Below are 72,089 nucleotides of genomic sequence, written 5' to 3' on the forward strand. Positions count from 1 at the left end.
AGAGAAAGATTATAAGGTTTAACCATAACCACCCCACACTTGAGGACGTATGGGATGCTCAACTAGGAGAAACAAAGGCAATACAATCCAAATGCATGACATGTATGAAAATTAAAGTAAATAAATGCAGAAAAATAAAAAGATCTAGGGGACTGCCCTGATCATCCGTCGAGGCTGATGTAGTGCAAATTCAAGGCCCCTGAAAAAATAAAATAAAGAAATAATCGAACTGAAAATAATAATTAAATAAAATATGAAAACTTAAAACCAATAAAATGTTTCAAAATGAAAGGTTAGAATATTAAAAATGAAGAATTTGGGGTGCCTCCCAAAAGCGCTTCTTTTTTATGTGATGAGTCTTCTTAGCTGGACTCATGGTGAAAAGCAAACGGGTGTGATCGACGGCCATCCATCCTTCTTCCAAGCAAATGGCTTTAAGTATTCGCTTAGAGGGATAATCGTCAATTTTCTCTTCCCGACTGTCAAGCAAGCTGCCAGTATGATGGGAAAAACTCGCTCCTCGTATAATTGCACGTAGTAATGATGCTCTAGGGACTCTTCCAATTTGAAAGCTGAAGTTTCACCAATTGAAAGGGGTTGGGCAATTTCTTTAGGAATGTCAATGGTTTTTTCCAGTCCTTGGCTTGGTTCACTTGTTAGAAGAAACTCGAGCTTCTCCAAGACTTCTTTATTGGATAACTCGTGCTCATCTTCCATCATCAAAAGGACTTGTGGAAAATCCACCAAAAATTCCTATAACTGCAACTCATCATCATCAACTATACGTTCCTGTCAGTAGTCTTTCAGAGGAATCATGTTTGCCTCTTCCTTTTCTGGTTCTATCTCCATGTTCAAGGAGTTGTCCTGCACATAAGCATCATCATCAAACATGTAGATAAACCAGAAAAATTCTCACCTGAACGCAAAGTGACGGCGCTCAAATGTTCCACGGATTCAGTAGTGTTTGATAGAGTTCCCAATTATTCCGTAACTAATAACTTGAATATCAAGCCTACTTGATGCTCTATGTTCTCAATCGCGGCTTGTTGAATTTCAAGTACCCTCTCTGTTTGTTGGAATCTATCCTCAAGACTTGTAAAGAACCTCATCATCAGCTCCTCTGAAACTAACTCTTCATCTTGAGTTGAAGGTGCAAGACTAGGCTGCTGATGTAGTTGCTGAAATCTTGGTGGTTCTTGGCCATCTAAGCTCCATCCAAAGGGTGAATGGTGCTTCATTCTTGATTGTAGGTGCTTTCATACGAGTTATTTAGCCAGCTTCTCGTATAATTCACCTGTTCAAAGTTATAAGAACAATGAGCAACATCACTGTACAATGGACGATCATTACTTAAATGTAAACCACAACAGATTTCACAAAAATCTTGAGATGAAAGGATAGGAGTGGAGAGTTGATCAGTAGCCCTGCAAAACGATTCCACTTGAGTTGCTAAGGCTGCATGGGTATCCCAATTTATAGCACTCTCTTGGTTCCTGATCCCATTCTCTAATGCATCATACAAAGAGTTTAAATTTAGCATTGAACCTCCTTATCATTCACTACCTAAATCATGAACTTAAACTAAATAAATATGTACAAATAAAATAAATAAATAAATAAATAAAAACACTAAAATAAAATAAAAATGGCTAAAGTAACAAATAACAAATTTCACTCTAGTTTTCAAACATTCCTCGGCAATGGCGCCAAAAACTTGATAGGCTACTTATGCAACTACAATCTAAGGTAGTGAACCTGTCGATGCAATCTAGCACTCATGGCGAGTATCAAGGTCGTATTCCTCGGGAAAGTGAAAGCCCGAAGTTACTTCTTTGTTCTCTGTTATATTAGCCCAAAATGAATGATGAATAATTTCTAAACTAAATAATAGCTACAAGCTAAGTTCTAAGGGAGATGCAGGAATGAATGGATAAATGAAACAACCAAGACAAGAAAGCAAACCCAAAGGGAACCTAAACTAGTTGGCAATCAAACAAAAGATAAAGGGTTAGTGAGTCCAATTATGCTACCCGTGGATGAATTCTTAACTAAATTCGGTTTCTCTCTCGAGATAACCGAATTCCTAAACCCAAGAACCTAAAGTTGGAATCTCTTTCTAACGATTGATTCTTAAATTAGCATTAAGTATTAATCCGCCTCTATTAAGCTTTGTTAATTCTTAATCCGGCTAGTTAATTATCCTTATCTCTAAGTGACTATTAACCAGTTCTTGCTATTCAAAATTCCAATCGCCAAATAGATTTCTCAATCACATAAAACAATCTAAACATCACAATTCATAACATCTCATGAATAATGCATTATCTTATTAATACTTAAAGCAAAAAGGATAAAAAATTAACTCAAACAATCCAATAATTTAGTACTAAGCTAACATAGTAAATAAATCCCAATGGATTTAATCAATCTAGCTACACATGTTCATGTTTAAAACAACTAGGAAATCAATTATAATGAAAATGAAACATGTACGCCCTTTTTCTCTCGAATTGGATGAACAACTCCAAATCTGAATCTGTACTATAATTGATCTCCCCAATTGCCTCTCGATTTGCTCCACTACTGTTTCGCACTCGGAGTCTTGCAATTCCGGGATCTTCCTCTCTGCAACTCTCTCCCGAACTCAGCACTATGCAAAAACTGAACCAGCAGCCAGGGCTCTCTCCTTGCTTCTTGCTTCCTTTCCCTAAAAGAAACAGTTTTCCTTATATATTTGTCCCAGCACGGCCGTGCTGAACATTCGGATCTCACCAATTAGGTTTCTTCATAGTCATGCCCCCACCGGTGCTGAGCCACCACAGGCCGTGCTAGAGGCCGTGGTGGCTACTAAAACCGTGCCCAAAATGCCATGTTTTAAAGACCAAAAGCTCATGGTTGGTCACAGCCAGAGTCCAGGCCGTGCTGGTCGGCATGGCCTTGACCTAGGTCATGCTCAATGTATGCACTGCGAGCTCTTATCCGATCTTGATGAATTCCCATCTGTTTTCACATGTATTGATCTATAATTGCTCAAATACTGATGATGGTCCTATAAATTCTCTTGAAATGCAAAAGAACATAAAACACGGGTGATCTTAGAATAAAAGCACAATAGTTACTAAGAAAACACGCAATAATATGCAAGCAAATATGTGTAAAACTATGCACATCACAGTGCAACAAGTAGATGAGATACATTTTGATGCTTTTGACACTTTATACAAGTCTGTACGAGCTTCTTTGCGTCTTTATAAATGGTTGGCCAAAAGTATCCTTGGAGGATGGCTTTTATGGTGCTAGCTACTTCATGAGCATTACAGATCCCGTCATGGATCTCTCTAAGGACATAGTCCGCTTTTTCTTTCTAAATACACCTAGACTAAGGATGAGATATTGATTTTATGTACGAGATATCCTCTTGAAAAGAGTACATGGCCGAGGTCTTTACTATCTTAGTCACATCATTCTTATCCTCTAGTAACTTTCCCTCTTCAAGGTACTAGATGACCTCTTTTATGTAAAGGTCATACTCTTCAATGACTTTGTACCTCTTTTTTTGCTTTGCTAGGCTCTTCAAGTATGTAGAATTGGATATTATTGCTTGGCTCACCTTGTAGGGCAAGCTTTAGATACTCTACTCCTTTGTTCTCATATCGTGGAACCTGGATGATACTCCATTGACCCCACCATCCTTAATTTTCTGCAATATGGCTTTTGCCCAACTTACATGCTTGGTGAGATCAGGGTCTTTAACTTTGAAAACCCACATTATCTAATTGACCACCAACTAGGAATCACAGATGATACTTAGATGCTTGGCTCACACTACTAGTGCCATCTTTAAACCTGCAAGTAATGCTTCACACTCGGCAACATCCTTAAACTTAACGTTGTTCGATACCTCAAGGAGTATACTTGCTCCTAATCCTGCCCTATTAACATGAAATGTCCATTAGACAAGAGCTTTATCAACTTAATCTGCACTTTCAGGCATGCTCATTTTAGTCACGAATTCTACCAATATCTGTGCTTTCATAGCTTTTCTAGGCTCATATTAAACATCAAAGGCTCCCACCTCGACTGACTAATGGATAAGTCACCTAGTGGCTAGATGTCTCTAATTCCTGCAATGCCTTTCTTAGTGGCTGATTCATTCTGACTATAACCGTGTGTGCTTGAAAATATTATCTTAGCTTAGTAATAATGGTGATGATAGCCAGAGCCAACTTTTCCATCAATGGGTACCGAGTCTCAGCCCCTTTCAATACCTCACCCATATAATAAATAGGCTTTTGCTCGCCATCATTGTCCTTGACAAGGACAGAGGTGATGGTTTCATTAGACGCTGCCATATATAAATACAAATTGCCCCACTTAAAGGTCTACTAAGCAGGGGTGGCGAGCTTAGGAACTTCCTCATCTCTTCGAGAGCCTCCTAACACTCCTTTATCCATTTAAAGTTCTTCACATTCTTCAAAGTCTTAAAGAACGGGAAGCATCTTCTTGCCGAGCAAGGGATGGTACTATCCTGCCATTTAACTTTCGCACCTCGTTGATGGTACTTAGTGCTCTTGTCTCTATGATTGCTTTAATTTTCTTAAGGTTAGCCTCTATCCCTCTTCGCAAGATTATAAATCCTAAGAACTTCCTAGCCTTGACACCAAAAGCACACTTATCAATGTTTAACTTAAGCTGATAATTCTCCAGGCTGTTGAATGCTTCCCTTAGATCTCTAGCATGTTCCTCAGCCCTAATCGACTTGATGATCATATCATCCACATATATCTCTACAGTTTTGCTGATATGATCTTTGAATATAGTGTTTACCAATTTTTAGTATGTCACTCTAGTGTTCTTTAAACCAAAAGACATTACTTGTAACAAAAGGTACCTACATTTGTGACCAAAGAAGTCCTCTCCTTATCAAACTTAAACATCTTAATCTGATGATACCCTTGTGCAATGTTAGTAAAGTTATAGATCTCATAACCACTTGTTGAATCAACTAACTGATCAATATTGAAGAGAGGATAGCTATCTTTTGGACAAGTCTTATTCAGATATGTTAAGTCTACACACATCATCCAATTCCCATTTAGCTTCTTCATTAAAACCACGATTACTACCTAGTCAATATACATTACCAGCTTAATGAACCCTGCCTTGAGCAGCTTGTTAACTTCTTCAGCTATGGCGATTTGCCTCTTAGGAGCGAAGCTTATCTTATTTTTCTTAATTGGCTTAAAGCTTGGGTTGACATTCAACTGATGGGAGATTATACTCAATCGACACCAATTATCTTAAAAGGCGAGCTAGCAAACATGTGCTTTATATTAGTAAGCATTTGCTATAATACTTTGAATTACTTGATTGGACAACTCGGTGCCAACCTGAACTGCTTTCTCTGGATCTTCACCTAAAGAAAATTTTCTTAACTCTCCTATTGGCTCTACTTTTGTTGGACCTTCTAAGGTTGGATGCATTAAAGCTTTTATAGAGAGTGCCTGGCATGTCCCTTTAAGTGCAATGAGATAGCATTCCCTCGCCATCTTCTGATTACCTAGCACAGTAATAACATCTTTAAAAGTTAGAGTTTTTACCTTTAGATAGTTGAAACTCATGGCTGCCTTTATTTCCATCAGCATAGGTTGTCTAAAGACTACATTGTATGCAAATGGAATATCAATTACCATGAAGGAAGTTCGCCACTTCTTGGTCGATCCTTTAATTCTGTTTGTCTGCTATCCCCAAGGGTTAAACTAGCCGGCTACCTAAGCCGAGAAGTGGGGTTGTGCATGGCTTTAGATTCATCACTCCTCCACCAATAGCCTTATAGCACTCCAGATTCATGATGTTAACCCACTTCTATGGTTAATAAATAACCTTCTTACCCAATAATTCTCAATTAATCTTGAGTTAAATTGGGCATCTTGGTGAGGTATTTCAATTCCTTCTCCATCCTTTTCTGAAAAAACTATATCTGAGAGTTTCTCATTCTCGACCATCATAATTCTATCTCCTTTTCTTTCGAAGCTCTCAACGACAAATATAGCTCCTCCAAAGATCACATAAATATTGCCCTTCTCAGAATCTCTCTTTCTTGGGGACTCCTCGCGATATCTGTCTCTTGATCCTTTAGAACCTCTTAAACTCTTATCCATATCAGACCAACCATCTTTTTCAACAAAAAATCTCTTAAGGTGTCCCCTCTTAATCAAGTTGTCAATCTCTCTCTTGAGGTGAATGCAGTCCTTTGTATCATGACCATGACCATTATAAAACTTACAAAATTTATTTTTGTTTATGGAATCTGCAGTTTTCTCCCTCATTGAGTCTGGATATCGAATATCTTTTTTATTCTTCTAACCCCACGTCAAGATATTGATCCTTGATATGTTTAAAGGAACAAATTCTTTCTCACTACTGCTCTTGGAGTCACTCTTCCTACTGTCATCCCTATACCCTTGCTTAGACTGATCAGATTTATCTTTTCATCGATTATCATGATCGGTCCTTCTCTCAACTCAGTAATTCTCATCTAAACTAATGAGGCTGTGAGCCTGGTCTATGAGCTCAACATATGACTATGGAAGATCTATGTTTAGTGAATCTTTAATCTTGTTCATACAAGTATTGTCAGTCACTACATCTATAGTTGTATCTTAGTTGAGCTTCTCTACCCATACAGCTTTCTTGTTGAACCTTTCCACACAATCTTTTAAACTCTCATCACGCCTCTGAATACACTTGTTTAAATCATTAGGCCTCTTCTTTGAAGTTATGCTAGTGATGAACCAAGCTTTAAATAATTCAGCAAGCATAGGAAAGTCGTATATAGAGTCATTTGGCAAGCTCTGATACTTCTAAGCATTTTTCTTTAGGGTTATCAAAAAAATCATGCATCTTATTAGATCTGACACATTATGCAACCCTATCTTAATGTTAAAATTATTAATATGACCCAGTGGATCCTCCAAACCATTATAGGAGTCCAAAGGTGGCAATCTCAGCTTCTTAGAGAAGTGCTCTACTAGGATGCTCGGACATAGGGATTACCCTTAGAGAGGACCTCATCCCTTATTATTCTCCCCATATAGTACTTCTTTAGAGCATCCATTATTCCCTTATTGATAGTCTCCTCGATCCATGCAGAATCGTGAGTTTGAGAACCAAAACTCTTCTCCTCGATATCTTTAGCTCGGTTATTTCTTTTTCGACATCTATTATCTTTTGTCCGAGTACTTTTTGTCCTTAGAATTTATATGGTCAATGGCGAACCAATATCGATGGTATGATCAGTTGCAGAAGGAGCTTGGTTGGTGCTTACAAGCATAGCTTGCATCACGAGTGTCTAAGCTAGAACACTCTCATAATACTTCTTTATCTCCTCCACCGACAAATTATACATAGTAACAATGTCCTCTGGTGATGGTTGTCGAGGACTTTGAGGAAGGCCAGGAGGTGGAGGTCGGCTTTTAGGTGTAATGGGCGACGGGAAGAATAGGGCTTGAGACATAAGTGCTAGAGGTCTCTATCGGATCTCCCCTTCCCAAGCAGTTGAAAGATCTTCAATGGAGGGTGGACCTCCAAGTATAGTTTCTGTTGAATATTTGCTCAGGTATGAAGTTGTTATAAAAAAAGATTTCTCCTCTAAGGCTAGAAAGATGGTATGATCAGTCCAGGAGGACCTGTTGATGGTTGGTTAACTTGCTGAGGAATTGGAGGTCCAACAAGTAGATTACTAGTTCCAACCCCAATCCCTAGAAGGAGAATATCTTTAATTTGATTTTGGCCTAATGCCATTTAGCTTAGCTTGATGAGGTAGGAAAAGAAAAGCATTTTTGCTTAGATTTTCCACAAACGGCACCAATTGATAACTCGATCAACAAGATGAGCTATCAATAAGATCTTCAAGGGCTGACCCGATCTCTAGAGTACCTGTAAAGATGGTTAAAAAGTGCCAGACAGAGTTGTCCGGCCACTTACTCCGATGATTAAGTAAGTAATTTGTGAAAGGGTGGTTTAAAGTATAACAAGTGTGTAAAGTAGCATGTACTTGTAAATATGATATCATAGTTCCTTATATAGAGGTTGAAGGCCTCTTTGTCCTATTAGGAGGACGACTCTGTAGGTCATCCTAATCATATTTGGACTTGTCTTCTTGATTGTTAGCAGAGTTCTAGGTTGGGTCGGACTCTTCAATTAGAGTTCGATTGTGACATGGTCTCTAAGAATCCCAATTGCAATAGGATATAGATTTGGTCAACCCCGTCTTTCTCTAGCATAATAGGTTGGCTTATAATGCTCGGTTATCAATACTCAATTACTCAAAAGATATCCGGTGATTCTGTAATTGATGGTTTGGTCACCAAGATGGCTTTCTTTCTTAAAATCTTTTATTGTAAAGGATATAACTATGAGCTTCATAAGACAAGTGAAAGTGCATTCATTGACCTCTTTAGCTTGGTCAAAATGGAGGTGATCAAGGAGGTAGCTTGAAATGAGTATAAGTTAATGAATGACAAAGGGAGCCAATTTAGGAAGAAGGCAATTCAGAAGAGCTTAGGTAATAATGTGAAGATCTTTTTTAGGAAGCTTGCAAAGAGTAATGTAGTGGATAATTCATCATTGTCAGCTTCTAACTTTTGGGTGCAACAAGTCATCAAAATGACCAAGTTTGATGCTGAGTCTATAGAGTTGGATGCTCGCTTTGATCGAATGGAGGGTCACTATAAAGCCCTTAAAGTCGATGTTGACTATCTCAATAGCCATTTTCCTCTTCCTCAAAACTAAAATCTTCTATGTTCTTTTTTTTAAACTCTAACCGCTTATAACTTGTAACATATGTAGTATACATCTTATGCTAGTTGTTTTTATTACTTTAATTTTTATATTTTAATATGGTTCTTTTCCTCCTTGGGGCCTTGGTTTATTATTTATGGCACCAAAGGGGGAGATTTAGGCTTTTTTTTTATGTTTTTGTATTTTTAGGTTACGTGCTTATGTCCTTTATATATGTTATGTGCAAGTCTTTTTTTTAATGAAATGGTGTTTGCCTTTGCCTAAATATCTTGCCTATTATTTTATTGTCATGCCTTGTTTTTATATATGACATCAATTGATTAAATGGGGGAAGGGGAGCAAGGGTACTTCTAAATTATTTTTAGCGATTATACTATATTTTTTATTTGTCATCATAAAAAGGGTGTTGAACTTTAAGAGTTCCAAATCTATTTTGATTTTTATGAACAATCAATTAAAGTCATTAATAATTCGCCTCTAAGTGTATATTTGCAAAGGTTAAAGAACTAATTCTTAAAATCTAAAGAACTAGAAATGGAAAAGGTAAAGGCATGTTCATGCCCATTAAAGGAATATACTCCTATCCGTGAAGAATTATTCACATCTTGGAAATAAAAGACGAGGCGCACATGCAAAAAGGATATGAGACTTCATGCCTAATACTTCCACCCACGAATTTCAAAATTCACATTGGCAAAAGAAACATTTCCACCTATGAATATTATTCTGCATCAAAAAGTAAAGTAGCCATGAAAGACTTCACATCTTATGTTTCTGTAAAAGAATTCTTTCCACTCATGAAGCATGTGTTTCCCATTCGTGAACAAGTGTTCATGGTAGGATGGGCTTTAAGATTTTTGAAGCTATTTTTCATGCTAAAGCTTCACACTCATGAAGTTGTTTTTAGGTTGGTAGTTGAATGCATTTAATGAAGCTCTAATAACTCCCTTTTAAATAGAACTATATAAATATCATTTTTAATTATTTTAGTGTTCCTAGGAGCATTTAGTTTGAGCTTCCTATTGTTATTACTATTAATAATCAACACGAGTATATTTATTTCTATTTATAATCAAAGTTCAAGAGAAGGCTTGACTCTTGGATAAGTGAATGATTAATTTTTACATTCAAAGCTTAATTATAAGCTTGAGTGGATGGTGTATTAAAATTATTGCTATTATAACTAAGATTAAAAATTTTAAATTGTAGTTTGTGTATAAGCTAAAAGAAAAACAATTGGATTTAATGAGCTTGTAAAAATCCAAAGGTTTGATTTATACCTAAAGTAGATAATGGATTTTACTCTTGCTATGGTTGAAGAAAAGACAAAGGCTAGGAGTGTTAGAAATTGATATGAATACATAAGAAAAGAAGTAATGAAAGCAATTTAAAATTTTCTCAATTTCTACCAAGAATCTCATTGATTAAATAATCATAATACACAAAACAAGCAAAAGATAGAGAAGGCTTACAAAGGGAGTTTTCGGCTATTCCAAGGAGTGCTTCTTGCTTTGTTGATTCTTGATTCTTCAAGGATGATTGATGCACTCTAAAGCTAAAAGTGACTAGCCTCTTTTGGTGATCCACACAAGCTTTTAAGCAAAGATAACACTAGACAACTTTTAGGAGATTGAGAAGAGATATTGGAGATTGAATGCTAGTTCCAAGCAAGGGGGATGAATCAATTAATCTTATTGATTGATTCACATAGGGTATGTATCTCAAAAAAAATATTTTTTCTTTCTTAAATATGCCATCAACCTTCAACCTTAACCCCTTCTTGTTACCCTATATCATCTCTTTCTATATATATGGTCTTTAATTAAAGTCCTTAAAGGTTTAGAATTTCTACTAAATCCTAACTTACTTTAAGTTAAGCTTGTTGTCCTAAATGGACTTTGATTGATATAAGAACTAATACATGGATAATAAACCAATCATAGACCTATTCTACGAGGCTCATTAGCTCTTAATTAATTAATCTTTAATTACGCCCAATATATATGAGCTTAAGCCCAAAGCTTAAAGCCTCATTTTAATCCTCACTTAAAGCCTATTTATGTATGACCCAAAAGGTTTCTGACATGTTGGCAATGAATATGGATTATGACTAAAACTATTTTAATTCAATGTTCATTCTTTAATATAACTTAATCCATATTCACATATCAAGATTGGCATCTAGCAATGTATCATGACCACCCAAACGTGTAGGAATGATTTAAGTGCTTTAATCAACCTTTGCAGTGAACAATCTTATAATGTAATTCAATTATTTTATTGTACTATTATCCCAATTGATTCATAGAGCTTTTATGCAAGTGTCAACTCTATAATTAAACCAATCATATTTGTTCTTGATAATTGCATATAACATTTTGAATAAAATCTATGAAACACTTTTCATAATCTTCATTGAAACAATTTTGGCCAAGGATCTCCATGTCAAAGCATATCAAGAATCATCAGGATAAGGTCCCATGACATATTACCTTAGGCAATGAATTCTTTATTATTAACTTATTATCTTCATATGACTCTTACTATAACCAATGACTATCCCTTGATCGCTCCATGGATAGGAGAACATAAGATAGTATCAAAGTATAGTAATCCTTATATAGGATAATACATTGTATCTCAAGTCTAAGGATCAAGTCTTACGTGATTATCATAAGAGTATTATCTATAGATACTTAGGGTAAATTCCATATGGACTACTTAATGGAGTAATGTTCAAGTAACATTGTTCTTATAACAAGCACCCATATGCTTATCTCAGAATTCTTATTCCTTAACCTTATGAGACAGATTACTTACTTTATAAGTAAGTGATTATACATTATAGTAGTCTTGAGCGTTTGACCAATATCCAACGATCAATATTTAGTTCTTGATCAAATATCGACTATGAATAAAATTTAGGAACATATGTAATGAGAACCTAAAAATTATAAACTTGCTTTATAATTTCTCTTCCATTTGTGTTTATATTCTATGGTATTCATTCTAACGGCTTGACTTATTTCTTGATAATACTTGACTACTCGTATCATTAGAGTCGAACAATGCCTTTAGTATAATTGTATGCCATTAATTATGATGTATAAATTAATACACATCATTTGACAACTCTTTATCTTTAGGGCTTATTCTAACAAGAAGAGCTAGATCTCTATAAATTAAAGTATTTTATCTTTTTCTCTCTCTAAAATTATTTTATTTTGTTTCTTGAGTTTATTTTTTCCTTTAGTCTTAAACTCTTTAGCCATTCTTTTTACATTTAAGCCTAATTTATAGATATTTATTCTCATTCAAGAGTACCAATTTACCCCCTCTTATATATTTCAACATCATTATTCTTTGTTTCTTTTAAATCTATGGAAATATAACATTTTTAGAGAAAAATCATGCATGTAAATATATAAATATCTACACAAACATTATCTATTTTTAAATTGGCCTTTTTTAAAAAAAACTTAATATTTATATAAATGCCATATGTATTTATAAATATCTCATTAATTTATGTTTATTCATGCATTTAAAAGTGTTGCATTTATATAAAATATTATATTATTTTTATTTTTAGACAAGATCTATCAATAAATTGTGTAATTAATTATCCCTAGTATGTGAGACAAATATAGATGTATATGGATTTTTAATAAAATTATAAAAGCCATTGCTTTCCATTTATTCATTTATTTTAATATTTATTATTATTTCATAGCATGTTATTGATTGATTTGATGAGATTTTATCAATCGATTAGAATATTGGTAGAGTTTTGACTTTATGAGTCTAATACGTGGTCTACTAAGAGAGAAGAAGCAAATCTCTTTCGAGCCGTTACTCGATATATAACAACAAAAGTCTAAGCTAAGAAAAAGCTCAAAATACTAATAAAAGCTAAAAGTCAAAAGTCTGATCACATATTTATCCTTTGAAATCTAAAGTTTAGAATGGTAAATGATCTTTTACTTTTTCTATAAATAGCAAGTTCTCCGTTCTTACCAAAAGTTTAGATTTTAATCTTGTAAAGTTATATATAAGTTGAGATCATCTATCTATTTTCTCCCACTAAAAATCAATCACCGTAAAATATATTTGTCACAAACCATATTCTTACATTTGCCACGAATCATACTCATAAACTTGCTGCAAATTATACTCTTACATTTGTCGCAAATTACACCACTAAAAACTATACCTTCATACTTCTATAGATTCATCATTCTATTCCTAAGCTATTGGATTGCTTGGTTGTCGATTGTACATATGTCATTTCCACTTATCGATTTCGCATATCTATACCTTTTCTATCTCAATTCGCTAAGTTAACGATGTTAATCTTTCCAAAATTACATAGAAAACCCTTTAAACCCACAATGTTAAAAATTAATATGCATATCAATTTTTTAGATATAGAAAATAAGTACACATAAAAATTGTATAGCTTAATCTATTAACTATATATATAATTAATGTTAAAAATATATTTAGTATACTATTTTTAGAATTAGAAATTATTATATAATTAGAAAACTAATCTATTAATTAATATATTATTAAAAATATAATAATCTTATTTTTTAGAATTGGAATCATTATTTATTTACAAAAGTAATTTATCAATTAGTAAATTAATTATACGATTAAATAAATATTATATATTAGCATAATATATTAAAAAAAATTTATATCTCATGAATTACAAAAAAATAGTAACAAAAAATAATGAAATTACTATCAACTTTACATTTTAATAGTGATTTAGCAATATATAATTTAAATTAATTCATAAATTTATTTTATTAATAAATATCATATATAGCTTTCATGTAGCTTGCAGAATATTTAATTTTCAATAAAATTTATTTTTAAATCACTCTAGAACAACTTTAAGGCGTATTTGTCCTTTATAGTTTAAAATTTCAGTCTCTTAAATTACAATTTCCTATGATATTATAATGTGGATTTTTAACTAATATATAGCAAAGATCAAATTTTATATCATCAAATTTACATCTGTTTTATCTGATAATAAAGTACAGTTACGCTAGCATTATACTAGTTCTCCATATGAACAAAGGATCATTTTGATTGCTTAATTTGTGTCAATGTCACAAATAGGCCGAATTATAACTTTTCTAGTAAATACGACCTTATTTAGGCCAATTTAGCTTAAAAAATATTTGATTCGTGAAAAAATAAAGTAAAAATAGAAATTCAAGCCAAAGATAATATAAAAAGAGAAGAGAGATTCTCATTGTTAGTGTTTGGTTCATAAAAAATACCTAAAATGGGAATTAGATTCATCCATCTCTTATTTAGGGAATGAGCTTTTCATTTATGTAGGAATTAAGTCAAACAAACAATAAATATGGTTACAAATCATGAAAAGAAAATATATCTCGCTCTTAAAAGCTTTGATTTGCAAGAACTTATATATTTACATTTTGATCAATTATCATATTATCATTTTGCCCGTTTGGAATAATATGAGTTTAGAGCTTAATAATTCCTAATTCGTTATTTGACTATTAAATGATGTTCACTGATATGATGAGATTGATTTAACGATCAAATAATAATATTTTGAATTATTAAGCTCTAAAGCTCATATTATTAAAAACGAACAACGTGATAATAATAGCTGATCAGAGTGAAGATGATTGAATCCTTACAAATTGAGAATTTTTAATGGCAAAATACCTTTTCTTATCACGATTTTTAATGATGTCGATCAATATATACTTGTAACTGTACGAATTATTCCTATAATAATGGTAAATTCACCACGAGGTCGACCTCACAAGGAACTGCGAAATAGTTATTATAAAGACTAACTATCACATAAAAAATAAATAAATCTAAACACTCTAAATCAATATTTTGGAGAAGTAAAATATTTATAAAACAAATATAATAAACTGTAAAATAAAATGAAATGATTATGATGTATGAAACTATATGATAAACTTAGTATTTAACCTAGCCATTTACTTAGTAATCCCCTTGTTTTGCTTTAAGCCTAGATCTAATGAGATGGTGATGTGTCTTCTCCTCTAGCTACTCAAACTAATGATGAATTAAAGTTTCTTATACCAACATAGGTTGAAATAAATACGGTGTCTTTTAATAAATTCAACCTAAATATTTTCATAACAAATATTTTTTTTAAATTGATGTGTTGGTCAACCAACAATAATAATTGAAACTAATAAAGATATGAAGGTATAGAAATTATTCATCAAATAAATGAATAACAAAGTTCATACATAAGTAAAAAGGCTAAAGTAAGCACTTATAAAACTAGCGTGACATACTTAATACAATGGTCATTGTAATTAAATAGAAAGATATAAAACCAAACAGAAAGTAAAAGCTCCCTTGAAATCCAAAATCCTTCAAGTAGAAAGATGATTGGTCATCACTCTCCACTTCTTAAAAAGCTCCTTAGATCTTAAGAAAACAATAAAAAACTAAACTAAAGTGTTTGTGGAAGATGATGTATAGAGAATTACAGAGAGATGAATAATGGATAAATGCAAACTAAATGTGTGTATATGTTATGTAACTGATCTCCATTACTTGTAGATATTCATTTCTCTTACAGAGTCCCCACCCAAGTACAAAACTTTAAGAGTTATCTTCTAAAACTCTTAACTATCCTAACTTAAGTAAATAATTAATAATGTTCTATAATTACATAAGACTTAATTAATTCCCCTTGGGCCTTGATATATTCGGCTAGGCCTATGAAATTAGTAGTCCACGCGTCTTTAATTTTGGGTTTCAGCAGCAACAGCTCTATATAAGCCCATTTGTGAGTATTTTTAAGCTCGTATTTTTTCTTTTTAGCTATTAATATATGAAATTGGACAATAAAGCTAAAGTGAGGTAATAAGCACATATTTCTACCTATTATATATATAAAACATACAATTAAAGAACTAAAATATCCTAATATATACATAATATGAACCTATAATGTAACCACATACCTTTCTTTGTTTGAAAAAAAATATTAAAGTTGTAAAATAGTGAAAACACATGATATTTTTTTTATTTATCTTTTATTTTTATATAATAATAATAAATTAGACATTGTTATTTTTTATAATAATTAAATACTTTATTAATGTCAACAATAATGGCATTCAAGTATTTTCTATTGAACCAGACAACATATAAAAAATAATTTCCATTTTAGTTCCTTTCTATTTTTATCCATCATCTTGAATCAAATTAATTTTTCTATTTTTTAGACCAAATTAACTTGAAGTTTGACTCATTTTGATGAATTTTTTCTTTAAATTAATTTAGTAAAAATATTTAATAATTTTAGTTTTAAATATCTAAATAATTCAATACTTAAGCTCATATTTTTTCCTTTTGGCTATTAATACTTGAAATTGGACAATAAAGCTAAAAAGTGATGTAATAAGCATATATATTTACATATTATGTATATAAAATATACAATTAAAGCTAAAATACCCTAAATATATATACATAATATGAACCTATCAAATACCTCCATACATAAACCTTTACTTGTTCTTAATTAAATAGCAACTTAACAATTAACCTTTGCAAAAACAATAAAGAACACTCACACTAAACTTAAAGATTTACTCAAAAAAGAACCTCACTAATGCAAATATTATGTCAATCCAAGAACAACTTGAATCATAAAAAATTTCTTTAAAAAGAGTAAACTCAATCATTATTAATTAAAATGTTCAAGCATCTAACCTTCATACCTGTTTCACAATAACATTATTTGGCATATATAATTAATAACATGTTTGTCTTAACCTGTGAGTTTCTTCTAAAACTTTTTAATATCAAACTTATGATATTGCTCATAAATGCCTCCCTTTGTCAACTAAAAAGCTTGCATAATAGTATCATAACTAATAGTGTAATTATGCCTAAATAATCTAACCTTAATCTCTTTCTCATTGAAAGAATTGTATTGTAGAGTTTTGAAAAACTCTAAATTCAATTCACTTTATGAGGGGTAATGCTTTGAAAGCAAAATTCTTCCATTCTAACCTATCTGAAAGAATCATTATTCTCTCAAAAAATACCTAAATTAATTAGAGTAGGAACATTTAAAAACTTACGTGGAATTTTCTCTCTTGTGGTAAGGCTAAGGAATCTATTATCCTCCTTGTGGGATTAGAAAAGGAGCTCCATAAGTTTCCATTAAATTTGGTTCTTCTTATGAGAACTTGATGTTATTTTCTTTCCCTTTTCTTTTATTGTTCTTGTTCTTGGGGCCATTTTTGAGTTTTTGAGTAGATGTAGTAGAGATTTTGAGTTAGAAATTCTTGAAAGTTGAGAGAAAAGTTGAGGTTTTTGTAAAGAGAGAAAATTAAAGGTGATGTTAATGGAGGAAATTGATGTGAGAGAGAAAAATATGCATTTATATTAGAGGGTCAGAATTTTTTAATAATGTGTTTTAATTAAAATAAATATCTTTTATTTACTATATTTTATGTATTAAAAATTATATATTAAAAAATCCTTTTTTTATTTATGCTTAGAAAATAAAAATAAATAAATAAAATAAAAAAAATTCAGATTTTTGCATGTGGCAAAGCCTCCTGCGCCTGGCGGCTCCTGCGTAACGCTCCCGACGTGCTAGGTTGGTGCCCATGTTGCCCTCCTTGTAGTTTCTTCTGCTGCTCGAAGTGGTTCATGCATCTTGGCCCGTGACCTCGTAGCTGGCGTGTTGTCCCTCGTTCATTTCCTCATGTTTGTCTTGCTCGTGGGAGCTATTACGCCTTGCATTGCTTGCTTTGAGTGGCCCGCGACCTCACAGCTGCTCCTCGACATTGTGGAGGATGCTGACCTCCCTCGCCTGCTGCGTTTGCCATCCTCATGGTGACTCTCGTAGCTCTCGGCCTACTGCTACTGCTTTTTGTTGTATGTTGGCTACTACGAGCCAATGACCTTCCTGTTGTGCCTCTACTGCAAGCCCATATGAAATCTCATTGCTGCAACGTGGCTTGCTCCAAAAAAAAAATTTCAAGTAAACTTTTTTAACGATTCTTAACTAACTTATATACATTTACAGGGTCCTAAATTTATGATAATTGTGTAATTAAGTACCACTAATAAAATTTAAAAATATAAAATAATTAAATAACTTAAAATAAAAGAATTTGACAAATTTAACTAAAATTTAAACTTTATTAATAACTTAAACAAAAATAAAATTTAACTAACAAAATTAAAACTAATTCCTAACTAATGATAAGCAAACTAAGGAAAATTGCCAAGTTCTAATCTAGTTATATTTTCTTGGGCGTCCTCTCCCTCTTTTGGCCTTTGAGGGCGTACCATCCTTTCTTGAGCGTCCACGATCATTTTTGGGTATGATTGGCTCGGGTATGACGTATTCATACTTTCTTGGACGCCCATGATCTATTTTTGGGTAAATAGTTATCTCACCATCACTTTGATACTTACTCTCATTATTTTCCTCCAAATATTTTTTCTTCCTCTATAGAGGTTTCATCAATGAGATACCTCCCTTGATGCTTCCTTTCGGAACGTTCGATTTTCATAATTTTTACAAGAGTGAGTGACCTCTCCATTAGTCTTGGGTAAGCTCTATAATAGGTATAAAAAATGGTAAGTTCTTCAGGCCTAAAGTCATACTCTGTTCTAAGCCTTCTCCTTAGGGGTCAACTTTTGGGAAATCCAGGTGGAGGCAATAGTGTGGGTGATCTCCTTATAGTTCTTTTTATATGCCTTGATGCTCTTCTTGAACTAGGTGAAATTGATGGTGAAGGGATTGGTGTAGGTGATCTCCTTCTAATTTTTTCAGATTTCTTAAAGGTTTTCCTTGAGCTTAGTGGCTTGAATTTTGGTGTAGGGTGATGTGGTGATAGTGAATGTGGTGGAGAAGTTACCTCTTCCTTGACACTTCCTTGCCTAAAATTCACGGTGATTAAGAGCTTTAAGAAGAAGAAAAAAATTTCTGAAATAGCTCTTAATAGGGAGGTGCCTATATATAGAGGTTTCATCAATTCTAGTTCGATTAGGATATGATTATACCTATTCTTTATTAATTAGAACTCCTAATCTCTTCTTAATTGCTTGTCTTAATCCTATAAGGAAACTAAAATCCTAATTTTAAATAAATCTCTACAATTATATGCCACATAATTAATTATTATTAAGTATATAATAAAATAAGTAAATACTCATGTAATACACAAAATTCAACTATCATTTTAAGCACAATATTGAACAATAAAATTTAGTGTTACCACATGAAGAACCCTTTTTGCACTTAGAGATCCATTTAGCAGTTAGGATGCTTGAATCACATGCAGTTTTCTAAAAATAAAAATAAAAACATTTTTAAATAAAAATAAAAATACTAAAAGTTTAAATATACAATTGCTAAGTTTATTGTTTATAGAAAGACATTTATGGAATTGAGCTCAAGTTAGTAGTGCATCAATACACTCCACTTTATTTCCACAGGTAATTTCTTCATAATAAGGCTTTAAATGATGGTCATTCCCTTTGAATTGCACTTGCATCTTATTATTGTGCAATTTCACCACACCATGGGGAAATACTATTACTATTTTGAAAGGTCCATTCCACCTAGACTTAAGCTTTCCTGGAAAAATTTTAAAATGCGAGTTAAGTAATAAAATTTCATTTCAGGGATAAAAGACTTACGAAACACATTTTTATAGTGTTGTCTTTTGGTTCTTTCTTTGTATAATTTAGCATTCTCATATATCTCACTACAAATTTCTTCAAGCTCATTCAAGTATAATATGCGCTCTTCACCTACTTTGATTAATTCCATATTAAGCTCTTTAATAACTCAATAAGCTTTATGCTCTAATTCAACCAGCAAATGACAAGCTTTGTCATAAACTAGTCTATAAGGACTTGTTCCAATCGGCATCTTATAAACCGTACGATATGCTCAAAGAGTATTGTTTAAATGTATAGCCTAATCTTTTATAGCTGGACGAACTAATTTTTCAAGCACTGACTTAATTTGCCTATTGCTTACTTCACCTGTCTTGATGTTTGTGGGTGATAAGGAGTTACAACTCTATGGGTTACTCCATGTTTCTTTAGTAAAATACCAAGTGGCTTGTTGCAAAAATGGGTTTCTCCATCACTAATGATTGCTCTAGGTATTCCAAACCTGCTAAAAATATTGTCTTTGACAAATTTACATACTACATTAGCATCATTAGTTTGGATAGGAATTACTTATACCCATTTAGACATATAATCCAAAATAGCAAGTATACATTCATAACCATGGAAAGGTGAAAAAGGTCCCATAAAATTAATGCCCCATACATCAAACAATTCAACCACAAGATTAAAAGTTTAAGGTATTTCATTCCTTTTCCTAATATTTTCGCTTCTTTGGCATTTGTCACAATTTACACAAAATAAATGAGCATCATTAAATAACAAAGGCCGAGAGAAATCTGATTGAAGAACTTTGTAAACTGTCTTTTAACCACCAAAATGACCTCCATAATACATCTCATGGCAAAAAGTAAGAATATTTTGTTGCACATTCTTAGGAATATATCTTCTAATCATTTGATTAGAATAATGTTTAAACAAATATGGGTTATTCCAATAATAGTGCCTATAGATAATAAAATCTTTTCTTTTCTTGCCAAGTTAAGTTAGGTCTCATAATACCACAAGTCAAATAATTAACAATATTAGCATATCAAGACTCATGATCTATAGCAAACAATTGTTCATCAGAGAAGGTTTCATTTATGCTTTCTTAGAACCAAGATTATCAAAATCAGGAATCAATCTAGAAAGGTAGTCAACAACCATATTTTCACTACCGTTTTTGTCTTTAATTTCTATATCAAATTTTTGTAACAAGGACACCTACCTAATAAGCTGTGATTTAGCATTTGGCTTAGTTAAAAGATGAATGCACAATAACTTTAGATTTCACCAAGTAAGATTTAAATTTATCTAATTAAAATACAATAGCTAGGAATTCTTTTTTTCTATGGTAGAATAATTCATTTTGGTATCATCAAGAGTTTTACTAGCATAATATATAACATGCAAAGATTTATCAATTCTTTATTCCAAAACTGCTCCTATAGTATATAGATGCATCACACATTATTTCAAAGGAAAGAGACCAATCAAGTGCCCCAATAACAGGTGCACTAGTTAACTTTTCCTTCAAAGTATTAAAAGCAATACGGCATACATCATTAAAAGTAAAATTTATATCCTTAGCCAGCAAAAGTCAAAAGATAGGCAATTTTAGAAAAATCTTTTATAAAACGCCTATAAAATCTTGCATGACCAAGAAAACTTCTAATTTCCTTCGCCGAAGTAGGTGGTGGCAACTTAGCAATTAAATCAATCTTTGCTTATCAATTTCAGTACCTTTACTAGAAATCACATTATCTAACACAATGTTAAATTTAACCACAAAATGACTCTTTTTCTAACTCAAAGTTAAATTACAAGCAATGCATATTTTAAGCACACGAGTTAAATTACTAAGACATGCATCAAATAAGGAGTCAAAAACTGAAAAATCATCCATAAATACCACAATGCAGTCTTTTAACATATCAGAGAAAATAGAAAGCATATATCTCTAAAATGTTGCAGGTGCGTTGCAAAGCCCAAATGACATTCTTCTAAATGCAAAAGTTCTAAAGAGACATGTGAATATTATCTTTTCTTGATCTTCAAGTGCAACAGATACTTGATAATAACCTGAAAGTCCATCAAGAAAATAGTAAAATCTGTGTCATGCTAAACGCTCTAGAATTTGATCAATTAAAGGAAGGAATGGTCCTTTTTTGTTGCAGCATTTAGTTTTCTATAATCAATACATATTCTCTACTTTGTAGTCATTCTAGTAGGGACTAGCTCTCCTTTTTCATTCTTTACAATTGTAATACCTGACTTTTTAGGCACTTTATTCAATTACTATAAGCTATTGGATATCTTATTCCTTCATCCAATAACTTTTGAACTTTTTCACCACCTCTTTCATATTAGGATTAAGCCTTCTTTGGGTATCTCTAACAACTTTAGCATTATTCTCTAAGATAATTTTGTGCATATACATAGTTGGACTAATATCCTTAATATCAAAAATTTCTCCTCCAATGACTTTCTTAAGTCTTTTTAAGTCTCTAATAGTTGCCTCTTCTTTATAAGGAGAAAGATCATATGCTACAATTACTGGATATATATCTCCCTCTCTTAAAAAGACATACTTAAGTGTCGTAGGTAACTCCTTAAGTTCAAGTTTAGGTAGTTCATGGGAAATCTCTATTTCATTTCCAATGAAAAAATCTAAAGATTCATTAAAACTTTCAACTAGTGACATTGGAATAGCTTCATCTAATTTATCATGAAAGTCTAAGACTTCCTCATTTAGGTTTTCTCTACTTTTCTCAATATTAAAGTAACCTCTAACTTGTCATCCCTATCTTGTAAGTATGTTTCATACACAAAATAATCCAAGCAATCAACATATAAACATTCACCAATTGAAGTACTAGGAGATAAAGTTAGAGAATCAAACACTTTAAATTCTATAGTCTCTTCCAAGATTGTCATAGTCAACTTCCTATTTTGCACATCAATAGTAGTTTCCATGAAAGGTCTACAAAGGAGTATAGTTTTGTTCTTATCCTTTGCTAGTGCATTTCCATTTCAAGAACCACAAATTCAACAGGGATTCAATTTACCTACCTGAATCAGCAAATCATCCATTATGCCTCTTGGATACTTTATTGACTTGTCAGCAAATTGTAGAGACATTGAGGTTGGTTTCAATTCTTCCAAGCTAAGTTGTGCATAAATTGAGTAAGGCATCAAGTTGATGCTTGCTCCTAAATCTAGTATGGCGTTTGCAACTTTTTTTTATCTCCCATTATAATATCAATGGTAAAGCTCCTAGGATCTTTCATCTTAAAGAGTAGTTGTTGTTGAAGAACATCACTTGTTGTTTTAGAGACTATTACTTTTTTATTATTCATATATCTCCTTTTGTTGAAGTTAAGATCATTGAAGAACTTAGCATAAGCTGGCATACTTCTAATAATATCTAAAGACAAATTAATGTCAACTTTAGAAAGCACAACAATTTTTTTTAGAAAATTGCTTATCATGTTTGTTTTCTTTAAATCTGTTAGGAAATGAAATAGGAGGCTTGTAAGGCTCAGTTGCCTTATGGAACTCAGATCCTGAAAATACCTCCTACTCTTTCTTCTTTTACCCAAGATTAGGCTCTACTCTTTCTTCTTTTTGTACACCTCCTTCAGTTATTTATGTATGATAGGCATCATATTACACATATTTACATGCCCAATTGTTTACGTTTTTGTGCATAATTATCTCGTTTGATGCTAGAATCACCTGTCTTTTAGTTCCTTTCACGTTTCAGGTCATTTTCGAAGGACAATGTCAATAATCGAGGAAAATACGCGCAATTATGGACTAAAATCCATCAAATTGAGCAAGGACTAGCATTCCAAGGTTGAGCACGGTCTGGACTCCGGCCGTGCTAAATTGTCAAGAAGCTGCCCCTAGAAGTGCCATTTTGGCATTGAGAAATTCGTTTAGTAATCGGAAAATTGAATAGCAAGAACTGGTTAATAATCACTTAGAGATAAGGGTAATTGACTAACCGGATTAAGAATTAACAAAGCTTAATAGAGGCGGGTTAAACCTTAATGCTAATCGAATAATCAATCGTTAGAAAGAGATTCCAACTTTAGGTTATTAGGTTTAGGAATTCGGTTATCTCGAGAGGGAGATCGAATTCAGTTAAGACTTCATCCACGGGTAATTGCAATTGATAATCAATTTAATCTCTATCTTTACAAAAATCCAATTAACTTAGGTCCCCTAGGGTTTGCTTTTCCTTCGAGAGTTTTTCTAAATCCTTTCAGATAATTTGACATTTAATTACTTGTTTGTTCATATTTTATCGTAGAACAACACTTCATTGATTTCTTTAGGTTAGATAACATAAGACGCTACAGTAGGTCTAGGTTCAACCTTTCCCGAGAATACGACCTTGATACTTACCATTTGTGCTAGTCTGCATCGATAGGTTCACTGCCTTAGATAGTAGCTACGTAAAAAGCATATCAAGTTCTTGGCACCGTTGCCGAGGAATTACTTTTTGTGTGAACTAGAACGAACTTGTGTTTTTTTTTAATTTAGCCATATTTACTTTTCTATCTTTATTTTGCTTTATTTTATTCTTTCATTGTTTTAACTATTGTTGCTCTTTGGTCACTACATTCCACTTGTAGGTAGTTTATGACCAGGAGCTCAAACTCTGATCTTATAGAGCCTCTATCTGATCCAGAACGATCCCTCAGACTCTTAAGGAAGCTTTTGCAATTAGAAGAAGAGGAGAATGAGGTTGAGGTACCTGTAGATAGACCAGAAGGGATGGAGAATCACAATGGAAATGCCGCAGCGAATGCATACAGAACAATGTACGAGTTTGCTAGACCATCATTGGATGGGACACAAACGAGTATACTCAGACCGACGGTGGCAGCTAACAATTTTGAGATAAAGCCAAATGTGATCCAGATGGTACATTAGAGTGTACAGTTTGGGGGGCTGCCAAGCGAGGATCTCAATGCCTATATAGCCAACTTTTTGGAGATATGCGACACTTTCAAGATAAATGGAACTGCCGATGATGCCATCCGACTGAGATTATTTCCATTTTCTTTAAGGGACAAAGCAAAGAGATGGATGCAGTCTGTTCCACCGCACACTATTACAACTTGGAAATCTTGGCTGAAAAATTTCTTTACAAGTACTTCCCTCCAGCTAAAATTGCTAAATTAAGAAATGATATTTCTTCTTTTGTGCAGATGGACGACAAGAGCATGTACGACGCCTGGGAGAGGTATAAGGACTTGTTGAGATGCTGTCCACACCATGGTCTACCAGTATGGATGCAGGTTCAGACCTTTTAAAGCGGTTTGAACCTTGCTACGAGGTAAATGGTGGACGTTGCAACAGGTGGAGCTTTGAACAGCAAGATGCCGGAGCAGGTGCAGAACCTGATAGAGGAGATGGCCATGAACAACTACCAATGGCAATCCTCTAGGAGTCGGCCGATCAAACAAGGAATGGTCAACCAGTTAGACTCCACAGCAGCCTTGGCAACTCAAGTGGAGCTTCTGACCAAGAAAATAAACCAACTTCAGATGCCAGTTCAAGCAGCCCAAATAAGCTACAAGTTTTGCAGTGGCCCACATTACAGTGCAAACTGTAATGCGGGAGCTATGTTTGCTAGTTCCTCTACTTCATCTAATGTTTCTACTGACCATGAACAGGTTAATTGCATGCGGAGTGCACTTGAATAGTAGAACAACCCTTATAGCAGCACATACAATCCTGGGTGAAGAAACCACCCCAATTTTAGTTGGCGCAATAATAATACCCAAGGTCCACCAGGTTTTCAGAGACTGCATCAGCAACCGCCACAGCAGCAGCAACAAGCTAGACCATCAGAGCTTCATCCACCAGCTGAGAAGAAATCTAACTTGGAGGAGCTGATGATGAAATTCGTCATGTCAACTGAAACGAGGTTCTAGTAGACCGACAGTGCTCTTAGAAATCAGCAAGCATCCATTCAGAACTTGGAAAATCAGTTGGGTAGATTTCTAAGATGTTGTCCGAAAGGCAACAAGGAGCACTCCCCAGCACCACTGAGTCTAACCCGAGAGAGCACGTGAATGCCATCACTTTGCATTCAGGTAAGTTAGTTTCAGTTCCTTCTAAGCCTATTGTTGATGATGCTACTATTAATGTGCAGATCGAGGCGAGCAGTAAGGTTAAGGAACCTGAGAGGTAAAAGTTGCAACCAATCCCAGTCAAGGAGTATCAACCCAAGATTCCTTATCCTGCTAGACTGAAGCAAGTAAAAGCACAAGAGCAGTTCAGTAAGCTTTTAGATATTTTTAGACAACTGCATATTAACTTGCCTTTTGTTGATGTATTGAAGCAAATGCCGAAGTATGCCAAATTCTTGAAGGACATACTTAGCAATAAAAGCAAGCTGGAAGAGGTAGCATGCGTAAAGCTCAATAAAGAGTGCTCAACAGTATTTCAGAGTGATTTACCAGAGAAACGTCACGACCCAAGGAGTTTTACTATTCCTTGCACTTTGGGTAACTTGTGTGTTGATGAGGCATTAGCTGACTTAGGTGCTAGCATAAATGTAATGCCCACAAGTATGTTTAATGAGCTAGGTTTAGGAGAAGCAAAACCCACTAGGATGTGTATTCAATTAGCTGATCATTCTGTTAAGCTTCCTAGGGGGATTGTAGAGAATGTGCTAGTCAAGGTAGATAAATTTATATTTCCTGTGGACTTTGTGGTAATGGATATGGATAATGAGCATGGTGTGTCTTTGATTTTAAGGAGACCTTTCCTTGCCACGGCTAGAGCCAAAATAGATGTATTCGAGGGAAAATTAGAGCTTAATGTAGGGGATGACTGTGTTACTTTCAGTTTACCTCCATTCGAGAGTCCTCCCGCCAATCATGTTCACGCCATTTGTGCTATTGACGGGATTGGTTTTGCATGTGATAAACCACCACAGGATATACTAATAGATTCTGCTCTGCATGCTTCTTTGCCTGTTGATGTGTGTCACTCTTTTAAAGAAAACAACTTGCATCAATTTGAAACTTTGTGTTATGATACACTCGAGAAAGGTAGTTGCAGGTTTGTTTATGACAGGTCATCTAAATAGGATTGGGAGTGGATGACTGGACATCTCAACTCAGCATGAAGAGCACCTCATTAGCCACCTACTGCGGCCATTGGACTGCCTCCTTGCGGTTATATGCCTCAGGCCCCAGCTTACAATGCGCCCACTTTCTCAATTTGCCAACGGGCAGGGACGCTTCTGCAAAGTCCAGCTAAGACTCGACCAAAAAGAAGCCCTTTTTGGGAGGCACCCCAAAACTTTAATTTTATGCTTTTATTAACATTTTTTGTTTTGTCAGTTGTTGCATGCTTGATGGTAGTTAAAACACTTACTTTGTATAATAAACATAGTTGTATGAACTTAGTGTTGGAATAACTTATGTCAGATTTTTAGTAATCGGCGAAGTGTGACTTTCCCGTTTGATTCACTTACTTGATTTACGGCCTAAATGTGTACGTATATGTGTCGAATGCAGGTAGGGAGTTTGGCAACTCGAGATAGCGAAGGAAAGCCGGGAATTAACCCTTTCACCACGGTTTCCATGGACATCACAGGTTGCAACACACAACCGGAGTCAAGCCCGTGATGAGAAAACACATGAAGAATAGGAGATTTTAGCCAATTCAGCATGGCTTCCGAAGGCACCACGGGCAGCAACACCAGGCCATGCTGGTCAGCACGGTCGTGCCCCCACCCGTGCCAAATGGTGCATCATTTAAGCTTAAAGGCTCAGCACGAGTCGAGTCCTGGCCGTGCTGATCAGCACGGCCTTGCCCTCGCCCGTGCTAACCCCTGTGCCTATAAAAAGGGGAGCTTTCAAAAATTTTGTTTCCCCCTTTCTAAGCTCCAAGGTGCTATTTTCTTCCATTTCTCTCATCCTTCTTACCTTTCTCAGCAATTCCAAGTAAGTCTCTTCACTTTTTTTTCTTTTAATTTGGTTTTTTTTTATGCATATACTTTATTTAGGACGTGCTAGTATGCTTTGGTAGTTTTATGCTGTTACACTGCTTCAATATGACCTCAGTTAGATTTAATTTACATTAGTTGCTATGTTTGCTGTGAATTCGATTATGAAAATGATAAGTGTGGGGTTTGGCGAAAATAAAGTTTGTCTATGGCATTTTATTATGAACAATTGTTAGCAAAAAGTTGCGTTAGTTGGTGCACGATAAAGTAGGTTGGAATGTATTTGTTAATTAGTTTATGCAGGAAATTGAGGCTTTAGTCTTTTGTTAAGTCTAAAGTTTTCTGTTAGTCGAATTATAGCAGTTATGCTGTTTAATTTTTGGTAGGATTTCTGATTAACTTGATTTCTTGTATGAACAACTAATGATTCATTGCATTAGGTAATATGACGGCCCGCGATCAATCCCGAAGAAAGTAACAGAAACGCGTTGCTACCAGCAAGCGATCGCATGGCGAAGGAACATCTTCCTCCACAGTACCAGAACCAGCACCAGCACCAGCCCCAGCACCTTCACCTCCACCGCAACAGCAACTAATCCGAGCTTGAAGAGCACCAGTTGCGAATCCACCTGCACCTGGCCGTCATCCATTGTGGACATTCCCTAATGCAGATAACGAAAGTCGATTCTAAGTCATGAGATGGAACCAAGTGATGGCGGGTCATTGCATCGACTTCGTATCCCTAAAAGGAGTGGGATTGGTTTAGGATGTGCGCACTCTGTTCAAGACTCTACCGTATCCGCGATTCTTTGACATCATTGAGCCAACCTACCATGAGCTTACGATTGAGTTCCTCAGCACCTTCTTCCTGTAGCAACATATCACAAACTGGCATCAGCCTGATGCAGTTTATTTCAGACTAGGGGGAAGGGAGTTCTCAATGTCAGTCCCACAATTCGGCATGAATTTGGGATTATGTTCTGAACAAGAGATGTCGGGGGAGGAGTATCAGGGATGTCTCTACATGAACCCAATATCATACGACACCATGTGGAACTTATTAGTACTTAGGCCGGAATCATACTACCCAAGCAGGTCTAAGGCGTCTAGCCTTCCGAATCATCTCCGCTATCTCCATACCTTATTAGCTTACACCATTACAGGCAGAGGAGATATTTTTGGAGCGGTAACACAGACTGATGTCTTCATCCTCTGGGCTATGCAACATCAGAAGAAGCTTGACTTGGGATATTTGTTGGCTCGACAAATCCGTTCATTTATAGTAGACGCCTAGAAGAAGATGCATTGTTGTTTTGGCCCGTACGTGACTAGGTTAGCCAAGAGACTGGATGTATTAGGGATCAGACAGATGATCACGGCTACTAGACATCCACATGGTATAGAATACAGGCTTGTGAACACAATAGTCGGGGAGGCTAGAGAGGCAGTGGCTAGAGGAGCCCAAGATCCGTCGGCTGGGATCCTGGATGTTAGGATTCCTAACCTAGTTAGAGTGTTTATGCCTCCATCTAGAGCCTCATCCTCTTATTCTGCAGGGACATTGAGTGCTCAGATCAGTGCTTTGCTGATCGACTAGATCGAGTCTGCAATCTACAGTAGCAACACTATACTCAGTTTGGGCAGTTTTAAGAGGAGACTAGGGCACAGTTTGGCGGTTTGAACAATATGCTTCAGCAACTTATGAGCGAGTTGGAGAGGCAGGCCACCCAGACAAACTTTATAGTGGAGTAAATGAAAAAGATGATGGACGCTAGAGCACAAAATCAGCGGCTCATCGATGATATGGAGTTCGATATGGCAGGATGCTTCACGGACCCTGAGCCACCACCGCCCCCTCCTTCAGTGACTTTCCCTACTCCTCATCTTCCAGCAGATCCAACCAGTGAGGATACACCATCAACAGACTCCCAGCAGTGAAACAAAAACTTGTGCTACTCTTCTTTTTCCTTTTTCTTTTTATTCTCTTTCCTTTATTTTATTTTATTTTATTTTCTTGCTCAGCAGTGAAACAAAAACTTGTGCTACTCTTCTTTTTCCTTTTTCTTTTTATTCTCTTTCCTTTACTTTATTTTATTTTATTTTCTTGCTTTTGCATGCTTAATGTTATGTTATTTCCATTCATTCTTCCTTTCATGTTAATTTGTTTTAGTAGAACACTATGCTTTCCCATTTTGAAATAAACACTAAGTATGATCATTAAGAACTATGATGTGCGAGTCATATGCTATACCCAGTTTTAATTTTTCTAACACTGCGGACAGTGTTACACTCAAGTGTGGGGTGGGTATCCCTTAATTGTTTAAAAGCAATAATAATGGACCATTCTTAGGATGTTAGGACCTAGGGTTTGCATGACATTCAAGTTTAGTTTATTCTTTCGTAATTAATGACTTAATTCACACACTACTACTTGATTGTCCCTCTTTATCTTCTGATCTTCAAAGCAATTTCACTGTATTCAACATGTCAATTTGGTCAGGTCAAAACGGTGTTACTTGAGTTCCTTGCGACTTTACAACCTTAGACTGTGAACTTTGATTATGTCAATCTCGTATTCAATTTATATGATGATTCAATTGATAAGTTTGGGAACCAATTGCAAATTTTAGCCACTTCAAACTGAGTTTTTAAACTAAAAAAAAAGTTGAGCATCCATTGCACATTATGCTCATGAATTTTATTGTTTGAGTGTGCACTGTACTTACTTTCGTTTCTAGAACTTGCTCTATAATTCTTGTTGCGGTTACATAAATTTTTTTAATACCATTAGATGATTTGGGCAACTTAGGATTTCACCACATTTGGCCAAAAGCCTACCCTCTGTTTCCATTAGTCAGCCAGTTTGAGCCGTAACCTTTTCTTCATAAGTTACCCTTAATCACTACGCATACACCTTTCTTTACATCTGTTTTTCCTTTCACCCTGTATACTGAGTAATTATATGTTATATTTTTGGAATCATAGTGCCTAACATTATTTTTAATTCACTTAATTTTTTCAGTCATTCTTTGATGCTCCTTTCAATCCAAAATTGGATATTCATTCTTATTATTTATGTCAATAACCACGAAATTTCACATAAGTCAATATATATACATAGTATATATCAAAAAAAAGAAGAAAGAAAGAAAAAAAATATTACTTACTTCTTAGCTTTTAGCTCTTCTGAATCTGACTCTTGTGAGCATCCTTTACTTCAAATAAGGCTTAGTAAATACTTTTATTGTTTAGCACTCAATTCCTGAAGCATTCAGTTCAATTAAGTGCATAATTTTTCAGTATACTTTACACTTCTATCCAAATATTTGTACCTTTACCTCAGCCTCACTACAACCCTTGAAAAGACCCTTTGATTTTGGTATTCAATTATTCGCAGTAGCGAAGATGAGATTTATGAGCAAACTTATGGTAAACAGGTTTTGTGCAGCTGCATTGAGGGAATTTTCTTATTTACCTGTAAACACTGTGAGTGATTTGAGAGATTCCTGTGAGGCAATGGTTCTTAATCTTTAATGCTGATTTGTTATATAAGTTGTGTTTCGAGATGGTATCATTATAGTTCTTTCTTAAAGGTGTATAACTTGTTAATTACTTGAGTTTCATTCTTTATATGTTGAATAGGGTTGAGTTGTGAACTTTAGCATGGATCCTGAGGGGTGATTGTTGCTTGTGCATGTATTGAATTATTAATTGCTTGAGGACAAGCAAAAGCTTAAGTGTGGAGTGATTTGATAGGCATCATATTACACATATTTACATGCCCAATTGTTTACATTCTTGTGCATAGTTATCTCATTTTATGCTAGAATCACCTGTCTTTTGGTTCCTTTCACGTTTCAGGTCATTATCAAAGGACAATGTCAATAATCGAGGGAAATACATGTAATTATGGACCAGAATCCATCAAATTGAGCAAGGACTAGCATTCCGAGGTTGAGCACGGCCTGGACTCTGGCCATGCTAAATTGTCAAGAATCTGCCCCTAGAAGTGCCATTTTGGCACTTCAAAGACCGCTTGGGCACGATGTGGAAGAGGTAAGCGAATGCAGGTTCGACGGCTGGACTTCGCCCGTCTTGACCGGCTAAAGCTTGACCACGTCTTGAAGGAAATATATAGGCAAAAACGATTTGGTGAGTGAGGGTTCAATTTTCTGACTTGATTTCCATTATACGAACTCAAATCATTTATTTCCAGACCTCAATTATCGATTTTGGGAGATCAATTTCATCAATTGAAGGAAGGATTACACTTGTTTCAACATCGATTTGAAGATGAAGACAAGATTTAGGAGCATTCAAAAGGCAAATTAGGGTTTGATATTTTAAATTGGAATATTAGGGTTTCTCATCCAACTTGAAAGAGAAGGGTGTACATGCCTTTAATTTATTTTTCTGATTTTATTCCTTATTTTGTGATGCTTATTAGTATGAGTAGCTAAATTGTTGGACCCAATTGGGGTTCCTATGTTTGTGGATTGATCTTAATGTTATGAGGTTTTGATTGTCAATTCTTGATTCTTCTTGCTTTTATTATTAATGAGAAGTCATTTTATTCATGAGACATTGTGAATTGTAGATTAGATTGCTTTATGTAATTGAGAAATTCGTTTAGTAATCGAAAAATTGAATAGCAAGAACTGGTTAATAATCGCTTAGAGATAAGGGTAATTGACTAGCCAGATTAAGAATTAACAAAGCTTAATGGAGGCGGGTTAAACCTTAATGCTAATCGAATAATTGATCGTTAGGAAGAGATTCCAACTTTAGGTTATTAGATTTAGGAATTCGGTTATCTCGAGAGGGAGACCGAATTCAGTTAAGACTTTGTCCACGGGTAATTGCAATTGATAATCAATTTAATCTCTATCTTTACAAAAATTCAATTAACTTAGGTCCCCTAGGGTTTTCTTTTCCTTCGAGAGTTTTCCTAAATCCTTTCAGATAATTTGACATTTAATTACTTGTTTGTTCATAATTAATCATAGAACAACACTTCATTGATTTCTTTAGGTTAGATAACATAAGATGCTACAGTAGGTCTAGGTTCACTCTTTCCCGAGAATACGACCTTGATATCTATTTGTGTTAATCTACATCGATAGGTTCACTGCCTTAGATAGTAGCTACATAAAAAACATATCACTGTATCAACTAATCATCTTCTCTTGATGTACCTGCATAAGAAGAATCTTTTTCAATTAAGGTTTCAACTTTATTATCAAATAACTCACTATCTGTTAAATTGGTGATTGCTTTGGCTTGCTTAGGTTGATTGGATAAATTTTCTTTCTTGTTTCCTTGTTTAGTTTCAGCAATTTGACCAAGTTTGAGTTTCTAATCTCTTTATTGAAGCTTCAATAGAATCAATTTTATTTTTATTCATCTCCATCCTATCATGGGTAGTTGTCATAAAAGATTGGAGTGGTTCTTCCAAGTTTGATTTTCTTTGAAGGGTTTGTCCTTGATTCTGTAATGATGGTTTTGATTTCTTAGGTATTAAGGCTCTTGGTTTTGGTATTGAAGTTATTTTTGGTTCCTCAATAACTGTGGTGGGTTTTGATCATTATTTTTCAAGAAAAAATTTGGATGATTTCTCCAACCTAGATTATAGGTGTTGGAATATGGATTATTTCTAGATTGCCTAGACTGACAAGATTCCATTAAATTAACTTGTTCATAATCATTTCCTACATAAATCTCATAAGATGAGCAAATATTAGCACCATGACTATAAACACCACATATACCACAAACCTCATTGCTTAGTACATTCTTAGTTGAAGTTAGTATTTTAACCTATTTAGTTAATTTAGCTATTTGCATAGCCATCCCATTATTACGCACAACTTTATTCACTCCTACTCTCTTTGTTCTCACACTTTTTTATTGTGACGTGACACCTAACATCTCAAAGATATCATAAGCCTCATCAACAGTTTTTTCTAACATAGCACTTCCAACTGCATTATTAACCATATATTGATACTATTGTATTAACCCATCATAAAATGATTGGTTAGTTAAAGGAAGTGGGTATCTATGGTGTAGGCATTATAATAAAAGTAATTTGAAGCAATCTCATGCTTCATAAAAGGACTTAGTATCCTTTTGATAAAAGTTAAAAATTTCAACCCTTAATTCTTTAGTCTTTTGATGTGAGTAAAATTTACTCATAAATTTTTAGTAAATTTCATCCAAAGTTCTCAAAGAATTAGGAGGCAAGGTCATTAACTAAGTCTTTGCTTTTTTCTTTAATGCGTAAGGAAAATATATCATCCTTAGTTGATCTTCATTCAATCCAAATAATTGGAATGTATGAATTGTAGCATAGAATTCCCCAATAAATGTTAATATATATTCACTAGACATACTATAAATGAAGGAGGCATATTAAAATGAATGTTCTTAAATTCATAATTTCTAAATGCATCACCTAGAACTATGCATGAAGTAGTTACCAATTATAGGCGAGCATAATCCTACATAGTCATTTGCCTTTCAGCTGCTACTTATCTTTGTTCATTAGCCATTATTCAACCTCTTCTTCTGATTCTTTTTCTAGCTTTTCTTTAAATTCTTCTTCTTCTTCTAGCCTTGGAGGTATAAACTCACTTTCTCCTGCTTGATCTTCTTTTGTCTTTTTAGCAGTTGATCTCCATTGTAGAGATTTTGAGTTAATGAATCACTTGATTAAGTTTTTCTGCTAGGCATACAAATCATAAAAAAATTCAAATTTAAAATTTTATAAATAAAATATAAAAATAAAAATAAAAATACATAAACAAAACACAAAAAATATAAAAAAGAAACAAAACTTGACAATTAATCAATATAACATTGACACAGTTCCTGGGCAATGACATCAAAAACTTGATGTCTATCAATATATATTTGCAAGTGTACTCCTATAGTAAGGTTAAGTTCACTGTAAGGTCGATCTCACAAGGAACTATAGAGCAATTATTATAAAGACTAACTATCATATAAAAAATATTGAAAATAAATCTGAACACTCTAAATCAATATTTTAGAGAAGTGAAATATACATAAAACAAATATAATAAACTATAGAATAATATGCAATGATTATGGTGTATAAAAACTATATGATAAAACTAGTATTTAGTCTAGTCATTTACTTAGTGATCCCCTTGTTTTACTTTAAACCTATATTTAATGAATGAGATGGTAATGTGCTTTTTCCTCTAGGTACTCAAACTAATGATGCAACTAAAGTTTTTTATACCAACGTAGATTGAAGTAAAGATGGTGTCCTTTTATACATTCAACCTAAATATTTTAATAACCAATATTATTATTAAATTGATATGATGGTCAACCAACAATAAAAATTGAAACTAATAAAAATATGAAGGTAAATGAATTATTCATCAAATAAATAAATAACAGGGTTCATAAATAAGTAAAAATGTTGAACTAAACACTTATGAAACTAGCTTGACATACTTAATCTAATGGTCATTGTAATTAAATAGAAAGACATAAAACCAACAAAAAGTAAAAGCTTCCTTGAAATCTAAAATTCTTCAAGTAGGAAGATGATTAATCCTCACTCTCCAATTCTTGAAAAACTCATTAGATCTTAAAAAAATAATAAAAACCTAAACTAAAGTATTTGTGGAAGATGATATATAGAGAATTGCAAAAAGAGGAATAATTGATAAATGCAAACTAAATGTGTATATTTGTTATGTAACTGATCTCTATTACTTGTAGATATTTCTCTTCCAGAATCCTCCTTGAAGTACAAAACTTTAAGAGTTATCTTCTAAAACTCTTAACTATCCTAACTTAAGTAAATAACTAATAATATTCTACAATTACATAAAAGATTTAATTAATCTTCCTTGGGCCTTGATATATTCGGCTAGGCTTGTGAAATTAGTAGTTCACACGTCTTTAGTTTTGGATCTCAGCAGCAACAATTCTATTTAGGTCTAGTTGTGAGTATTTTTAAGCTTATATTTTTTTTTAGCTATTAATATCTGAAATTGGATAATAAAGCTAAAGTGAGGTAATAAGCACATATTTCTACCTATTATGTATATAAAACATACAATTAAAGCACTAAAATATCTTAATATATACGTAATATAAACCTATCATATAGCCACATACTTTTCTTTGTTTGAAAAAATATATACTAAAGTTGTAAAATAGTGAAACTATATGATCTTTTTTTTATATTTATCTTTTTTTATATAATAATAATAAATTAGACATTATTATTTTTTATAATAATTAAATATTTTATTAATGTCAACAATAATGGCATTCAAATTTTTCTATTGAACCAAACAACATATAAAAAATAATTTCTATTTTAGTTCCTTTCTATTTTTATCCATCATCTTGAATCAAATTGATTTTTATATTTTTTAGACCAAATTAACTTAAAGTTTGACTCATTCTCATGAATTTTTCCTTTAAATCAATTTAGTAAAAATATTTAACAATTTTAGTTTTAAATATCTAAACAATCCAATACTTCAATTCTTATTTAGACAAAAATTATTAATTTTAAATATTAAGAGTTTTATTTTTTATTATTTATATTTTACAAAAAATATATAAAATATAAAAATTTAAAGTTCAAACACTTTCAGTTGTTGCAATAAATGATAAATGAGTTATAAATGAAAATAATAGTAATGGTAAAATTAAAATTAATATTAAAGTAAATTATTAAGATTCTTAAAAAATAATAAATATTAAAATTTAATTATCAATTTATTACCAAATCTAGCACCTAGCATTTAAATTACTAATTTAAAATTAATTTAAATTTTAACTTCCGATGAAATTATCAATCAAATTTATTGACATGACGTGTATCTTAGCGACAACAAAAAAAGAAAATTAAATTAGCACTTCCATTACTAAAATATTACCATTTAAGCATGTACAATAGTAAAATTTTAAAATTAAAAAAAATAATTTTATATACTTAAATGATACAATTTTAGTAATTGATGAGTTAATAACTCTAATATTAACTCGATTTTTTTTATTATTGTTAGAATTCGCACTGTATCAACAAATTTTGATAAATAATTGTACTAATATCTTGAAATCAATATTAAAATATATTATTAAAATTTATAAAAATAATAAATTAGATTTGATAATAAATATAAAGTATATGATTCTTTTGGCAATTAAGCTTTAAAAATAAGCATGAAGTAGATAATTTATTTGGAAAAATTTGTTTTTAGTCCCCCAGTTATAATTTTTGACACTTGTCATTATAATTTTAGTTGTCTATACTGAGTTCTTGTACTATTGTTTTGTTATCATTGGCTTTTTATATTGTTATTTTTTTCTAACACTTAGGTTCTTTCATTGACACTTTAAACAAAAAAAAAAACTTATTTAATGCTTATAAATTTTTAAATTTATCAATTAAATCCTTTTTTATTTTCTATTTTACTTATTAAGACCTTAGTTATTTTCAACATCTTAAAAAAGATTAACCTTATAAAAAAGATAAATATATTTATAAATTGAGTCAATTTTTTAAAAAGTTTAGCTCATTATATATTTTACTTAGAATATATAAAATAAAATTTAATTTATAAATCATCAGTTAAATTATTAATTTTAAAAACTAAATTTTTTACATACAAGTGTTTAATTATATGGTTTTTTATATTCTTTCTTTTCTTATCAAACTAGGATATATATAATTTATTTTTAATAGATAACCAATAATTAAAAATATATACATAATTTATAAAATTATAAATAATATATTTTTACAGACATTAATGGTTTAGCTAGTTCTATAAATATTTTTATTAAAATAATAATTAAATTAATTAATAATAAATGTTTTTATTTTAAATATTGAATATCAAAGGTTAATATTTAAAAATAAAAATACAAAGATTAAATGTTTAAAGATAAAAATATATTAAAAATGTAAAAATTAGATTTAAAAAAAATTGAAAAAATCATTTACACTTTATAGAATGTGTGCTATATACACTAGTTTTTTTATTAAAGAAAGACTAATGTGATAAAAATAAAAATATAAAGAACGAATCTTATCAAATAAAAATATAAGGAGAAAGTGTCACAAATAAAAAGTGGAGGGCAAAGATGCTTATTTCCGATTTATTTTGACAATTAGATTTATTTTTCAAAATCTAAGGGGAATAGACACGTGAATAGATAAAAGAAAAGGTTAAAAAAAAAGAGAAAATATTAAACCTCACGCTTTCTTTCATGATTTTGGTGGCCTCAGCCTCAGTCACCGCCAGCTTCTTCTCCCTCTCTCAGCTCTCTGCCGAATACTTTCACTCACCATCAATATACACACAACCAAGAAGGTCTGTTGTTTTGCTGCCGGTTTGTCCTTGAAGGTCTGGTGACAGTTTGTTTCTGTTTCTCTTGGAAAACCTTGTACAATCAAAAGGGTGCCCTTCTTCTTCTTCTTCTTTTCTTTCGGTTTTTATTTTTTTTATTTTTCATTTTCTTTTGCCCTGTTTTCCTTTTCCTTTTAACAAGTTGCATGCATTTTTTCTCCATGTCACTTTTCTTCTGACTTTGTCAGAATTTTATTTTATTTGCTTTCTTTTTTGTTTTGGCAGCTCAGTTTTTCATTTACCACTCTGTTTCCTTTTTCTTTCTGTTAGAGTTTAGGGTTTAGGGTTTAGGGCTTTGTTTTGCAGTTTCTTAGAGAAAGAACAAGGTGTTTGAGTTGGTCGTTGAATCTCTCTAGGAATTAAAGAAACATGAGTGATAGTAGTAGTACTAGTAAAGAAATGGTGGATGCTAAAGAAGCAGAAAAAGGTGTCGATGAAGCACCTAATATCAATTTGAATGATACAATAGGTCAAAGGGAAGCCAAAGCACCATCTATTTCTCTTCCTCAAAATGGGCAACTGAAAGCAGAAGTCAAGGATAATTCTGCTGCTAAACTAACAATGGAAAACACTGTTGTCGAAGGAGAACAACAACAAATCGAGGCTAATGATGATAAAACTAGTGGTACTGATGCCGATAAGAATGCAATTAGTGGTAGTAACGTCCAAACCAAAGCCAACAATGGAGGAGTGCATGATGACCATGAAGATAAGAATGTGAAATTGAAGTATGGGGATAATGCTCACAAGGGCTCTAGTAGGAAAATTAACATTGATGCTGGTACCAAAAATGAGGATAATCATGTTGATCTCTTCGATGAGAAGTCTTCAGAGACACAAGTTGAAGATGTTAAGAATGCGATGACTAAAACAGACTTATCCCTAAACACAGAGATTACCAAGGATATGTCTAAACCTGAGTTCCACCAAGAGCATGAAAAGATTGTAAGCACTTCAAACAAGTCATTCCTTGTGGACCCTTCTTTAGGTGAGGGCTATGAATCTGGAACAGAAGACGAGCAAGCAGCATTTGCGAAGGAGGTTGAAAGGTTTTACAGAGAGAGTAACCTTGAATACAAGGCCCCAAAGTTCTATAAAGAAGAACTGAATTTGCTCAAGTATGTTCACTTATTCCTGAAGCTCAAGTGCTTAACGTTAAAAACCCTTTCTGTGATGTGTTAGTTCTTTAATGTCATTTATCTTGTCTCAGGTTATGGAGAGCAGTGATCAAACTGGGAGGCTATGAACAGGTTTGCTTTCTCTCTTTCTTTAAATAATCCTTCATCTTCTTCTGTTTTGCATCATTTGTTTGCAGCGACTTTATAAGGACGGTTAATCTTGAATTCAGACAAGCTGACATATATTGTACATCAGCAACTAAAAACTTGTGTTGAAGGTTGGAAAGGGAAATCATCAATTGACTTCCTGATTAGTAACTCATATAATATTTATGCTATTTTTTGGAGAAGCTTGCATTGCATTAAACAAGTTTATAATTGGGAGAAGCACCAAGAAGTCCTTCTTTTGTTTGTAAAGGATAACTATGCGCATTTGAACTTTTATTCTATCGATAAGTTAATTGTTTGAAATTTCCCCAAATTGGCTCAATTTATAAAAAAAAAATATTTTATACCCTTTATGTTCCTCACTATAAACAGTTCTACCAAAGTTCCCATCGACCTACTTTTTGCCCCCTTTGTCTGGTTGAGATTATGAAACATTAGCATACTATCCCCAGTAGTAGATTAATAATGTAAATTTACAATTCCAAGCATATTATGTTCCTTACAAATTCAATTACATTTATACAGTTACATCTGATTGTTAACCAACTTACAGTTAGTAAGAAAATATTATGACCTTGTTTTCTCTACTAAACAAAGTACCCTTTTTTTCACAATAACTAGGTATTCGGACTACCATTGACCTTGACTGTCGGTTCATTATACTATTCACCTTTTTTTCACTTCTGCCAGTTGATGTCACTCTAAAATATCTATACAACTTCTTGTTGTTGGATGCTATTTAGTTTTTACTGCAGGTAAAATTTCCAGTTATAGCTTTATGTGGCTTCACAAACATGCATAAATCCTTTGGAAAAATATGCATCTGATTATTGCCTTTGAGAAGGTATGACAGGATGCATTTTGTTTGTAACTCTTTGCAGGTGACATCATGCAAGTTGTGGCGTCAAGTGGGAGAATCATTCAGACCCCCAAAGTAAGGATGATTCTGGTTTTAGTTGATATTTATCATGTATCTTATTGAGTAGTTTTTTGGGGTTAGAAACCAGGGAAAACTGCAGTTACAGCGTACATTTGGGTCTATAAATAGCAAAAACTGTGGTTTGTCTACCGGATGCACGAGGACTAATTTTGTTATTCTTGTTGTTTTCAAGAGGTGAAAACTGATTGGAGTATTAATGGTTATGCATATTCTTTCAGTTTGCTGGGTTTGCATACAGGAAGAAAGTGTTCCTAAGACCACCCCGTCTGTCCTTTCATAGGAAATGGCAAACCTCAATATCCTTGTCTTGTTTTAGTCTGATGGTCAAGCCTATTGCTCTTTTTGTGTAACTTTCTGTTTTCTATTTTTAGTTTAATATTTAATTGTTGATTACATTTTTGATTGAACAGGACCTGTACTACTGTTTCTTGGACATTTCGAATATTTTATGAAAAGGTTATTCTCTAATTTCTAGCTACATCTGTGGTATTTTATATTTCTATTTGTTTTTTTTTTATACACACTTCTTCAGATTCGCGCTTCCTTCATGCAGGCATTACTTGAATATGAAAAGCATAAAATGCGTAATGGGGAGCTCCCCTTCTCTGATGGTCCCTTGACAGAGCCAATCAGGGTTGAAAATCAGGTAATCTGAAATAGCTAATGCAGATTTTGTCATTTTATGTGTTTTGTACATCCAGCACTTGAGGTTTAAGATTCGTCCATATATTTGTAATGTCACTCTAAAATCTACCAGTGGAATGTGGTGGCTGTGAGGACATTTTGTTTTTGAAGAGATAAAATTGCTATGTGGATGAACATGGATTCTTGTGCAATATAGTATTTATGGTGTAAGAATGGAAAAGATAGCTTTTTCGAACTCTTATTGTGGTCCGATGGAAAGCCGAAAGGTAGCTGTTGTAAACTTTTTTATTGGTGTAGGGTCTTTGGCTGTGATTCTAGTTGCCTTCTTTGTGGATCAGTTATTTAAGGCAGAATATAAATGCTGCATTCTTACTGGGTGGTATGTGGACAAGAAATACTTGAGTCATTTTCTTGCTGCTCCTATAATTGTAAATGAATTTAGATTTTCTTTTCTCCTTTTTCTTTGCCCCTCCATCTTTCTCATAAGAATGTGAATTTTTCTGTCAGCAGTAAATAATTAATTCATTCTGTATAAATATTATTGCAGGCCCCAGGAAGTCAAGCTCTCGGATCAGGTAGGGCTCGAAGAGACGCTGCAGCTCGTGCCATGGAGGGGTGGCACTCCCAGCGTCTTCTTGGTAATGGTCAGGTTTGTCATCCAATTATTAAGGTGTGTGTAGAACTCCAAAGACTTAAATATTCGTTTTTTTTTCTTTTGAGAAAGATTTAAATATTCTGATGTTACTAAATAACTTTTTATGTAATTATTAGACAATGTTTCTGTTTAACTTATGGATTTTCCTTGTTTCTTTCCCTTATCTGAACAAGGATAAGAACTTGAATTCTACACCGAAGGGTGACAAGCTGCTAAAAACTAACGGTACAGAATAACTAACTGGATCAGTATTTTCATTAATTTCATTGCAGAAGTGGTGTTATCTGAACTTATATTATTGACTCAGGTTTACTGAAGCGTAAAAAGCCATCGAGTGTTGAGCGTTCTGTCCTTGTTCCTCACATGAAAGCAATGAAGCCACAGTTAGGATTGCTGGTTCCTTTATTGTCAATGTCATGGGCATTGATTATTGATTGATAGTGAAACCTAATATTCTCATTTTGAAAATTCTAAAACTGGGTTTTCTTTTGGCAGAGTGGATTCAATGGTTATTGATATTGGACCTCCAGCTGATTGGGTGAAGATCAATGTGCAAAAAACTGTAAGATTTAATCCACCTTCTCATATCAGTTATCACACGTCAATATGTAGACCTTAATCTATTCTTCTCGCATTTATGATCTGGTGTTTTTGACTCTACACAGAATGACTGCTTTGAAATATATGCTTTAGTTCCAGGACTTCTGCGTGAGGAGGTAATGTATCACTTGAAGTCTGTTATTCAGTCTCAATTCTCTAATATCTTATTGCAACACCAATCTATGCTTTTGAAATTTTCCTAGAATGCTTGATGTTGATCTCCAGTATTTGAAGTATTGTTCAACAAGCTCTTACTTTCTATGCCAAAAAATGTCTAAAGTATCATTCAACAGGCTCTTACTTATGCCAATAGTGTTTGTTTTTCAGGTGCATGTCCAATCTGATCCAGCAGGACGCTTGATTATATCTGGTAACCCAGAGCAAGTGGATAATCCCTGGGGTGTGACACCCTTTAAAAAGGTTTGTCAAAGATAAATGGATTCAAGTGGTATTTTTGCTGATGGTTCATTGGAGTTTTTTGGATGTCTGAATCACTTGGAGAGTCCATTGGAGTCTTTTAGATGTCCAAGTCACTTTGAGATTCCATTTTTGGTCTTTTTTTTTATTCATTCAAATACTTCGAAACATTGGAATATTACCATGATATTAAGGGGGTTAAAGTCAAAGAATTTAGTAAAACTGTAAATTGCTGTAGGAATCTTGTTTATTCCACCAATTAAACACGCAGACTTGAGTTTGTTTACTGAAACCAAATGTGGGTTTTGCTTTCAGGTTGTCAGCTTACCTTCCAGAATTGATCCGCATCAGACATCTGCTGTGGTTACCCTGCATGGCCAGTTGTTTGTGCGCGTGCCATTTGAGCTGTCAGATATTTAGAATATGGAACTCTTTCGCTTAAAGCGAAACGGGAGATTACTCCAAGACAAAAAAGTAGTTTGGACAATGTCAAGCCTAACATGTAGTGTAAGTTGTTTAGTCACTGCTAGGATTGAAGCTCGAGACCGTCTAATTGGCTTTGTTTCTGCTTTTATTCTGTAATTAACAGTAGCAAATTAATCAAAATTGGATAATTATGAAACAAAATCTACTAGATATAATAGGCAAGCGAGAAAGCGTATAGCAGGACAAAAAAACAAAGACCTTCATGCGACGACCACACCCGACGGGTGATGAGTGGGTGTTTGCAAGGAATCGCTTTTTTTCTTTTTTCTCTTTCTATGGCTCTTAACTCTAATGGGGATGCTGAAGTGACATGCAATTGCATATTTGCATGTCACTGAAACCAATTTATTGCTTGACTATGTCTTTTAAATAGTTGCTTTGTGCATCAAAGTATGCTAAGAAATTTGGCTTTGTTTCATTCTATGAGGTTAAATTTCATAAAAGCAAGCTCCTAAGGGGGGAGGGGAGGAGGGCAAAAGAAGGAACAGTGAGTAGTGACCTCGTTCAGTTCTGAAGAACAAAATAGGGCACTGGAATTCCCTGCTGTACTCCAGACAGACACCAAAAGAATAAACAGATGAACCTTTTTACCTAGATTAATTTTAGTCTTAGTTTTATATAATGTATGCTAACGGGTTCAAACCACAAAAAATGATAAATTTGGGCCATTCCTCTAATTGACATGCTGACAAATGAGATTTTGATTGTCATTGTCAGTTAGGACTGAGAATGCTCATTCTTTTGCTATGCCAATGTTTTAGCATTCAACAATCACCAGTACAATTAAGATAATGTTCAGTTTACACACCCTAATGCATCAATTTTGCTCGTCAATAAATTAGCCTTTTGTCTGCGTCTCTTCCACTGTCCATCAGAACCCCTTCTCTGTCAAAGCCCAGCCCCCACCCCAACCCCCACCAACCAACCTAGCAGGTTGCCTATTTTCGATCATTTTTTAGAAGAGAAAACTTGCAAAAACTTCATTTTACTACCCTGATTGTTAGACCTGAGTTGGAGATTTCTTGAGTAGGTTTGCAATGCTAGAAATTCCCTGTCTGTTTTTCACCATATTTTTTCTTCTGCTCATGGGAACTGAAATCCTGACCCAGTGCCATCTGCATTTGTTGCCGCCTGAGGTGGGCTGATGGCAATCCATAGTAAAGACAGTGTGATTGCAATGAGACCAGACCAGACAAACACAATTGTTGGTGTCTTCCCTCTCCTTCCCATCAAACCTTTGGCGAAAGGGTACAGATGGGCCAACACCCAGAAGCTAAAGAAAGCTCCACCAATGAACTTACTCCATTGTGGAACTGTGCTGTATACCGTCCTTATAAATGCAAAGGCTATAGCAATTATGTTTGTCATGGCAATGACAATTGGTGGAATCATCAATGACGTCCATTTCACAATATACAAGTCTGCAAAAATGTCGTCTACATCGTCTCCTGCAGACTTGGAAGTCAGAGTGAAAGATATTTCAATCCCTGCAATCACTTTAAGAAGACCTTGTACAACAGCAGCAAAGTGAGCGCTGGTTCCGGAAATGAGCCAGAATTGTTCGTTCCTCCACCATTCTTCCAACCCTATACCCGACCATCTCAACTCAAGGATAGCAAGCATGATGAGGCAAACAGTTATAGTTAGGAGGTAGACTAAAAATGTAATGCTCAGTGTTTCCACAATGAAGAATCCTGAGAAAAGGGAGAGCGCCGGGAGGAAGCAGTAGACTATCAGGAACATAGAGGTGAACGGATAGATGCCAACATTAAGATAGGCAAGGCGCTGAAGTAACTTGAGCTTCCTCGAGGCAAGAAAGGCGTTGTTTCTAGAGAAGAAAATTTCCACGGAGCCTGTTGCCCAGCGAAGCACCTGGTGGAGTCGATCTGTGAGGTTAATTGGAGCTGATCCACGAAATGCATCACGCTTGGTTACACAATAGACAGAATGCCATCCACGGTTGTGCATACGATAGCCTGTTACCACATCTTCTGTGACTGAACCATAAATCCATCCCACCCGGTCACCCCATTCGGTCTTGTCCTCGTACCTGTAGTAGCATTGACATTATACATTCAGTTTCAGAAATATGTGCTCAAGTTTAAAGAGACGAGATGAAGAAAAGCATACCAGCAAGAAATGACAGAGACAGATTCAGCAACTGTAGTTGCATCAAGCGGTTCGCGTGGAACCCTTAGAGCTCCCGGGGGACGTCCATACTTAACAGCAGGATGATCAGCAAGGGGCCGGGCTTGGTACTCAGCAATTGGTATAGATTCAGCCAGCATTGTAGAGTTTCCAAACCGCTTGGGCAGTAGATTCAAATCAAGATCAGGGTCAAAGTCTGTGGCTGTCAGCGGACGTGTTTCAGCAGCATCATTGCTCTTCTGCTCATACTTGTCAGGATTTGGCGGATCAAACCCATATAGTGCAAACCGTCTGAACATGCAACCAGTTCCCACATAAACTGGACCCTGCGCTCAGGTATGATAAAATCATTCTCAAATACATTGATTTCCTGGAAACGATAGTACATACTTTATATTAATTACATTTTCTGATTGTAACTTGTACCTGCACACCATCAAGGGCACGCATTTGTCCATCAAAAAACACAGTATTGTGATTAGCATATCTGTCAGAGGGATCAATGCCTTCAAATCTTTGGGGAAACTGTATGTAGCAGATGTTTTCGCCACCTCTGTCCATCATGAAGCACATTCCTTCTCTGATGGCTTTACAGTTGTAGATGTAATGATCACAGTCCAAATTGAGAATGAAAGGGCCATTGGACAGAATGGCAGAAGCTCGTACCAAGGCATTCATTGCGCCAGCTTTCTTGTTATGGTCATAGCCTGGCCTCTTTTCACGCGAGACATATACAAACATAGGAAGGCGTATATCAACGTCCGTGAAGTCTATTATCTTGTCATCTGCACCTCCCATAAGTGGGTCAGGGCTAGGAGGCTTAAGCATCACCTGCACTTGCAGAGTAAAATCCTTCTTACTTTTGATCAGGACGGAAATAAATTCATTATAGAAATAGAAACTCAGTACCTGAAGAATTCCAGCATGGTCACCTTTGGAATGTTCAGGAGCAGGGGAGGCCCAAGTTCCAGGCCAGTGGCTGCCATCTGCCATCCATGTAGCTTTCTGGATCTTTATAGGCTCCATAGGATCAGCTGCACTCTCCCTCATGTGCTTCAACATTTTCATCTCCTCTCTTGCATTAAAAGCATCTGATCTTCTCCTGATTGAATCTGGGAGCCCATTGATCCTCACCTTGAACTCGTCGTACTCCCGCTTTATTCTTCTCCTGTCTTTCACAAAATCAGTCCTGCTCTTGTTCTTCGTTGGATCAACTTTTAGGCTGAAGTAGGTTTCAGGATTCCTTGGCTCAATATTATGTTTTCGGCAAAAAGGAACCCACAGATCAGCAAAGCTTGCAGCCTCAGCCATTGCCTCAAAAGTAAGGAGTGCACCTCCATCATCAGATATATAGCAAGCTATCTTCTCCACAGGGTAATCTACTGATAGAATTGAAAGGATAGTATTGGCAGTTACAAGGGGCGGCTCTTTGTCAGGGTCAGCAGTGGACACAAACAAATCAACACCAGGGAGATCAGAGCGTCCGCTGGGATTGGATGGTGATGGCATTTCAAACTTATCGCGAAGAACCTCAAGGTCAGTGGAACGATTGACAGGGCAAAGTTTGGGAATCTGATCCAAGATCCAGGAGAACGCAAACCATATTTCGCAGACCACTGACATAAGCCACAACCATCTTGCATCTTCATTTGGATTGTTAACTCTCCAGTTCAAGAAGAATCCGAGCACCACCAGTCGAACCAGTATCAGCAATCTGTATGGTTTTACCTTCGAATTATATGCATTATATGTATGGAATAGCACGGAGGAAGTTTATTCTACAAGTAAAAATTGCTGTCTATTATTACCTGTAGGGACTCATAATTGCTGCTGGCATTGTCATTTTGCGACTGAGGGGCTTCCACGGTTTATCCATATTTTCAACCATGCCGCCTTTGAATCCATCATCGTCATCATCGCCGTACATGTCATCCTGAGGCCAGAAGGCATTACCATAGCCGTAAGTACCTTTCGTTTCGAACAACCAGCGGTTGTGATCAAATTCGCCAGTTTGGTTTCTTTTCATCATTGACATGTTGTTGCGGTCATCTTTATTTGGCGCAGGCAATGGCAGAGCTCCACTAGAGAAATCAGGAACTTCATCATCATAATCTCCAACTTTATAAGGCTCCTTGCAGCCTGGACATAAACCCGTCTCCTTTTGGGCGTCAAGGTAGCAATCCCTACAAATTTTGAACCTGGAAAAACACATCTTTTAGACATGGAAGAGTATTTCTTGGCAGAAACATATGATATGAGCTTGACGACTAATCGGGGATATGTATATTTCACCTGCATTCACAAGGGATGACATCATTTCCTCTTTCATCCTTCATGATCTTGCCATCACAAGCAGGCATTGCACAAGAAGAGCCTTTGGATCCAGCCATCTGAGGATGTGTGACTTCAGATTCAATGACCTTGTCCATGAGATGTGCACGGGTTACACTGTTGAATCCGCCAGTAAAAAGAGAATTGGAGACATACTGCTCTTCAGCTTTTACGGCGACAGAGGAATCCATTGGCTGGTTATCAGGGGTGGGAGGAATGTGTACGGTGTAGTTCATGTAGTCACCTGATATCTCTCCTGACATGTCAAGGTCTTCACGTGAAAGACTAACATATCTTCCGCTCGAAGTCCTCCTGGCAAATTTCACCGTTTGCCCACTTGAAGAACGATTTCCCTGGGAACCACTCGACCCTCCAGGAGTACGTAAAGCCTTCTTGGATGGTTGTGAAGATAGAGACGCCATTTCTTTTTCACTATTTCCTTTTTGGGATATTATTATGCCTGTGGAACCATTGCTTAATGTTTACCTACCTCTGCAACATTACATTCAATGATGACAGGATTTGGAGAAGGAAGCAGACCCATCGCCATGCTTGTTTCTGGTATACATTCTAATAATATTCAAAGGAAAGAGAGACTCAGGAAAATGGATTTCTATGGTAAGAGACCAAGTCCCCATATTATTATGGCTGTTAATTTTGATGGTATTTACGGGTTTCAAGGAGATTTATTTGTGGCATTTTTCATTCTTCAACACTTTGTTTAATTCTTTCTTCCACGTTCTTATGATATATTACAGATAATTCATATATCTATTTAATGTTTGTTTGTTTTTTTTTTTTAGCGAAAATTAAATGTATGTTATAAACTCATGAGGTTCCCAAAAAGAAAATTCAGTTTATAACCAACGCCATCAAATACTAGCCTACCATTACCATTTTTTTACTATATCCATTGTCACATTGCTGGGGTTACTAATAATAATATAAAAATAATTTAACAAAAGTCTCAATATTTATACTATAATCTCACATTTCTTTTTTTCTAAAAAATAATAATTTAAAATATTTTAAAGCCTTTTTCTTAACAAAATTTCTAATATTTTAAAAACTTAATAATATAATAAATATCAAAATTTCTTAAGATATATTTATTGATAATATTATATATAATAAATACATTGGGATAGAGATTATTATAGAATTAGAAAATTGATTTATTAATTTAGGTAATACTAAAAATATAATTAAACTGGTATATGTTAATATTAGAATCATTTTTAATTAAAAAATAACTTATTAGTCATTATTATTAAATACACAATATATATATAAAAAGATACATTAAAATAATACTTATATATAAAATATAATTACAGATATACGTCCAAAACAAGAATTTTTTTTTTATCTTGATTCATTAATTTTATAAAGATATACTTAATATGTTATTTTCTAGAAGTATAAATCAATTATGATTATGATACTATTTTATTAACTAATATAATATTAAAAATATAATATAATATTATTTTATAATTATAATTTATTAATTAATAAATTAAATTATATAATAAATAAAAAAATTTATGAGTATGATATTTATATGTTAAAAATAAGTATTAATTTTTAATTTTTTACGTATAAAAATAAATACAGTCAAAAAAATTTATACTTTGATATATATATATATATATATATATATATATATATATATATATATATATATATATATATATATATATATATATATATATATATAGACATGTATTAAATTATTTAAAATTAATATATATACATTAATCATTTATTAATTTAATATATAAATAAAAATATATTATTAATGTAAGCGACAATTTTTCATGTACTTTTTATTACAATGTTTTTGATTAATTTTGCACGTTTTTATCATTCATGGAGAAGTATCATGTAATCTGTCTCAGACACAAGCTGGAACATTCATCTTCACAAGTAAGTGGACTGCAACCTCCAGAGCTAAAGCTTCTGCAAAAAGAGAAGAGGCTTGCACAGTCTTAGTTGCTCCATTAATTATTCTCTGTTGGAGAATGGAGAGATAAAAAAAGAAAAATAAAATGATATAAAGAAAGAAAGAATGACAAGAACTCCACACGGAAAAGAAGAGAGAAAAAGAAATGGTTTATAAGTTGATGGTGTAGCAAACTAAAGGGGGTTAGGCCATTTTGATAGAAGACTACAACAACATCAGCTCAAGCTCATTTTGCAAATATGGAAGATGTCTTAGGCCAGCACTCCTCGGCCTGCCGAAATTCCAATAGTGGTACTAGAGCTCAAAAGGCTTAACCGCCGCAAGTCTTGAACCTGTGAAAGAAATAAAATGGGCTGGACATGTAAGGCCACTGCAAAAGAATCGACATTTGAGCCAAGTTGGAAATATAGGGTTAGACTCGCAAATAGAAGATGGAGGGCCACCCAAATTGGAAATGGGTTAGACATTTAAGGGCCAGACTCACAAATAATATGTGTGGGCAAATGATAACTGGGCTCTAAAGAGTGGGTCAAGCCTAGTTATATTTGAGGGGGGAGTATTGGAGAATGAAAAATAGAAAAAGGAAAAACGATGTAAAGAAAGATAAATAATCCCACACCAAAGAGAAAAAGAAGGGAGAAAGAAATGACTTATAAGTTGATGGTGTAGCAATATAGCCATTTTGAGAAAAGGCTACAACAACATAAGCTCAAGCCTATTTTGCAAATACGGAAGATGTCTCAGGCTCAACGCTCCTCGGCTCGCCGAAATTCCAACATTATCAATAATTATATTTTCACTGATCATGATTTAGAGGTATTCAACTGCTAGGTCCTATCCAATTCCTATAAGAGGCTTACATAGATTGAGTTCATTGGATGTTCCTTGTAGTTTTGAATTCTTTAAATGACTTTGCATCTCCATAAAAAGGAAACAATTGACTTAATAAGATCTTTCAAAGTGCGAAATAGACGTCCAAATGAGAGGGTGAATCGGACTTCTCAAACTTCTCTATCTAGATATCTTACTTATTTGAATATGGTTATAGAAATATTTGCAAGAGTTCTGTTAGATACTTGATGCAAACTGCATAGATATTTAACTGAGCTTAGAAGGCTTTCTGTTAGATATTTACAGTAGTAAGCCAACGTTCTTTCAACAGATACTTCAACTGTTATGACTTGCTCACTGTTCTATAGATACTTCATGATTGGATAAGTAGGAGGATGCAAAGAGATAAATATCTTATGCATGTTAAAGAATAGCTAGATATCTAATTAGATAGTTTTTATATGTAATATGATATAGATAGCTAACAAAGTGGATAATAGTATTAGATATATAATAAATGCACAAGTTAAAGATGTTAACACAAAGACCTACATCCGGTCCTCAAAGGATCACACCTTAAGATTTACTCTACTAGTGGGCTCTATTAACGATTAGAGATCAAGCCTTACAAGGTTCTGATACTAAGAAACCTTACTCAGTCTGAAATATCTTCTCTCTGATTGACTCACAGAAGTTATTAGGCTTCTATCAACCTCTCACTTACTTCTTTAGATGCAAATGGACTTCTCACAAACTTTTCAAAGGAGGCTATGTCACCTAACAGACAACAAGTTTTCACATTCGGTGCCTGGAAACCATACAAGAGATTTTCTCTTTAAAAAAAAACTTAAAATAACAGAATTCTATATGGATCAAATGCAAATTTAATGCAAGAAAACTGGAATGAAAAAAGAAGATGAAGAGTGGTAAAAGTAGCTCTCGGGTCTTGAAGAGTTTTTAGAGAGCAAATATTATTTTTCTTTATTGTTTTGGTAGGTGAAGCTCTTATTTATTAAGCAACAAGAAACTAGCTGTTAGATACATTTCTTAAAGTTATTTTAGATATGCACAAAAGGAAGCTTTTCAAAATTTACTTTAGAAGCCTTTACAGTTGTTGATTTAAACATTTGACACACTTTTTAGCTTTTTGTACTAATAGTTAGTGGAAAGCTGTCAAAAAAACCCTGTTACTGTGGCAAACAACTAAAATTAACAGAGTGAGGTTGCTTCTACTTCACCCAATATAAACTAGTCATTTGGACACATGTATGGTATATATAACTGTATGAGAAAATGATATGTCAGACTAGATAACTGATATATATCTTAAAAGTATCAAATAAATGTCTGATGAAAGATAGATATCTTAAAAATCTGAGAGTTTATGCACTAAAAACATATTTGAGAAAATCATAATATGTCTTTATATGATTTTGAAATCAGAAGATGACTTGAAATCTTACAATGCATCAAAATTATTTTGTCAAAGCAATTGATCCATTTAATAAAATATCTAAAAGACATGTATTTCTAAATAGAGATTACTGACTTATAGACTTCTTATTCTTGATGTCTAAGTGTTGCTCTAAGTAAGGTAGATGACTACTCTGACCACTCTACTCTGCTAGTCATCTTATCAAATTTTTCTTGTACCTGTATTATTGGATGTATGATAAATAATATTAAAATATCTAATAATATCAAAACTTAAATTATTACTAACAAACCTTTTTAAAGACTACACTATTTCTAGTTTCTTAGATATTTTAAGCAAATGAATGAGATAAACATCGTTACAAAAGTCATATCTAAATTAATCAATTGAGTCTGTTATTCTCTGAAAGACCTAAAACTCATTAAATTAAGAATATAAATCACTGATTCGAGTAATTTTTTATACGTATATTCACATTGATTTAACTCATAAAATATATCAATTTATTTATTTATATTGAATGAATAAGCGTTGTGATGCTGTTGATAAGTACCCTAAACGATGCAAAAAGGAATATAAAAGGCTCAAAAGCACCAAGTGAAGTGAAAAGGTGTAACATCCGAAATTTTTTTAGCATTTATTTATGCTCATATGATGTGTGCCATGCATGTATTTAATTAATTAATGTATTCTATACCAAAAATAATAATGTATTCGATTTAATTGAACCAATTAAATCCTGGAAGAGCACAAAAATAATACATGTGTAGAAATGAATCTTAAATTACCATTCTAAAAGCTCTATTCTCTACACAGTCTCCCTGTGTTACTGAACGATCACTTATTTCTCACCGAATTTATTTCTCTCTTTCTCTTTCCTCTCCTTTCTTTCTTAAACACAAAAACTAAAAGTCCTACTCTTAACCCTCTCAAATCTCTCTCGTTCCAAAAAGTTCAAATAAATAAATCTCAAAATATTAACACTCATCTACTAAGCTTTCTAATAGACCAAAGTCTCTACCATTAACCCAAAGATTATAAATTTTTTAAAAAAACTACATGAGCAGTTACTATATTTTACACTTTATAATAAAAAGGTATTAAACTTTTAATTTATAACTAAATTTTAATTTGAATTACATCGGTGAATTTTTCCAGTTAGTTTGGAGGTAAGTTTTATGGGCGATTACTAAACTTTCTACTTTGTAACAAAAACGTACAAAATATTTGATTTATTGCTAAATGGCTATTGATGACTTTAGTCTTATGTGTCTTAGCTTAATCTTGCAATGCAACAAATAGTGAGAAGACAATAAGGAAACTAGGCAAAGCCACTCTAAGAGTTAAATGAGTAGGGTATCTAGGAAAAGGAAAAGGATAAAGGGTTTTAGTATTAGGGTTTCTCTATCTAATCTCATATTTTTTATATTTGAGATAAGGACAAGGTTTAAGGGAGTCTTCTTTCTCATTGATCTACTCCCTTCCTCCATTATGATTGGTTGCTTCCTTTTATGTTCTGGCTTCCTCACTAGCTAATGGTACTGTTGTTTTTAGGTATAGAGACCCTTTTCATGTAGTTATTTCTTTGTCCCTAAACTACGTATGTAGGCGACCTGCTGGATCTTCTGGATCAAGTCATTCTTGATGGCTCTTTTCTGAGGTTGCGGTGGTGGTGACACATGTTACTTAATGAGGCTGGCTAGTTGGTCTTGCATGTTTCTAGCTCGGTTTTCGTTTGCAACAGGTCTTGGTCTCTTAGGAGATTTTTTTATCAAATCTTAGGAGACATGTTATCAGTTACTAAACTTCAATTTCAAAATATCAATGAATTTTTCTAACATACTTAGATGATGTGGTATTTGAAAAAGGATATTCAAAGAATTTCCCTTCTCTAACTCTACATCATGAATAACACATGTAAAATGTAGCTTATATTGAATTGCTGAGTTGGGATGCCTCCCTCCTTCACGCCAGCCAGAGAAAAGTGAGAAAGTGATGGTAGAGACATGAATGGGTTGGTACTTGGTAGTTTGGGACAGTTCCCCTTGGTGGCTTAATTTTTCTTGAATTAATAAGATTTTGGATGTCATGTTTCAGCTTTAAAAACCGATCAATTTATTAGCCATTTATCTTATGGTACTTGCAATAGGTATTGCCTTTATATCTAGGAGGAATAGGATTTGGTGATAGTAATGAGGCAAGAGAAGAGGCATGAGTACACCATTCTTTTGAAGCTTTTGCAAGGCGTGGCTGAAAGTTATGCCGAAATTGACTTGATTATTTTTGCTTTTTCCTCCCAAAGTTATCTTCTTTCCTTCTGGATATGCCTTTTTGACCCGTTATACATGAGTCTCATTATAGATATCATTTCAATATGAGTGGCTGCTTCAATCAAAGAGTCATAAATAGTCCGGCTTGGAAATAGAAAATCTAGTCAGCAATTGGATACATAAATATTATTATAAACCCTAAAACTAATTTACTCTCTTCTTCTTTTGTTCCCAAAGAAAATCAAAAGCTATTTCTAACAAACAAAATACAATAAAATATGTCATGCTCAAAGTCTAAATATGATGTTATTATCTCAAGAACTAATCTCAAGACAACAAAAGAGCTCAATCATATTATTAAAATTTTTGAATCATAGTAGGTGTACTCTCAACTTAAATTTTTAAAAACTCCGAAGAACCTTAATTTCCAAAATAGCCAACTTATAATGCTTTGGAATCTTAATGATTAACTAGTTTATAATTTTGAAATAATAAACTAAACCCTATCTAAACTAGACCTGTTCATGGGCCTGGGTATCCGCCCGGCCTGCCCAGGCTCGCACTCCTTGGGCCGGGCTTGTACAAAAATTTTTGTGTACAAGTCCGGCCCGACCCGAATCTCAAAAAAGCTCGTAGTCCTCGGGCCGGGCTTAGAATTTATATAAAAACCTAAGTCCGGCCCGGCCCGGCTCGAAGTCTAATTTAGTTAAGAAAAAGAAATGTCATACTTACAGAATATAATTGAGTTTTATAAACCACTTAACTACCTATTATTTCTGTTTATAATTTTCATGTTATTAATAATATCAAACCCTAAACAACCTTGTTGTACATTGTAGAACCGAGTCAGGCCCGACCCGAACCCGCCCAGGCCCGACCTCTTTATACAGGTTTAACAATTAATCGGGCCGGGCCGGGCTTTTCAAAAGATTTCGAGCTTGGGCTTGGGCTCAGATATATTAAAAAATTCTCAGGCTTGAGCGGGCTCGGGCTTGTCCAAAATCAAGTCAGGCCTGGTCAGGCCCGGCCCATGAACAGGTCTAATCTAAACTAGTAAAATTAATATCCTTTAATACTTTTTCTAGTCATCAGCTCCACTTGATCAAATCAATTAATTTGAGACTGTCAGTCTTGAGAGTGAGTTAAAATCATATAATCCAAAACAAACACAACCATCACTATAAAATAATTATTTAAATAAATATAAAACTATCAAGAAATAATTAAAATACATGTCATGTCATCTTTTAGAAAATTTAATTTAATAAATACAGGATGAGAACATCAACGGAACCCTATACTCCTATCAGCCAATCGACTCGCTTATAATAAGACTGACGCCGAGAGCAAAGCTTGAGCAGGGTCCATAAATTAGTCTGATCAATTAATTACCAATATAACCGGCACCCAGAGAGCAATGCTCGACCAAGGTACTTTCCTCCGGCAAATCATAATTTCTGTAAGTGTAGAGCGCGATGCTCGACCAGAACACATCATATAAATATTTTCCTATTACGTGTCTCTAATTTATACCGGTACGTACGCGGTCTTAATGCAACCCCTCAGATGGGATTTTTACTGCTGTCTCATCCCCAACTATAGTACAATCTTAGTATCAATAATATTAAAATAGTGTAAATCATAGACAATAATTGAATTACTTAATTTAATGTTAAATGCTAAAATTGAATAGTATCGGTTTAAATAAAATTATAGTTATATGCAAAATTCATAATAAATATAATAATAGTGATAAAGAATAGTGGCAATTAAGATGATAATAATAATAATAATAATAATAATTAAAAATAGTAATAACAATAATTAAATTATATTGCATTAAATAGTGACATGACACATACATTGTTGATTATATGACTTTAACTCACAATTCTCTTGAATTTCTTTTAGCTACTCGTATGCCTCTGGTAGAGCTGGCTGAGCCATTAGATTATCTTTTTCTCAAAAATAATTCAATCAAATAAAAAAAAAAAATTCTATAAATAACTCTAGCCCTAGAATTCTACAATTTGACTATCTAAGAATCATGACTTGAAAATTCTACCGAAAATTCGCAGAACCTCTCCTAGAATAGAGATGTTTACCCCCTATATAACGGGTCCAGAACCTGTTAAAAGCACTTCTAATATTCATCAAATATTTAATAGGAGTCGGGTCACTCATATTTGCATCATTTTTCTGACTCCGCAACACAACACACTTAACAATAAACAATCCGACATTTATATTTATTTCCCAATTCAACTCACAAATAAATTTCTTAGAATTTTTAATTTAATTATTTATAGCCACAATTATTACAAAACTAAATATTTATTAATTTTATTAATTAATTTATAATATTTATAATTAATAGAATAATTAATTAAATTAAATTAAGTTAATTAATTATTTATAATTAATAATTAATAATGTTAATATTTTCTAAAATCTTTAGATAATTCTTTGAGTCCATTTAAATTTTTACCGAGCCAAAAATCAAAAGTTCTGCGCATATGAAAAACATCGGAGTTCAAAAAGTTGATACAATCAACGGCGTCAGAATTTGAATCCAGAGGCGCTACGAAAAACTTGAGATGTGTGGAGTCCAGATATGCAAATATCTACATTGGAATCTCGTTGGAAGCCATCCGATCGAGGCCGAAAATTTTCGGCTTTAATGAGACTTGGACACAGCTTCCGGTGACGGAAAAATAGAGATAAGGGCTGCTCTTGATGTTTCTGATGGTGGGGAGTCCATTTCTGATGCTGCTTTGCCCAAAAGACGATGGAAAATGGTGGTTTGAAGAGGTGGCAGCCGATTTGGGTGCTTTCTTCCTCAAAGTCGTCGCTTTTCCAGTCAAAGAATTTGAGAGAACGAGTTGCTAGTGAAAGGAGGAGAGGGAGATATTTTGGGGCTGACTGGTGGTGGTTATGGAAGAAAATAAGGGAGGAGCGGGTGTGCAGCGTGAGGAAGAAGAAGAATGGGAAGGGAGGTGATTTTTTTGTTTATTGTTTTAAGGAAAATTGTATTTTAGTCCCTCCAATTAAGCCTAGCCACAACAAAATCCTCATCCTTAATGTTTTGTTCACTTTCCCCCTTATATATATATATATATACACATACATACACACTTATACATAATCCTTAGTTAAAATAAATCAACATTAGTTTTAAACATGTTAAAATTATAATTACTATCTAGACAATAAATAATATAATTTAGGTCCATTTATATTTTAATAATAAATGTACACGTTAAAGTTATTTTAATAAAATTCTAACTTTTTTGTTTAAAATCACAAAGCTAGATTTAAAATTCACCAAAGTTAATATAATATAATTATTTGTGACAGTACTAAATTAAGTGGTACCTATAGTAATCAGTTATTAAAATAATTTCTTAAATATTCAATTTAACATTGAAAATATTTATTTACCAAAATGCCCCCAAAAATAAATAAAATTAGAATTCAGAATTACGGGTATTACAGGCTTTTTCAGGTTTTCTGATCAGCAAGCTAATTTTTTAATTATTGTTTTCATTTTATATATAGTATTTCTTGAGAAGATCCAAGTTGATGGGCTTAGTGAATTCATTCCTTTCTAGGTTTGAAATCTTAGCAGCATCCTTGGGCAAGATTTTCTTCACAAGATATGGGCCCTCCTAGTTAGGCCTAAATTTCCCTCTAGGATCAAACGATGTAGGCCTTGTGTACTTTAATACCAAATCACGAGCCTTGATCTTTCTTGGTTTTACTTTTTTATTGAATGCCCTGGCTACCGTCTTTTGGTAAACTACATCTGATACAGAGCCTTCATCATTTTTTCATCAATTGAAGCCACCCGTTGATACATCTGCTCAATCCATTAATACTCTGGTATTTTAGCTTCAAGCACTATTCTCAAAGACTTCAATTCCAGCTCAATTAGTAGAACCACTTCAGTCTCATAAACCATTGAGTATGGTGCTTGCCCCGTCGACATCTGCTCAGTGGTTTGATATCCCTAAAGTGCGAAGAGTAGTCGAAATGACTAGTCCTTATGATTTCACACCATTTTTGGGAGTATATTTTTTGAGTTTTTGTTGGCCGCTTCGGTCCTACTATTCACTTGAGACCTGCATGGGGAAGACCTGTGATGCTCAATCTTGTACTCTTTAGCAAATTTTCCAGCTCACCCATGAACTGTACCCCATTTTCCTTCATAACATGATCCAAGACTCCATATTTATAGATCAGGTTACTCTTTATAAACCGGGCCATTTACTTTGCTCCGATAGTAGTAAATGACTCAACCTTAACCTATTTAGAGAAGTAGTCAATTGTTGCGACTATGAACCTATGCCCATTTGAAGGAGGTTTTATCTCCCAATAATATCAATTTCCCAAGCTGCGAAAGACCATGAAGATGCTAGATTGTGAAGTTCGGTCAGAGAAAAATGACTCAGGTCACTATACAATTGGCATTCATGGCACTTCCTTACCAAGGCTATACAATCCTTCTACATCATCAACCAATAATAGCCTTGACGCATGATTTCTCTAGTTAATACTATGTCATTCATATGAGGCACACACATTTCTTTGTGCATTTCTTCTATTACCACTTACGCTTCTCCTTTAGCCAAACATCTTAGTTGAACACCCAAAGCCATTCTTCTGTACAATACCCCATCGTGGCTGATGTAGTTCTTAGCTTGGATCTGCAGTGCATACCTGTCTCTCGCAGATGCCTCTTTTAGATACTCCCTGCTTTCTATAAACTTCTACAAATCGTAGAACTAGGGCTTCTCTTATGAGCCCGTCTAAATATCCATGATCCACTCCCCACAGTAGCAAGGCGCTCTAGATTTTATAATTACCAACGACTTCATCGGGAGCTGTGCGGGATTGTCCTACATAGATGAAAGGGTGGTCAATGCATCCGCCATCTGGTTCTCATCTCTAGGCAAGTGTATGAATGGACACTTGCAAAAATTGTAAACCAAAGTCCTGAGATAGTTGAAATATGGTTTCAATCTCTCTTCCTTCACTTCCCATTCTTCAATGGCCTACTAAATCATTAGCATAGAGTCCTCGTATACCATCATCTACTTCACTCTTGCTACCATGGTCGCTTATAATCCATACAAATATGCATCGTACTTGGCCACATTATTTGTTACCTTAAAGTCCAATTATTTGGCCATTGGCAGCATCTCTTCTTCTAGCGTGATCAAGACCACTCCTAACCCTGCACCTCTTGCATTCACTACTTAGTCAAAGTACATTCTCCATTCTTGGATCTCGATTGCTCCTAGATTCTCATCAGGAAAATCTAAATCCTAAGTGTCGTCTCCCTCAATTGCGTCATGTGATAGGAATTTTGCTACAACTTTTCCCTTGACCATCTTCTTGGTAAGGCACTAGATGTCGAATTCCGTTAGAAGTACTAACCACCTAGCCAACTTTTCCGTAAGAGATGAAGCTTCGAACAGATACTTCAGTTAATCTATTTTCGAAAGTGCTTGAACTCTATAAGATTAGAAGTCTCAACTTTTTCATAGCCCATATTATAGCCAAGTAAATTTTTTTCTATAAGATTGTTCTTTGACTCATAGGGTAGCAACTTCTGGTTGAGGTAATAAACTACATGCTTCATATCATTGGGCCTACACTTTGCCACCATTCCTATTGCTTCCTCTTCTAGAGGTAAGTAGAGGATTAGTAGCTTCTCATCCTTTGGCAATTTCAATACCAACAGCTTCATCAAGTACTTCCTTAATTTTTTCAAAGGCTTACTGATAATGTTCATCCCATAATGGGTTGCTGTTTTCTCAGAAGTTTGAAAATAGGATCAAAAACCATTATGAGTATGAAAATGAACCTACTAATGTACTGTAAGCATCCTAGAAATCCTTTGACCTCTTTCTCTATCTTCGATGTTGGCATTTCCTGAATCGCCTTAACCTTGTTTGGATCAATTTCTATTCCTTGTTAACTTACTGTGTGCCCCAACAACTTTCCTAACGTCACTCTAAACATGCTCTTCTTTGAGTTAGGTATTAGGTTATACTTTTCCACTCGTCCTAAAAATCTATCTAGAGCCTAGAAGTGCCCTTCCTTTATTTCAGATTGAACATCATGTCATCCACATACACCTCCACCGTCTTATGTATTATATCATGAAACAAGATAACAACTACTCTCTGATAAATTGCTCATGCATTCTATAGTCAAAAAGGCATAACCTTGTAATAGTACGTGCCCCATTCGGTGATGAATGCAGTCTTTAACTTGTCCACGACTACCATCATGATCTGATTATATCTGAAAAATCCGTCTGTGAAAGAATACAAATACAATGTGCTTGAATTTGCATTATCGACTATCATGTCCATGTGATGAAGGGGAAAGTCATCCTTAGGGCAAGCCTTATTCAAGTCTTGATAATCTACACACATTCTAACTTTTTTTGTCTTTCTTCGGTACTAGGATGATATTCGCTAACCATTTAGAGTAGTCGACTATATTGAGGAAATTGGCTTTTACCTGCTTGGCGACCTCTTCATGGATCTATTCTACCCATTCGAACCTTAGCCTTCTCATGTTCTGCCTGATAGGCTTGATGTGCAGATAGGTCAGAATATGGTGCTCTGTTATTTTTCTATCTAATCCCAGCATATCGTTATACGACCAAGCAAATACTGATTTTTTTTTCTAATATTCTTTCAAATTCTCTCATCTCCTTAGGAGTTATATCATGAGCGATAGAAATGTCCTCAGGGTTTTCATTTGTGCCTAAATTAATTTTAGTATAATTAATTTCAAATATGCACATGTCATGATTATTAAAATGCATACTACCATCAGAAAGGACATCATACAAGTAAGCAAAAAAGGAGTTTATATCATTGATCTTAGAAGCAAAAATGACATCGTCCTTATAAAGATTGGGTGTTATTACATCATTTTCTTCATAAAATATATCAATGATATGTTTTTGTCTACTAATGTAGCTAAACCTTGTGAGCTCAAGTGATGGTTGCTATCTATGCAGCTACAATCTAAGGCAGTGTACCTATCGATGCAATCTAGCACTAATGGCGAGTATCAAGGTCGTATTCCTCGGGAAAGTGAAAGCCCAGAGTTACTCCTTTGTTCTTTGTTATATTAACCTAAAATGAATGATGAATAATTTCCAAACTAACTAATAGCTACAAGCTAAGTTCTAAGGGAGATGCAGGAGTAAATGTATAAATGAAATAACCAAGACAAGAAAGCAAACCCAAAGGGAGCCTAAACTAGTTGGCAATCAAACAAAAGATAAAGGATTGATGACTCCAGTTATGCTACCCGTGAACGAATTCTTAACTGAATTCGATTTCTCTCTCTCGATAACCGAATTTCTAGACCTAATAACCTAAAGTTGGAATCTCTTCCTACTATTGATTCTTAAATTAGAATTAAGCTTTGATCCGGCTAGTTAATTATCCTTATCTCTAAGTGATTATTAACTAGTTCTTGCTATTCAAAATTTCAATTGCCAAATGGACTTCTCAATCACATAAAGCAATCTAAACACCACAATTCACAACGTCTCATGAATAATGCATTATCTTATTAATATTGAAAGCAAGAAGAATACAAAACTAACTCAAACAATCCAACAATATAATATTAAGCCAACATAGTAAAGAAATCCCAATGGATTTAATCAATCTAGCTAAACATGTTCATTAAAACCCACAAGAATTTAATTACAACAATGAGTAAAGGTAGAGAAACCCGATTACACCCTTGGATGAGAGTAAACAGCCCCAATTCCTTTTGCTCAAATTGAAACCAATCAACGAACCTCGCCCAATCTTCAATCTTTGAAGGGAATCCAATTGAAACCTTGGTCCAAGTCTCCTTTTTCCTTGGTTCCAACTCAGAAAACCCTTAAAGAGAGAAAAATTAGGGTTTGGGACGTTCTCCCCCTGTTTTTATTTTCTTTCCTATTTTCTTTCTTTTAATTAATTCGTCCAGCTGCCACGAACATGTCCGTGTTGATGCCCGTGTTGGGAACACGGGCTGGTTTTGATGGGCGTGTTTGGAACACGGCCACGTGCTAATGCCCGTGTTACTCTTTGTGGTCGTGCTCCTTAACGCTTCTTTTTCTTTGATGTCGAATGCATCCAACACGGCTTGTTTTGGTGCCCGTGTTGGGAACACGACTAGTGTTAAAACCAACACGGCCATGTTCAGATTAGGGATGTGCGAACTCGACTTGTTTCGGCTACTTTGACGTCCAATTCTGCTCCAATTCTTCCCTTGTTCACTCTTTGACTTCTTTTGGACCTAAAGCACACAAATAAACGCATAGGGTGAGTGTTGGGACCAATTCACATCCAAATGTTCATAAATTCTGCCTTAAAAACCCCATTTAGATGTGTATATTCTACGCACATCATCAAGTCATCTGGCAAGTCGATGAATTGCTCCAGCTTTAGCTCCTCAACCATAGGAGTGACTTTCTTTTTGACATCCCTCATATGCTCAGCTCGACCATTTTCTCAATAATCAAGCTCTCAAAGATCTCAAATCCTAGTACCTCAGTCCCGACTACAGTAATGGGCTCAACACTAATACTGACTATCTCTCCTTCATGAGGGAGTTTTTCCTTCTGATGCATAGTGGATGATACTCCTCCTAGGGATATCTAGGACGGTGAACTCAATCCATGATTCTATAGGACCTATCTTCACCAGAGAAGAGAATGTCCCTTCTACATCCCTCTTGCTTTCATCATAGGCTCTTATAACCATGTCAAATGACTTCAAATTTTTCGCAGTCATTCCTAGTTTAGGAAGTATATGAGAAGGAAATATATTGATGGTTGACCCATCATCTACCATCACACAAGGAGTCCTTTTCTCTTTTACTCCTGCAGTAATATAAAAACCTTATTATGGTCCCTTCCTTCTAGTGGTAAATCTTCATCTGAGAAATTAATCATCCTAGTGGTCTTGTCAGTTACCATTTTGATCATTTCCTTAGGAGCGACTATTGTGTTTATGGTGATATTAGACAAGGCTTGAATTATAGCCTTTCTTTGATCTTGGAGTGCATCAACAATTCTTATATATCAGTTCTCTTCTTATTCTTCTTTAGCTCTTCTAACTGCCCTTTATCCTCTTCCTCTAACCCTTTCTCGACCTATTTCAGCTCTTGTGCCCCCTTGTCATTACTCATGAATTCTGACCTATTTTTCTTATTAGGGTCACTATCTGCCCAGATATCTTTATACTGTTGTCTTGGACTTCACACTCATCCTCAGAACTTACCAAATGTCAATGGTCATGATTGACTTATTTTCCTTATGTTTCCACACTTCTATGAGACAAGTATCACTAATCATTTGTTCTTTATTATCTGATCCCCAACCATTTAACATAATTTCTTCAATCCAAATGTGAGCCAAAGGAGGCTTCGAATAGCAGACCTTGAAATTGAACTTGCCTAAAGGTATTCACACTCATCCTGATGAGGTTTCTTTACTTGCCATTCCCCATAATCTATCAGGTCCCAGATCTTATGCCTCAAATAATTGCAATGATCCATCACATGCCCGAAGATCTAGTAATACTCATAATACTAGCCATTGTAAGTGTTTAGACCGTTTCTCGATGTTAGGGGTTTAAGCTTCCTACTCCTTTCTAGGTAATGGAACACCATAGATAATGGTGCCCTAGCTTGGTGATGACTCTTTATGGTTAGGCTCAAGTTTTGGTTTTATCTCGGGCTCAGGATGAGGTATGTCTTAAAAGGTATTCATGACCTCCCATTTGATGAAGTTAGGGTTGATAATGGAGACTTGGTTTGGGGATGGTGTGTTGTTGTAGTTAGGTAGTGGATTTCTTTTGGTACTGGGTTAGTCAAGGTCACCTACTTTTCCAGCATCGATTTGGTCTTAGAATTCATATTTTAGACAGATGTAGTTGTCAATGTGGTGTCCAGGGGCTTGGTAGAATTTGCAATAGGTATTTGGCTTTTATCCAAGTGCCTTAGGGTTTGGTGGGTTTTGAAGGTTGTGGGTTGGAGCAAGCCATTTTGCACTAGCCTTCCAAAGATTTTTAAGAGAGGCTATTTAAATTGCATAACCTTATTGGTTGTTGGACAACATTAACATCAATAGTTCTACTCCCTCCAGCTTGATAGTTCTTCCTTCAACCAGTTCGGGCATTCTTCCTTTTATCATTCTCAATCTTTTTTGACCCGAAGCCTATGATTATACAAGTCCATACACGTCGTGAGGTTCATCATTTAGAGCCTCTAAACCTAAGCTAAAAGAATATTTCGGACCACCATACAAACTTGGTCCTTCTCAGAAGGCTCGTTCTTCATCAACCTAGCCTTATGCATCCACCTGGTTAAAGAATCAGAGGACTTGTTTGGCTTTTGCTTAGTCGACTCAAGATCTCCTATTGAAACTTTGATATAAGTGTTATAATCATATTTCTTAACAAAAGAATTACAAAAATCTCACCACTCAGCTTTGGCAGATCTTTTTAAGCCATGATACCACTTCACGATGGGTCCTTTTAAGGATAATAAAATAACTTAATAATTTAGGTGTTATCGAGCTTAGTAGTCCTCATGATAGCAACATATTGTTTCAGATGGACCTTCAGATCATTAGTCACATTGAACTTGTTCATCTCAGGCATTATAAACTTGGCAAACAACTTATCTTCACCAATCAGGACCAACTCATCAAAGTCATAGGTTGGTTGGATCCAAACCCTTGATTTCTAGCATCTGTTGCATCTTATTAAGGCTCACGCTAAAGCCACTCATAGCCTCATTAGTAGCAAGAGCAGTCTCTTTCTTAGCCTAGTATAGTACAAACTCATCAAAATCCTAAAAGTTTTAAGGTACTTCCTTTCTAGCAGGGTCATCAGCTTTAGTAGCAGTAACAGTAATAGCATGCAATAGCAGTTGCAATTTTAGCAGCGATAGTAACTAGATCAACTGCAGCAGGGGGATTAGTTATAGTAAGGGAAGCTGAGCAATCGGAGCAGCCGGTGGGGCTAGCTTTGTATACATTCCAACCAAAAGTTGTTGGAGCTCTTCCTAGTGGGGTTTGATTCGGTTGTACGCATAGCCGATTTGCTTTGGGTTAGCAATCCTTCAAAAAATTTTCAATTTAACCCATGAACTTTCAAATTTTTTAATTTCACCCTGTAAACTTAATTTTTTTGTCAATTTAGCCCAAATTGGTTTCAAATAATTATTTTCTGATTCAATCATTCGCAACACTAGTTGTGATTTGACTGTCCTCAATCCCTTGAGACTCGAGAAAAGTAGTAATTTTTATCATCGAATTTTCTATAATTCCCTCGATATCTAGTTCCGAAAAACAGGTGTTGACACTTTTTAAGTTTTGGATTATCACGGGTTTCCTGAAATCTTGACAGTTCCAAAAGCATAGACCCGTATCTAGTCTTAGGGACATTTCTGGTTGGCACCCTCCATTGTGTCTTCAACCATTGTTATGCAGTATTTCTTTCTATGCTCATGGCTTCCAGCTTTCTCCCTAACTAAACCTCTCATCTTACTGTTACCTTCCTTTGCCTCCTCTACCTCCTCTCCATTCCTCCCATTTGAGCCCCCAGGGCTATAAAGAAGATCAATTAGTTTAGTCTTTTATATGGTCATCATCTTTAGTTTTTGTTTTGGTTTTTAGTTAGGTCTAGTGGTCAAGGAATGCATCGTACTAAAATTGAAGGTTTCAATAGTTAAGATTGGACTTGTTCAAGGCTGGTGTATCACAAGTATTGCTGATACTGGGAGACAGTAAGCTCTTAGGCTTGAATTATGTTTGGAAGTTGAAACACTGAAGCCTTTAGAGGTATTACTATGGGGCTTAGTTTGTACATGGTTTCTAATTACCTTAGATCCCTATTGGTGGGTCGGGCCTGAGTATGAAAGGGTGGTTTGATATTGAAGATGGAGAAAGTCCTGCTTTTCAAAAGGCCTGGTTGGGGAAGTAGGAGGCCCAATTCATTTAGTAAAAGATGGTCCAGCTCCCTAAAAGTAGCTGAATTACAGTGTATGATTCTCTCATTTTTTGTTAGGGGGCCAAAAGCAAAACTTCTTGGGATAATAGAATTTGGTTTGATTAATAGAAAAGGTCTGGTATAGGGATCTTATCAATGAATCTCAAGGAATGACACATAGATTTGTTCTAAACTGACCTTTTAATCTCCTAGGGCCAGACACTTTTGAGTTGATTTGAAAAAGTTTTCTTTGTAGTGATAACCTTGTACCGATCCTCTGACACTGTTATCTTTCCAGCTGCCTCCTAGTAAACCCCTTATCCTGACATTTTAGATTCTGTTCCAAAAAATTTTCCTCGTTGACCATTGGATAAACCAGGTTCCCTTCCCTTTCACCTTCTATACCGACCATTGCCACTGATATTCTTTTATGCTCCATTTGTATCTAGTGCACCCCTCCTTTCTCATCCCTTCCCCCTACCTTGGGACCCTCTTCAGTAGGTGCTTGGAGTCAAGGCCCATATTTTGTGATGACTCTGGCTGGTGATGGGTGTTGAATCTAATAAAAGTATAATTCCTACTCAAAATAAATTTATGAGTAGGGTCGTGTCTATGGAGATTGGTAGATTTAAATTCTTAAATAAAAATATAAAATGGAAGGTTTTGTGAATGCAAGATTGAAAATAAATCAAGAATAACCAAAAAATTAAATAAAAAATAAACCAATATAAGAAAATTTATGGTTGAAGGAATTAATTCAGTTTTGATTCAACTATTGATCATTGATGCAAGGATAAAAATTATTGCTCATGAATGAATTGGTTATAGCTATTAACAAGCTCTAATAGCTAATCTCTCCTTAATTTATTGATAGCCAAAACAAGCTCTTTGATTACTTCTCTAATCAATTAAACAAGCACTTAGGATTTAATTTACTAACAACATTACAAACCAGATAGACCCAATTCTAATTAACAAACACACAAGCTCGAAACATAATATACAATTGATGTGCGTGGAATACACACATTTAAATAGGGTTTTTAAGGCAGAATTTATGTACATTTGGATGTGAATTGGTCCCAACACTCACCCTATGCGTTTGTTTTGTGCTTTAGGTCCAAAAGAAGTGAAAGAGTGAAAAAGGGAAGAATTGGAGCAGAATTGGACGTCAAAGTTGTCGAAACAAGTCGAGTTCCTGCATCCCTAATCTGAACATGGCTGTGTTGGTTTTAACACTGGCTGTGTTCCCAACACGGGCACCAAAACGGGCCGTGTTGGGTGCATTCACATTAAAGAAAAAGAAACGTTAAGGAGCTTGACCACAGAGAGAAACACGGGCATTAGCACGGACACGCCCATCAACACCAGGCCGTGTTCCCAACACGGGTAACAACACGACCATGTTCGCGGCGACATGACTAATTAATTAAAAGAAAAAGCAAGAGGAAAAGAGGAGAAAGAACGGGGAGAGAACGTCCCAAACCCTAATTTTTCTCTCTCTAAGGGTTTTCTAAGCTGAAACCAAGGAAAGAGAAGACTTGGACCAAGGTTTCAATTGGATTCCCTTCAAAGATTGAAGATTGGGTGAGGTTCGTTGATTGGTTTCAATTTGAGCAAGAGGAACAAGAATTGATTCAATTCGAGCAAGAGGAACAAGAATCGATTCAATTCGAGCAAGAGGAATTGGGGCTGTTTACTCTCATCCAAGGGTGTAATCGAGTTTCTCTACCTTTACTCTTTGTTGTAATTGAATTCTTATAGGTTTTAATAATGAACATGTTTAGCTAGATTGATTAAATCCATTGGGATTTCTTTACTATGTTGGCTTAATGTTATATTGTTGGATTGTTTGAGTTAGTTTTGTATTCTTCTTGCTTTCAGTATTAATAAGATAATGCATTATTCATGAGACGTTGTGAATTGTGGTGTTCAGATTGCTTTATGTGATTGAGAAGTCCATTTGGCAATTGGAATTTTGAATAGCAAGAACTGGTTAATAATCACTTAGAGATAAGGATAATTAACTAGCCGGATTAAGAATTAACAAAGATTAATAGAGGCGGATTAAAGCTTAATGCTAATTTAAGAATAATCGTTAGGAAGTGATTTCAACTTTAGGTTATTAGGTTTAGGAATTCGGTTATCTAGAGAGAAGCAGAATTCAGTTAGAAATAAATCACCGGTAGCATAATTGGAGTCATCAATCCTTTATCTTTTGTTTGATTGCCAACTAGTTTAGATTCCCTTTGGGTTTGCTTTCTTATCTAGGTTATTTCATTTATCCATTTACTCATGCATCTCCCTTAGAACTTAGCTTGTAGCTATTAGTTAGTTTAGAAATTATTCATCATTCATTTTAAGTTAATATAACAAAGAACAAAGGAGTAACTCTGGGCTTTCACTTTCCCGAGGAATACGACCTTGATACTCGCCTTTAGTGCTAGACTGCATCAATAGGTACATTGCCTTAGATTGTAGCTGCATAGATAACAACCATCAAGTTTTTGGCGCCGTTGCCGGGGACTGTTTGAAAACTAGAGTGAAATTTGTTGTTTGTTAATTTAGCCATTTTTTTTAAAACTATTTTATGGTTTTTATTTATTTATTTATTTATTTTTGTACATATCTATTTAGTATAAGTTTATGATTCAGGTAGTGAATGATAAAGAGGTTCAATGCTTAATTCAAACTCTTTGTATGACACGTTGAAAAATGGAATCAAGAACCAAGAGAGTGCTAAAAATTGGGATACCCGTGCATCTTTAGAAGCTCGAGTGGAATCGTTTTGCAGGGCTACCGATCAACTCTCCACTCCTATCCTTTCATCTCAAGTTTTTTATGAATTTTGTTGTGGTTTACATTTGAGTAATGATTGTCCATTGTGCAGTGATTTTACTCATTGTTCTTATAACTGTGAACAAGTGAATTATACGGGCAGTTGGCCAAATGACTCGTATGGAAGCACCTACAATCAAGAGTGGAGCACTCATTCACCCTTTGGATGGAGCTTAGATGGCCAAGAACCAGTAGGATCTCAACAACCACATTAGCAGCCTAATCTTGCACCTTCAACTCAAGGTGAAGAGTTAGTGTCAGAGGAGCTGATGATGAGGTCCTTTACAAGTCTTGAGGATAGATTTCAACAAACAGAGAGGGTACTTGAAAGTCAACAAGCCTCGATTGAGAACATAGAGCATCAAGTAGGCTTGATCTTCAAGTTACTAGCGGCAGAACAATGGGGAACTCCATCAAACGCTACTGAATCCGAGGAACATTTGAGCGCCATCACTTTGCGTTCAGGTGAGAATTTTTCTGGTTTATCTATTATGTTTGATGATGATGCTTATGTGTAGGACGACTCCTTGAACATGGAGATAGAACTAGAAAAGGAAGAGGCAAACATGATTCCTCTGAAAGACTACCAACAGGAATGTACAGTTGATGATGTTGAGTTGCAGTTAGAGGAATTTTTGGTGGATTTTCCACAAGTCCCTTCGATGATGGAAGATGAGCACGAGTTATCCAATGAAGAAGTCTTGGAGGAGCTTGAGTTTCTTCTAGTAAATGAACCAAGCCAAGGACTGGAGAAAACCATCGACATTCCTGAAGAAATTGCCCAATTCTCGATCCTTCCAATTGGTGAAACTCCAGCTTTCAAATTGGAAGAGCCCCTAGAGCATCATGACTACATGCAAATATATGAGGAGCGAGTGTTTCCCATCATACTGGCAGCTTGCTTGACCGTTGAGAAGTGGAATTTGACGAATAGTCCTCTAAGCGAATACTTGAAGCCATTTGCTTGGAAGAAGGATGGATGGTCATCAATCCCCACCATTTTCTTTTCACCATGAGTCCAGCTAAGAAGACTCATCACATAAAAAAGAAGCGCTTTTGGGAGGCACCCCAAATTCTATTTTTCATTTTTTATATTCTACCCTATCATTGTGAACTTAGTTTGATTAGATTTTACAGTTTATTTTTGTTAAGTTTTATTTATGTTGAGTGTATGAGTTGAGGACTTATTGGTTGTGCAGGTGAGAAAGAGTGAGAAACGGGCGTGTTCAAGACCGTGTTACCAACACGTGTATCTATGATGACCGTGTTAATCAACACGGACCGTGTTCTAATTGTAGAAAAATGAACTTTAAGGGGACACGTTCACAGAATGTAACACGACCCGATACCCTAAATCGTGTTGGCAACACGCCCCGTGTTCTATTTGCACAAAATCAAATTACAGATGGGCACGTGCACATAAGGTTACACGGGCGATTATGCCCGATCGTGTTGGCAACATGGCCCCCTGTTTCCTAAACACGAGGGTTTTCAAAGAAGTTGGTAAGTCAGCACGTTTAAATTCACTTAACACGGCCCGATATCCAGACCGTGTTCATGAACACGGCCCTTGTTAATGAACACGGGCGTGTTCTGGTCACTGCCTATATATACCACTTCATTTCAAATTAGCCAAAATTTTTGGCAATTCTCTCCTCTCTTGCTCTCTTTTTTTTTTTTTCATTCTCATCTTGAAAGCTTTGGATATTGCGTTTGTCAAGTAAGCTCCCTCCAACTTCATTTTCCATTCTTTGTTTTTTTATTTTGATATTAGTTCGAATTTGTGTTTTCTTTATGTTTGAATTTGGGTTTGAATTTTTTATTATTTTTTATTTTTATTATTTTTTATTTTTTATTATTTTATTATTTGGTGCATGGATTTACATTCATGTTTGTGTTTAATTTTTTTTCTTTAATTTAGTTTATATACTTAACTTGTTCATATTTTCCATTTTTCTTTTCTACCATTATTCATGTTTGTGATTAATTCCTTATTTTCCTCTTTCTTATTATTGTTGGCCGCTAAACAATAGGCTCTGTCATATGTAGTCGACTCTGTTTGTGTCTGTTCTATATTAACTTTGTGGTTTGCCTTGTGATGGATTATGGCGAAGTTAAACTTCATATGGATGAATTGAAAATTTAATTGGTTAGCATTGGTTGGTAATGTTGTGGATTGAATTTTCCTTGCAGGACATTGAGCGGTTTAATTTTATCGAGTTAAATCATTTGGTTTGTCCATTTTATGCCGTTATGCTGCCAGAATTTCATTGATCCTTAGTTCTAAAAATTTCTTTTTCAGGTACCATGTCCACCAGACGAGGATCAAGAGTTTACAAGAGGAGGCGGACCGATGGTTCCTCTTCCTCTCGATCGTCAGGCGCTGCACCGACTAGTTCAGGCTAAATTAGACCATCGCAGCACCATCGATTCCTACTTTTCCAAGGGCAGCCCACCTTCGAGTAGAGATACCAATCGATGAGGCATAAAGATTTGGGAAAGGGGCATAGGATAGGCGGCGTACTAGAGACAAGTCGGACTTGCCGATCTGGATATCTCGAGACGCCCCATTTCAAAGATTTCTTTGAGATAGTTGAACCAACATATAGGGAGTTGACTGTGGAGTTTGCCAGTACTTTCTTTCTGCAGAGCCAGTTGCGGGACTTTCAGCAACCGGATGAGATCAGTTTCAGACTAGCATAGCAGCCTTTCACGATGAGTGTACAGTAGTTTGGGGTACACTTGGGCTTTTGGACTGACAAGGATGTAGCTAGGGAGGTTTATAGTCGCTGTATACACACGCTTGGTGTGTCATATCCGCAGATGTGGGCTGAGATTTCTAATGACAATGAGGGTACAGTGCCAGCCAGTCCAAGGCGTTAAACTTGGCTGAGGGCCTGTGGTACTTGCATGCATTGCTGGCTAGGACCATCACTGGCAGGGGAGATAGCGGTGGTTTTTGCAACAACTTAAAGAAGGTATTTTTCTATTTTGGGACTTACATTACTCGACTGGCTAGGAGCTTAGGAGTTTTGGAGGATGCGATACCACATTTGACAGAGCTGGGGGTGATGGAGACGTTGGGACTTCCCCAGTTGGTTAGTATGGGTATTGTGACTCATAGGCAGGGTCCGCTAGGACCAGAGTATAGACTGAGGAGTGCTCTCTTGGCAGCACTTAGAGAGGAGCGACCTGCCCCACGAGCCCCTGGTACATAGAATGTTCCAACCCCTTCTTCTGATATTCCAGAGTCTTCCTACAGACCGTCTACTTCAGCTCCTTCTGGGTCTTCATCAGCTATTTTAGGAGTCTCCCTAATTGAGTT

The 72,089-nt window shown here is 34.7% G+C and overlaps 2 protein-coding genes and 2 non-coding genes across 7 annotated transcripts; 2 read left to right on the top strand and 2 right to left on the bottom strand.

Moving 5' to 3' along the window:
* Positions 1-24,692: 24,692 nt before the first annotated feature.
* On the bottom strand, positions 24,693-24,799 carry LOC112534823. Its single transcript, XR_003079073.2, has one exon. It is a non-coding gene; the product is annotated as a small nucleolar RNA R71 (small nucleolar RNA).
* An 8,736-nt stretch (positions 24,800-33,535) lies between these two features.
* LOC112533992 lies at positions 33,536-33,643 on the top strand. The gene has a single exon (XR_003078315.2). It is a non-coding gene; the product is annotated as a small nucleolar RNA R71 (small nucleolar RNA).
* A 3,877-nt stretch (positions 33,644-37,520) lies between these two features.
* LOC8285372 (AT-rich interactive domain-containing protein 6) lies at positions 37,521-43,060 on the top strand. 4 transcript variants are annotated; one of them, XM_015716379.2, is made up of 13 exons: positions 37,521-37,941; positions 38,116-39,008; positions 39,101-39,140; positions 40,058-40,110; positions 40,527-40,572; positions 40,670-40,762; positions 41,309-41,431; positions 41,596-41,641; positions 41,724-41,799; positions 41,912-41,978; positions 42,082-42,132; positions 42,344-42,436; positions 42,749-43,060. In XM_015716379.2, the coding sequence occupies exons 2-13, from the start codon at positions 38,260-38,262 to the stop codon at positions 42,851-42,853; spliced, it is 1,542 nt and encodes a 513-aa protein (XP_015571865.1). In that variant the 5' UTR covers positions 37,521-37,941; positions 38,116-38,259; the 3' UTR covers positions 42,854-43,060. The 4 variants fall into 4 exon arrangements, with proteins under 4 accessions (XP_015571865.1, XP_002514402.1, XP_048228901.1 ...); XM_002514356.4 differs by having other exon boundaries at positions 37,528-37,941; positions 38,161-39,008; positions 41,590-41,641; XM_048372944.1 differs by having other exon boundaries at positions 37,529-37,941; positions 41,590-41,641.
* Positions 43,061-43,569: 509 nt separating this feature from the next.
* Positions 43,570-47,985, bottom strand: LOC8285371 (cellulose synthase-like protein D4). The gene is made up of 6 exons (XM_002514355.4): positions 47,360-47,985; positions 46,876-47,265; positions 45,977-46,781; positions 45,494-45,898; positions 45,050-45,393; positions 43,570-44,969 (listed from the first exon to the last, which is right to left on the bottom strand). Exons 1-6 carry the CDS (start codon positions 47,818-47,820, stop codon positions 44,003-44,005), a joined length of 3,372 nt encoding a protein of 1,123 aa, XP_002514401.2. The 5' UTR covers positions 47,821-47,985; the 3' UTR covers positions 43,570-44,002.
* Positions 47,986-72,089: the final 24,104 nt, after the last annotated feature.

The sequence above is a fragment of the Ricinus communis genome, chromosome 4 (genome assembly GCF_019578655.1).
Source record: "Ricinus communis isolate WT05 ecotype wild-type chromosome 4, ASM1957865v1, whole genome shotgun sequence".
NCBI lineage: Eukaryota > Viridiplantae > Streptophyta > Magnoliopsida > Malpighiales > Euphorbiaceae > Ricinus > Ricinus communis.

Coding starts and splice junctions, on each gene's coding strand:
- LOC8285372 (XM_002514356.4), top strand. CDS start 38,260: ATGAGTGATAGTAGTAGTACTAGTAAAGAAATGGTGGATGCTAAAGAA. Junction 39,141..40,057: donor AACTGGGAGGCTATGAACAG/GTTTGCTTTCTC, acceptor AACTCTTTGCAG/GTGACATCATGCAAGTTGTG. Junction 41,979..42,081: donor AGATCAATGTGCAAAAAACT/GTAAGATTTAAT, acceptor GACTCTACACAG/AATGACTGCTTTGAAATATA.
- LOC8285371 (XM_002514355.4), bottom strand. CDS start 47,820: ATGGCGTCTCTATCTTCACAACCATCCAAGAAGGCTTTACGTACTCCT. Junction 45,899..45,976: donor ACCATGCTGGAATTCTTCAG/GTACTGAGTTTC, acceptor CTGCAAGTGCAG/GTGATGCTTAAGCCTCCTAG. Junction 45,394..45,493: donor GTGCCCTTGATGGTGTGCAG/GTACAAGTTACA, acceptor ACCTGAGCGCAG/GGTCCAGTTTATGTGGGAAC.